The sequence below is a fragment of the Arachis stenosperma genome, chromosome 6, assembly GCF_014773155.1.
Source record: "Arachis stenosperma cultivar V10309 chromosome 6, arast.V10309.gnm1.PFL2, whole genome shotgun sequence".
Classification (NCBI taxonomy): Eukaryota; Viridiplantae; Streptophyta; class Magnoliopsida; order Fabales; family Fabaceae; genus Arachis; species Arachis stenosperma.
The window spans coordinates 97,301,616-97,373,704 of record NC_080382.1 but is presented as its reverse complement, the minus strand read 5'-3'; the positions used below and the strand labels follow the sequence as shown (position 1 = coordinate 97,373,704).

Genomic DNA, 72,089 nt, shown 5'->3' with positions numbered 1-72,089 from the left:
GAATGGGCGTTTAACGCCAGCTTTTCCCCCCTTTCTGGGGTTTGAACGCCAAGAGTATTCCTCTCTGGGCTCTTACTGTCCTCAGAGGGATTTTGGACAGTGGGTTGGTTATCCTCTGTCAATTGTTCCTTTATTGGCTTTTTGCTACTTTGAGTAGTGTTATTCAATGTCTTCCCACTTCTCAGTTGAACTGCTTGGCATTCTTCTGTTATCTGTTTAGACAACTGCTGTTTTGCCTGATTCAACTGTGATTCTATGTTCTTGTTAGCAATCTTAGTTTCTTGGAGCATCTCTTTAAATTCTGCTAACTGCTTTGTCAACAGAAATAATTGCTGATTAAGCTCAACAATTTGTTCTTGAGGATTAGGATCAGTAGTTACTGCCATAGCTTCTTCTTTTGTAGAGGACTCATTGCTAGAGTATAGATGTTGATTTCTAGCAACAGTATCTATAAGATCTTGAGCTTTTTCAATCATCTTCCTCATATGTATAGATCCACCGGCTGAGTGGTCTAGAGACATCTGAGCTTTTTCTGTAAGCCCATAGTAGAAGATGTCTAACTGTACCCACTCTGAAAACATTTCAGAGGGGCATTTTCTTAGCATACCTCTGTACCTCTCCCAGGCATTATAAAGGGATTCATTATCCTCTTGTTTAAAGCCTTGGATGTCCAGCCTTAGCTGTGTCATCCTTTTTGGAGGGTAAAATTGATTCAGAAATTTGTTTGATAACTGTTTCCATGTCTTTATGCTTGCTGTAGGTTGGTTATTCAACCACCTCTTAGCCTGATCTTTTACAGCAAATGGAAACAGTAATAGTCTGTAGACATCCTGATCCACCTCTTTATCACGTACTGTGTCAGCAATTTGTAAGAATTATGCCAGAAACTCAGTAGGTTCTTCCTGTGGAAGACCGGAATACTGGCAATTTTGCTGCACCATGATAATGAGTTGAGGATTTAGCTCAAAGCTGCTTGCTTTGATGGGAGGTATACAGATGCTACTCACATATGCAGCTGTAATGGGGTTAGCATATGACCCCAGAGTCCTTCTGGACTGCTCATTTCCACTTAGGTCCATGATGGAGAAAGAGAATATGATATGGATTCACAAGTAAAGTAAAAAAAAAATTTTTTTGATTAAAGGTGACCGAAAAAATTAAAATAAAATAAATGGGAAATAAAATAAAATTTCGAAAACTAAATGAAAATAAGATCAAAACAAATTGAAAACTAAATCAATTAGTTAATTAAAAATATTTTGGAATTAGCAATTGAAAAGATATGATTGAAAATTATTTTGAAAAAGATTTGATTTTTGAAATGAGGAAAGAGAAAAACAACAAAATGACACCAAACTTAAAATTTTTAGAAAATCAAACACAAATTTTCGAAAATTTAAAGGAAGACACAAAGAAGACACCAAACTTAGAATTTTTAAGGATCAAGAAAGGACTAAGAACATGCAAATTCGAAAAATTAAAAGAAAACAAAAGCATGCAATTGACACCAAACTTAAAATATGAAACTAAACTCAAATAAAAGACTCTAAACCAACAAAAATAAAATAGTCCTAATCTAAGCAACAAGATAAGCCGTCAGTTGTCCAAACTCGAACAATCCCCGACAACGGCGCCAAAAACTTGGTGCACGAAATTGCAATCACACTTTTGCAATTCCGCACAACTAACCAGCAAGTGCACTGGGTCGTCCAAGTAATACCATACGTGAGTAAGAGTCGATCCCACGGAGATTGTCGGCTTGAAGCAAGCTATGGTTATCTTGTAACTCTTAGTCAGGATATCAATAATTATCATGTTTAATTGTGAAAAGTAAAAGAACATGAAATAAGTACTTGTTTTGCAGTAATGGAGAGTAGGTTGAGGTTTTGGAGATGCTCTATCTTCTGAATCTCTGCTTTCCTACTGTCTTCTTCTTCATGCACGCAAGACTCCTTCCATGGCAAGCTGTATGTAGGGTTTCACTGTTGTCAATGGCTACCTCCCATCCTCTCAGTGAAAATGTTCAACGCGCTCTGTCACAGCACGGCTAATCATCTGTCGGTTCTCAATCGGGTTGGAATAGAATCCAGTGATTCTTTTGCGTCTGTCACTAACGCCCAGCCCTCAGGAGTTTGAAGCTCATCACAGTCATTCAATCCTTGAATCCTACTCAGAATACCACAGACAAGATTTAGACCTTCCGGATTCTCTTGAATGCCGCCATCAATTCTAGCTTATACCACGAAGATTCTGATTAAGGAATCCAAGAGATATCTACTCAATCTAAGGTAGAACGGAGGTGGTTGTCAGGCACACATTCATAGTTGAGAATGATGATGAGTGTCACGGATCATCACATTCATCAGGTTTAGGAACAAGTGATATCTTAGAATGGAAGCAAGCATGATTGAATGAAAAACAGTAGTAATTGCATTAATCCATCAAGACACAGCAGAGCTCCTCACCCCCAACCATGGGGTTTAGAGACTCATGCCGTAGAAGATACAATGAGAAACGTGTAAAGTGTCATGAGGTGAAGATACAATGTCAAAAGATCCTATTAATAGTGAACTAGTAACCTAGGGTATACAGAAATGAGTAAATGACGTAAAAATCCACTTCCGGGGTCCACTTGGTGTGTGCTTGGGTTGAGCATTGAAGCTTTCATGTGTAGAGACTTTTTCTGGAGTTAAACGCCAGCTTTTATGCCTGTTTGGGCGTTTAACTCCAATTTTTGTGCCAGTTCCGGCGTTAAACGTCGGGAATTCTAAAGCTGATTTGCAATGCCGGTTTGGGCCATCAAATCTCGGGCAAAGTATGGACTATTATACATTGCTGGAAAGCTCAGGATGTCTACTTTCCAAAGCAATTGAGAGCGCGCCAATTTGGCTTCTGTAGCTCCACAAAATCCACTTTGAGTGCAGGGAGGTCAGAATCCAACAGCATCTGCAGTCCTTTTCAGCCTCTAGATCAGATTTTTGCTCAGGTCCCTCAATTTCAGCCAGAAAGTACCTGAAATCACAGAAAAATACACAAACTCATAGTAAAGCCCAGAAAGGTGAATTTTAACTAAAAACTAATGAAAATATAAATAAAACTAACTAAAATATACTAAAAACATACTAAAAACAATGCCAAAAAGCGTATAAATTATCCGCTCATCAGGCATCTCATCCCTCTTGGATATATTTCCAAACCTTTGGCATTGGTGGCAAGAGTCACAGAGAATATTAGCATCCTTAAAAAGTGTGAGCCACCAAAATCTGCAGTCTAAACTTTTCTTGCAGTCCTTTGAGGACCAAAGTCCACCACTCTCAGAAGAGTGGCATGCCTCTAAAATTGACTGGATGTCGGATTGTGGAACACACCTTCTAATTATTTGGTAAGTGATAAACCCCAATTTTATGGTTTATCTTGTGCTTATTTTAGGGGATTTTATCACCTTTTCCCATATTTATTCAATGAAATAGCATGGTTTTGCAATTCTCCCTTGATTTGTGCTTAAATGTGAAAACATGCTTTTTAGGCCCTAAAATAGCTAAATTTAATTTACTTTAATTCCATTCGATACCTTGATATGTTTGTTGAGTGATTTCAGGTTCATAAGGCAAGTATTGAATGGAAGAAGTGAGGAGAAAAGCATGCAAAGTGGGAGAACTCATGAAGAACTGAAAGAACCGTAAAGCTGTCAAGCCTGACCTCTTCGCACTCAATCGACCACAACTTAAGCTACATAGGTCCAAATGAGGCAGTTCCAGTTGCGTTAGAAATCTAACATCCGGGGCTTCGATGTATAGGGGCGCGCACGCGCAATGTGCGCGGACACGCCGATTGAGCACGTGACCCACTAGTGCAACTCATGGCCAGTGATTTCTAGCGCATTTTGGGCCCAATCAAACTCATTTCTGATGCTATTGAACCCAAGGATTAATGGGGAAATGAACCAAGTAGTCATAGTTTAGTTTTCATCATGTTTTAGGGTAGAATTCTAGAGAGAGAGGCTCTCTCCTCTCTCTAGATTTTAGTGTAGTTTTAGTTAATTCTTCTTGGATCCAAGTTATAATTCTTGTTTTGATTTAGTTCTTCCTTTTAATTTCTTGTTATTACATATATATTCTTCTAGTTTTACTTGTCAATTCCTTTATTTTGCCATTTTTTATGTTTATGAACAATTGTTGGATTTTAATTTTCTCTAATGCAATTTTATGTTTCCATGTCCTTTTTGATGTTTATCTTCATAGTTATTGTTGATTTCTTGTTGATGATCATTATGGGTTGTGTTAATTCTTGCATTTTGTGATGTTTACTTTTATTGCATTCTAAGTGTTTGATGAAATGTTTCCTTTAGTTTTTGAGTAATTCTCTTTACTCTTGGCCTAGGTGGAGTAATTAGTGATGCTTGAGTTATCTAATTCCTTTGATTGATTGACAATTAGAAGTTGCTAATTGATTTGGATACCACTAACACTAGTCTTTCCCTTGGGATTTGGCTAGGACTTGTAGAATCAAGTTGATTCATCCACTTGACTTTCCTCCATGGTTAGAGGTTAACTAAGTGGTAGCAATGGACAATTTGTGATCACAATTAAGGAGGATAACTAGGATAGGTCTTCTAGTTCTCATATCGAGCCAAGAGCTTTGTTAGTTGTTAGTTTATTTTCATTACTATTTACATTCCATGTCTCTTATCCCAAAATCCCCAAAATATACCTCATAACCAATAATCATACACTTCATTGCAACTCCTTGTGAGACGACCCGGAGTCCAAATACTCCGGTTAATTCTTATTGGGGTTTGTTCTTTGTGACAACCAAAATTTTTGCATGAAAGGATTATTGATTGGTTTGGAAACTATACTTTACAACGAGACTCTATTAGATGAATTCTAAACGGTCAAGAATCCGATCATCAAAATGGCGCCGTTGCCGGGGAGTTGCAATGGTGTTACATTATTGGCTATTGTGAATATGTGAATATGTTTGTCTTTTTCTTGTTTTTTGGTTTTTGTTAGGTTTAGGACTTTGTTTCTCATTTTTGTTAGTTTTTGTTTCTCTTTGCTATTATGAATTCTCACCACTTTGGCTATGAGTTTGGCTCAACTTATGTTGTAGGAAATGGGAGCTACAATGATAATATGCATCAAGGATGAAACAACCAAAGATGGGAGGAGCCTCAAAGGATTGATCATCCTTCTTGGCAACAACAACCTCCGGTTTCTTATGGGTATAACTCTCATCCTAACGCATATCAATCTAATGGATATGGTGACCCTTATTGTGGTTGTCAACAACCACCACCACATGCCTATGAACCACCCCCTCAACATGATTTTGAACCACCTTACTCACAATCCCCTTTTCACCAAACACCTCCATATGACTCCAACCCATATTCACCATACCGAACACCTTGTGAACCATATGAACTATATGAAGAACCACCCCAATTCAACCCCCAATATCCTCGAGAACCACCACCTTCATACTATTACCAAGATGAACCACCTCCAATGTATGAGAACTTTCAACCACAAGATGAATCACCTCCCATTTTTGAAAAAATCATGGCTCAGTTTGCTAACATTACCGCTATCTTGGACTCATGGGACTCATGCAACAAGCAAAGCATCTCCATAGATGAATGTGAGAAGTCAACAGAAGAAAGGAGCATGAAGGAGATTTTAGAATCTCAACATGAGGACAAGGAGATGGGGTATGTCTTGCAACAAGTGGAGAGTGAAGAAATTGTTAATGAAGAAGAAGTGGTTGAAGACTTAGGAGATGCGGAACCTCCATGGGAAGCTAAAATCATAGAAAATTCCTCCAAGAAGATTGAATTTGATGTTGAAGAGGAAAGTGCACAACCTCCAAAACAATTATTGAATGAAGACTTGGAAGGAATGGAGCAAGAGTTGAGTTCCCTTGGTGATGAAGACCATGCATCCAACCTTCTTGGTAGTGAATCCTTTGTAATTTATGATATTTAGTGAGCCCTAAGTTGATGTATGTATGATATTGGTTGTGTTAGAGTTGTTGGGTGAGATTTTGGTGCCTTGGGAACTTGAATTTGGCTTGCAGAACTCTTGGTGGAGTTTAAAAGCTAGTGCTTGGTGGAAATTTACAAGAAAGGATCAAATTATTGTGACTACAAGAGGTACAATTTAAGTTTCATTTAAGCACCGTGTAGTGTGATGTGAATTCCTAGGCTAGATGCCCTAGGATTAGGTTTGAATTGTGTGTATTGATTTGAATTGATATATATAGACATTATGATGTGGAAATTAATGAATTGGAATGAGTTTTGTGTGAATGAGTGTGTTTGGTAGGTTGTGGAATTGAGAAATTGGTTAATGATGATATGTTGATAAATTTCTTATGTTAAATTGAATGGATGTTGGGCCTGAGGCCGAAAACTTTGGGCCGGAGGCTGGAAGAGGTAAGGAAGGTGAGTTAATGTGTGTATTGTGTGATAATGTATGAGATTGAATGGAGGGTTGGTATGTAATGTATGAAAATGGGATTAATTGATGAAATAATAAAAATAAGGTTTTTAGAATGTGGAATGGATGCAATTGAGGTGGAATGTGTAAAAGGAGTAGGATTGGAATTGGTTGTGTGTGAATAGGTAAACTGAGTTGATCTGGGTTCATTTTGTTGGTTGAAACATGATTGGGGCTAGTGAATCATTGGATAATTGGTAAATAATTGCTTTTGGTAAAAATGGGTTTTAAGTCAACTTTGACGGATCATATCTTGGGCTGCCATTTTTGAAATTAGACGAATTTTATATCAAATTAAAGATATTTCAAAGAGCTTTAAAACGGTATAGATTTTGTAGAAATCTTCATTTTGTAGAGAAAGATATGATCATTGAAATTTGGTGTCCAAAATCTAAATTCTGTTATTTCTGGTTTGTGTGTGCACGCACAGCCATGTGCGCACGCACAGCCATGTGCGCACGCACACCCTGTGTATTTTTGAACTCGTGCGTGTGCACGCACACACAGGGATATGTATACTTCTGGGAGCGCTAGCATGCTTTGTGCACACACACAACCAACGAAGTTTTGCAAGCTGTGCGCACGCACAGACTTGTGCCCATGCACACGCTGGAAGGTGCACTCTGTTGAGGGCGTTCGCACGCATTGTGCAAATGAGTAGAATGGAAGTTTTTACTTCCGGTGTATACGCACACCTCTATGCGTATGCACACTTCTTGAAAATCCTTCTGTGCGTGCGTACGCAAAACCCTATGCGTACACACACTGTCCTGTTTTTTAAAGAAAACTTTGTTTTTAATTGTTTTACATTCCCGATAAGCTTGCAACCTTATGTAACACTTACTTAAAACCTTTTTACCAGTTTTAGGGTATTTAATCAAGGGTGAGAATAGTAAAATAATAAAAGGAGTAATTGTGGTTGAGTTTAGAGGACGGTGACTTAATTGATGATCATGAGAAGTCACAAAATCAATTGAAAAAGCAAAAATAGAATGAAAAACAGAAAGAAAAACAGCACACCCTGGAGGAAGACCTTGCTGGCGTTTAAACGCCAGTAAGGGCAGCAAATGGGCATTTAACGCCCAGTCTGGCACCATTCTGGGCGTTTAACGCCAGAAAGGGGCACCAGACTTGCGTTAAACGGCAGGAAAGGGCAAGAAGTTGGTGTTAAATGCCAGAAATGGGCACCAGCCCGGCGTTTAACGCCAGAATTGGCACAGAGAGCATTTTTGCTCGCCACTTGGTGCAGGGATGACTTTTCCTTGACACCTCAGGATCTGTGGACCCCACAGGATCCCCACCTACCCCACCACCCTCTCTCTTCTTCTTCACCCATTCACCAATCACTTCAACACCTCTTCCCCAAAAAATCCCTCACCTCTCAAATCCCATCTTTCTCTTCACCACTCACATCCATCCTTCATAAAACCCCACCTACCTCACCATTCAAATTCAAACCACTTTCCCTACCAAACCCACCCTCCCATAGCCGAACCCTACCCCTCTCTCCACCCCTATATAAACCCATCTTCACTCCTTCATTTTCACACAACCTAAACACTACTTCTCCCCCTTTGGCCGAACCACAAAACCATCTCCATCTCCTCTATTTCTTCTTCTTCTACTCTCTTCTTTCTTCTTTTGCTCGAGGACGAGCAAACCTTTTAAGTTTGGTGTGGTAAAAGCATTGCTTTTTGTTTTTCCATAACCATTTATGGCATCCAAGGCCGGAGAAACCTCTAGAAAAAGGAATGGGAAGGCAAAAGCTTTCACCTCTGAGTCATGAGAGATGGAGAGATTCATCTCAAGGGTGCATCAAGACCACTTCTATGAAGTTGTGGCCTTGAAGAAGGTGATCCCCGAGGTCCCTTTCAAACTCAAAACGAGTGAATATCCGGAGATCCGACATGAGATTCGAAGAAGAGGTTAGGAACTTCTTACCAACCCCATTCAACAAGTCAGAATTTTAATGGTTCAAGAGTTCTATGCCAATGCAAGGATCACCAAGAACCATGATCAAAGTGTGAACCCGGACCCAAAGAATTGGCTTACAATGGTTCGGGGGAAATACTTAGATTTTAGTCCGGAAAATGTAAGGTTGGCATTCAACTTGCCCATGATGCAAGGAGATGAACACCCTTACACTAGAAGGGTCAACTTTGATCAAAGGTTGGACCAAGTCCTCATAGACATCTGTGAAGAGGGCGCCCAATAGAAGAGAGATTCAAGAGGAAAGCCGGTTCAACTGAGAAGGCATGACCTCAAGCCCGTGGCTAGGGGATGGTTGGAGTTTATCCAACGCTCAATCATTCCCACTAGCAACCGGTCCGAAGTTACTATAGACCGGGCCATCATGATCCATAGTATAATGATTGGAGAAGAAGTAGAAGTTCATGAGGTTATTGCCCAAAAACTTTATAAGGTGGCGGATAAGTCCTCTACCTTGGCAAGGTTAGCCTTTCCTCATCTCATTTGTCACCTTTGTTATTCAGTTGGAATTGACATAGAGGGAGACATCCCCATTGATGAGGACAAGCCCATCACTAAGAAAAGGATGGAGCAAACAAGAGATCCCACTCATCATGAAATCCCTGAGATACCTCAAGGGATGCACTTTCCTCCACAAAACTATTGGGAGCAAATCAACACCTCCCTAGGAGAATTGAGTTCCAACATGGGACAACTAAGGGTGGAGCACCAAGAACATTCCATCCTTCTCCATGAAATTAGAGAAGATCAAAGAATCATGAGAGAGGAGCAACAAAGGCAAGGAAGAGACATTGAGGAGCTCAAGCACTCCATAAGATCTTCAAGAGGAAGAACAAGCCGCCATCACTAAGGTGGACCCGTTCTTTATTTTCCTGTTTTTCGAAATTTTATGCTTATGTTTATCTATGTTTGTGTCTTGTGATTATTAGTGTCTTAGTGTCTATGCCTTAAAGTTATGAATGTCCTATGAATCCATCACATTTCTTAAATGAAAAATGTTCTTAATTGAAACAGAGAAGAATTGCATGAATTTTAAATTTTATAACAGATTAATTATTTTGATGTGGTGGCAATACTTTTGTTTTCTGAATGTATGCTTAAACAGTGCATATGTCTTTTGAACTTGTTGTTCATGAATGTTGGCTCTTGAAAGAATGATGAAAAAGGAGACATGTTACTGAGGATCTGAAAAATCATAAAAATGATTCTTGAAGCAAGAAAAAGCAGTGATTATTCAAAAAAAATAGAAAAAAACAAAAAAAAAGAGAAAAAGAAAAAAATAAAGTTGTGATCCAAGGCAAAAAAGAGTGTGCTTAAGAACCCTGGACACCTCTAATTGGGGACTCTAGCAAAGCTGAGTCACAATCTGAAAAGGTTCACCCAATTATGTGTCTGTGGCATGTATGTATCCGGTGGTAATACTGAAAGACAGAGTGCTTTGGGCCACGGCCAAGACTCATAAAGTAGCTGTGTTCAAGAATCATCATACTTAACTAGGAGAATCAATAATACTATCTGGATTCTGAGTTCCTATAGAAGCCAATCATTCTGAACTTCAAAGGATAGAGTGAGATGCCAAAACTGTTCAAAAGCAAAAAGCTAAAAGCCCCGCTCATTTAATTAATACTGATCTTCATAGATGTTTTGGAATTCATTGCATATTCTCTTCTTTTTATCTTATTTGGTTTTTAGTTGCTTGGGGACAAGCAACAATTTAAGTTTGGTGTTGTGATGAGCGGATAATTTATACGCTTTTTGGCATTGTTTTTAGTATGTTTTTAGTATGTTTTAGTTAGTTTTTAGTATATTTTTATTAGTTTTTAGTTAAAATTCACTTTTCTAGATTTTACTATGAGTTTGTGTGTTTTTCTGTGATTTCAGGTATTTACTGGCTGAAATTGAGAGACCTGAGCAAAAATCTGATTCAGAGGCTGAAAAGGACTGCAGATGCTGTTGGATTCTGACCTCCCTGCACTCGAAGTGGATTTTCTGGAGTTACAGAAGCCCAATTGGTGCGTTCTCAATGGCGTTGGAAAGTAGACATCCTGGGCTTTCCAGCAATGTATAATAGTTCATACTTTGCCCGAGATTTGATGGCCCAAACCGGCGTTCCAAATCAGCTCAAAACTGCCCGGCGTTAAACGCTGGAACAGGCACAAGAATGGGAGTTAAATGCCCAAACTGGCATAAAAGCTGGCATTTAACTCCAAGAAAAGTCTCTACACATGAAAGCTTCAATGCTCAGCCCAAGCACACACCAAGTGGGCCCGGAAGTGGATTTTTATGTCATTTACTCATTTCTGTAAACCCTAGGCTACTAGTTCTCTACAAATAGGACCTTTTGCTATAGTATTTTCATCTTTAGATCTTTGAATCTTTGGATCCTTGATCATTTGGGATCTTTTGATCACATTTTGGGGGCTGGCCATTTAGCCATGCCTAGACCTTGTTCTTATGTATTTTCAACGGTGGAGTTTCTACACACCATAGATTAAGGTGTGGAGCTCTGCTGTACCTCGAGTATTAATGCAATTACTATTGTTCTTCTATTCAATTCAGCTTGTTCTTATTCCAAGATATTCAGTCGCACTCAAGAACTTGATGAATGTGATGATTATGTGACTGGTGGACGAAATTGTGATCCATGTTCTTTTGTACTTGTATGAAATCATTATTATGGCATCGGTTGTTTTCACAACTCCGTTCAACTAACCAGCAAGTGTACTGGGTCGTCCAAGTAATAAACCTTACGTGAGTAAGGGTCGATCCCACAGAGATTGTTGGTATGAAGCAAGCTATGGTCACCTTGCAAATCTCAGTCAGGCGATTCAAGGATAATTGGATTATTGGTTTAAATTTGATTAATGGAATAAATAGAAAATAAAAAGGGATAGAATACTTATGCCGATTCATTGGTGGGAATTTCAGATAAGCATATGGAGATACTGTATGGCTCAAGGACGCCTACTTTCCTACTGCTTCAACTCAATCCTTCTTACTCCTTTCCATGGCAAGCTGTGTATAGGGGTTCACCGTTCGACGATGGCTACTTTCTATCCTCACGGGAAAATGGTCTTCTGCGGCTGTCACTCGCATGGCTAATCGTCTGGAGGCATCACCTGGCCGAAGGCTACATCCCATCCTCGCAGTGAAAACTACGCTCACGCGCTCTGTCACAGCACGGCTAATCACTGGTTGGTTCCCGCGCCTACTGGAATAGAATCCCTTGATTCTTTTGCGTCTGTCACTAACGCCCAGCACTTGCGAGTCTGAAGCACGTCACAGTCATTCATTACCGGAATCCTACTCGGAATACCACAGACAAGGTTAGACTTTCCGGATTCCCAGGATCCTACTCGAAATACCACAGACAAGGTGAGACTTTCCGGATCCTCATAAATGCCGCCATCTATCTAGCTTATACCACGAAGATTCTGTTGGGGAATCTAAGAGATACACATTCAAGCTCGGTTGCATGTAGAACGTAAGTGGTTGTCAATCACGCGCGTTTATAAGTGAGAATAATGATGAGCGTCACATAATCATCACATTCATCATGTTCTTGGGTGCGAATGAATATCTTGGAATAAGAATAAGATAGAATTGAATAAAAGAAAATAGAATTGCATTAATACTTGAGGTACAGCAGAGCTCCACATCCTTAATCTATGGTGTGCAGAAACTCCACCGTTGAAAATACATAAGTGAAAGGTTCAGGCATGGCCGAATGGCCAGCCCTCATGTGGTCACAAGACCGAATGATCAAAGACCCTTAATACAATAGTTAAATGTTCTATTTATAATAAACTAGCTCCTAGGGTTTACATGAGTAAGTAATTGATGCATAAATCCACTTCCAGGGCCCACTTGGTGTATGTTTGGGCTGAGCTTGATCAATCCACGAGCTGAGGCTTCTCTTGGAGTTGAACTCCGAGTTATGACGTGTTTTGGGCGTTCAACTCCGGATCATGACCTTTTTCTGGCGTTTAACTCCAGACAGCAGCATGTACTTGGCGTTCAACGCCAAGTTACGTCGTCAATTTCCGAATAAAGTATGGACTATTATATATTGCTGAAAAGCCCTGGATGTCTACTTTCCAACGCCGTTGAGAGCGTGCCATTTGGAGTTTTGTAGCTCCAGAAAATTCATTTTGAGTGCAGGGAGGTCAGATTCCAACAGCATCAGCAGTCCTTTTGTCAGCCTTTTTCAGAGTTTTGCTCAAGTCCCTCAATTTCAGCCAGAAATTACCTGAAATCACAGAAAAATACACAAACTCATAGTAAAGTCCAGAAATGTGAATTTAACATAAAAACTAATGAAAACATCCCTAAAAGTAGCTTGAACTTACTAAAAACTACCTAAAAACAATGCCAAAAAGCGTATAAATTATCCGCTCATCACAACACCAAACTTAAATTGTTGCTTGTCCCCAAGCAACTGAAAATCAAATAGGATAAAAAGAAGAGAATATACTATAAATTCCAAAATATCAATGAATATTAATTATAATTAGATGAGCGGGACTTGTAGCTTTTTGCTTCTGAACAGTTTTGGCATCTCACTTTTTTCCTTTGAAGTTTAGAATGATTGGCTTCTCTAGGAACTTAGAATTTCGGATGGTGTTATTGACTTTCCTAGTTAAGCATGTTGATTCTTGAACACAGCTACTTATGAGTCTTGGCTGTGGCCCTAAGCACTTTGTTTTCCAGTATTACCACCGGATACATAAATGCCACAGACACATAACTGGGTGAACCTTTTCAGATTGTGACTCAGCTTTGCTAGAGTCCCCAGTTAGTGGTGTCCAGAGCTCTTAAGCACACTCTTTTGCTTTGGATCACGACTTTAACCACTCAGTCTCAAGCTTTTTACTTGGACCTTCATGACACAAGCACATGGTTAGGGACAGCTTGATTTAGCCGCTTAGGCCTGGATTTAATTTCCTTGGGCCCTCCTATCCATTGATGCTCAAAGCCTTGGATCCTTTTTACCCTTGCCTTTTGGTTTTAAGGGTTATTGGCTTTTTCTACTGCTCCTTCTTTTTCTATTTTTTTTTTCGCAAGCTTTCTTTTTCACTGCTTTTTCTTGCTTCAAGAATCAATTTCATGATTTTTCAGATCCTCAATAACATTTCTCTTTGTTCATCATTCTTTCAAGAGCCAACAATTTTAACATTCATAAACAACAAGATCAAAAATATGCACTGTTCAAGCATTCATTCAGAAAACAAAAAGTATTGTCACCACATCAATATAATTAAATTAAATTCAAGGATAAATTTGAAATTCATGTACTTCTTGTTCTTTTGAATTAAAACATTTTTCTTTTAAGAGAGGTGAAGGATTAATGGAATTTATTCATAGCTTTAAGACATGGTTACATACTAATGATCATGAAGTAGAGACACAAAACATAGATAAACACAACATTAAAAACCGAAAAGCAGAAAGAAATAAGAACAAGGAATGAATCCACCTGAGTGAGGGTGGCGCCTTCTTGAAGGTCCAATGGTGCTCTTTGAGCTCCTCTATGTCTCTTCCTTGCTTCTGTTGAATGATTCCTAGTAATTTTGGTGTTTCTACCCTTAGTTGCTTCCAATGTTTGTGTGGAGGACAACTTATCCCCTGAGGTATCTCAGGGATCTCTTGATTTGCAGCCACATGTTCTACCACTGAGCTATGACGGCTTATATGAGTCTTTCCATCTCCCAAGATTCAGAGGTGGAAGCTTTTGTCTTCCCTTTGAGGTTTCTCTGGCCTTAGGTGCCATTAATGGTAATGGAAAAGCAAAAAAGCTATGCTTTTACCACACCAAACTTAAAATATTGCTCGCCCTCGAGCAAGAGAAAAAAGAAAAGATGAAGAAGAAGAAGAAGAGATGGAGGAGATGGAGGGATGTGTGTATTCGGCTATATGGGTGGGATTGGGTGGGAAAGAGAAGGTGAATTGTAAAGGTAGGTGGGGTGTATGGGGAAGAGTGGATAGATGTAGGTGGTGAATGAAAAACAGAAGGGATGACCATGAATGGAAAGAGAGAGGGCGAGGTAGGTGGGGATCCTGTGAGGTCTACAGATCCTGAGGTGTCAAGGAATTCCATCCCTGCACCAAATAGGCATGTAAAATGCCTTCGTGTATCATTCTGGCGTTTAAACGCCCATTGGTGCACATTCTGGGCGTTCAACGCCCATGTAGAGCATGTTTCTGGCGTTGAACGCCAGTTTCATGCTTGTTACTGGCGTTCAGCGCCAGTTTTTCCTCTCTGGGCACATTCCTGGCGTTCAGCGCCAGAATGTTGCTTGTTTCTGGCGTTCAGCGCCAGAATGGTGCTCTGTTCTGGCGTTGAACGCCGGCCAGATGCACCTTACTGGCGTTGAACGCCAGCCTGTGCGTCCTCCAGGGTGAAATTTTTTTCTTCTGCTGTTTTTGATTCTGTTTTTAATTTTTATGATTTTTTCGTGACTCCTCATGATCATGTACCTAATAAAACATAAAATAACAATAAAATAGTATAAAATAGAAATTAGATAAATAAAATTGGGTTGCCTCCCAACAAGCGCTTCTTTAATGTCAATAGCTTGACAGTGGCTCTCATGGAGCCACAAGGTGATCAGGTCAATGTTGTATAGTTGTCCACACCAAACTTAGAGTTTGGATATGGGATCTTAACACCAAACTTAGAGTTTGGTTGTGGCCTTACAACACCAAACTTAGAGTTTGACTGTGTGGGCTCTTCTTGACTCTGAACTGAGAGAAGCTCTTCATGCTTACTCTCTTCTGTCACAGAGGGATGGCCATGTGCCTTAAACACAAGGTAGTCCCCGTTCAATTGAAGGACTAATTCACCTCTGTTGACATCTATCAAAGCTCCTGCTGTGGCTAGGAAAGGTCTTCCAAGGATGATGCAATCATCCTCTTCCTTCCTAGTGTCTAAGATTATGAAATCAGCAGGGATGTAAAGGCCTTCAACCTTTACTAACACGTCCTCTACTATTCCATAAGCTTGTCTTATTGACTTGTCTGCCAGTTGTAATGAGAACAAGGCAGGTTGTACCTCAATGATCCCCAGCTTCTCCATTACAAAGAGTGGCATAAGATTTATCCCTGACCCCAGATCACACAGAGCTTTTTCAAAGATCATGGTGCCTATGGTACAGGGTATTAAGAACTTGCCAGGATCTTGTTTCTTTTGAGGTAGAATTTTCTGAATCCAAGTATCCAGTTCATTGATGAGCAAGGGAGGTTCACTTTCCCAAGTCTCATTACCAAACAACTTGGCATTCAGCTTCATGATAGCTCCTAAGTATTGAGCAACTTGCTCTCCAATCACATCTTCATCCTCTTCAGAGGATGAATAGTCTTCAGAGCTCATGAATGGCAGAAGGAGATTCAATGGAATCTCTATGGTCTCTATATGAGCCTCAGATTCCTTTGGATCCTTAATAGGAAACTCCTTCTTGCTTGAGGGACGTCCCAGGAGGTCTTCCTCACTAGGATTTTCGTCCTCCTCCTCCCTTGTGCATTCGGCCATATTGACTATGTCAATGGCCTTGCACTCTCCTTTTGGATTCTCTTCTGTATTGCTTGGCAGAATACTGGGAGGAGTTTCAATGACTTTCTTACTCAGCTGGCCCACTTGTGCCTCCAGATTTCTAATGGAGGATCTTGTTTCACTCATGAAACTGAAAGTGGCCTTTGACAGATCAGAGACTACATTGGCTAAATTAGAGGTGTTTTGTTCAGAATTCTCTATATGTTGCTGAGAAGATGATGGATATGGCTTGCTATTGCCCAGCCTATTACGTCCACCATTGTTAAAGCCTTGTTGAGGCTTTTGTTGATCCTTCCATGAGAAATTTGGATGATTTCTCCATGATGAGTTATAGGTGTTTCCATAAGGTTCACCCATGTAATTAACTTCTGCCATGGCAGGGTTCTCAGGATCATAGGCTTCTTCAGAAGCTGCCTCTCTAGTACTGTTGGATGCATGTTGCCATCCATTCAGATTTTGAGAGATCATGTTGACCTGTTGAGTCAACACTTTGTTCTGTGCCAGTATGGCATTCAGAGCATCAATTTCAAGAACTCCTTTCTTCTGAGGTATCCCATTATTCACGGAATTCCTCTCAGAAGTGTACATGAACTGGTTGTTTGCAACCATGTCAATGAGTTCTTGAGCCTCTTCAGGCGTTTTCTTCAGGTGAATAGATCCACCTGCAGAATGGTCCAGTGACATTTTCGAAAATTCAGAGAGACCATAATAGAATATATCTAATATGGTCCATTCTGAAAACATGTCAGATGGACATCTTTTGGTCAGCTGCTTGTATCTTTCCCAAGCTTCATAGAGGGATTCACCATCTTTTTGTTTGAAGGTTTAAACATCCACTCTCAGCTTGCTCAGCTTTTGAGGAGGAAAGAATTTGTCCAAGAAGGCAGTGACCAGCTTATCCCAGGAGTCCAGGCTATCCTTAGGTTGTGAATCCAACCAAATTCTAGCTCTGTCTCTTACAGCAAAAGGGAAAAGCATGAGTCTGTAGACTTCAGGATCAACTCCATTCGTCTTTACAGTCTCACAGATCTGCAAGAATTCAGTTAAAAACTGATAAGGATCTTCAGATGGAAGTCCATAAAACTTGCAGTTTTGTTGCATTAAAGCAACTAGCTGAGGTTTCAGCTCAAAGTTATTGGCTCCAATGGCAGGAATGGAGATGCTTCTTCCATCAAACTTGGACGTTGGCTTTGTGAAGTCACCAAGCATTCTCCTTGCATTATTATTATTTTCGGCTGCCATCTCCTTCTCTTGTTCGAAAATTTCTGAAAGGTTGTTTCTGGATTGTTGTAATTTAGCTTCTCTTAATTTTCTCTTCAGAGTCCTTTCAGGTTCTGGATCAATTTCAACAAGAGTGCCCTTATCCTTGTTCCTGCTCATATGAAAGAGAAGAAAACAAGACAAGAAAGAGGAATCCTCTATGTCACAGTATAGAGATTCCTTTATGTTATGGTGGACGAAATTGTGATCACATGTTCTTTTGTTTATAAAGGATGTATACTCTTAGGGCACTGTTTATTTTCTTAATTTGAATTCACAACTCCGTTCAACTAACCAGCAAGTGTACTGGGTCGTCCAAGTAATAACCTTACGTGAGTAAGGGTCGAATCCACAGAGATTGTTGGTATGAAGCAAGCTATGGTCACCTTGTAGATCTCAGTCAGGCGAATTTAAACATGATATTTTATTGGATTAAATAATAAATAAAAAGGAATAATAAAAAGGATAGAAATACTTATGTAGATTCATTGGTAGGAATTTCAGATAAGCGGAATGGAGGTGCTGTAGAGCTCACGGACGCCTGCTCTCCTATTCCTTCTACTCAATCCTTCTTACTCCTTTCCATGGCAAGCTTTGTATAGGGGTTCACCATCAGCTGTGGCTACTTTCAATCCTCTCGGGGAAATATCCTATGCGGCTGTCACTCGCACAGCTAACCAGTCTGGAGGCATCACCCATGGTTGATAGCTACATCCCATCCTCGCAGTGAAAGCTAATGCTCACGCACTCTGTCACAGTACGGCCAATCACCGGTTGGTTCCCTCCCCTACTGGAATAGAATCCCTCTTTTGCGTCTGTCACTAACGCCCAGCAGGTTACAGGTTTGAAGCACGTCACAGTCATTCATTACCGGAATCCTACTCGGAACACCACAGACAAGGTGAGACTTTCCGGATTCCCAGGATCCTACTCGAAACACCACAGACAAGGTTGGACTTTCCGGATCCTCATAAATGCCGCCATCCATCTAGCTTATACCACGAAGATTCTGTTGGGGAATCTAAGAGATACACATTCAAGCTCTGTTGCATGTAGAACGAAAGTGGTTGTCAATCACGCGCGTTCATGAGTGAGAATAATAATGAGGGTTATCTAACTCATTACATTCATCATATTCTTGGGTACGAATGAATATCTTGGAATAAGAATAAGATAGAGACCGAATAAAAGAAAATAGAATTGCATTGATACTTGAGGTACAGCAGAGCTCCACACCCTTAATCTATGGTGTGCAGAAACTCCACCGTTGAAAATACATAAGTGAAAGAGGTTCAGGCATGGCCGAATGGCCAGCCCCCTAAAACGTGATCAATAGCCTCTTAGGATGAAGAATAAAACAAAACTGAGACCAAAGATGTCTAATACAATAGATAAATGTCCTATATATACTAGACTAGCTACTAGGGTTTACATGAATAAGTAATTGATGCATAAATCCACTTCCGGGGCCCACTTGGTGTATGTTTGGGCTGAGCTTGATCAATCCACGAGCTGAGGCTCTTCTTGGCGTTGAACTTTGAGTTATGACGTGTTTTGGGCGTTCAACTCCGGATCATGACGTTTTTCTGGCGTTTAACTCCAGACAGCAGCATGAACTTGGCGTTTAACGCCAAGTTACGTCGTCATTCTTCGAATAAAGCATGGACTATTATATATTGCTGGAAAGCCCTGGATGTCTACTTTCCAACGCCGTTGAGAGCGCGCCAATTGGAGTTTTGTAGCTCCATAAAATCCATTTCGAGTGCAGGGAGGTCAGAATCCAACAGCATCAGCAGTCCTTTTGTCAGCCTTTTTCAGAGTTTTGCTCAAATCCCTCAATTTCAGTCAGAATTTACCTGAAATCACAGAAAAACACACAAACTCATAGTAAAGTCCAGAAATGTGAATTTAACATAAAAACTAATGAAAACATCCCTAAAAGTAGCTCAAACTTACTAAAAACTACCTAAAAACAATGCCAAAAAGCGTATAAATTATCCGCTCATCACAACACCAAACTTAAATTGTTGCTTGTCCCCAAGCAACTGAAAATCAAATAGGATAAAAAGAAGAGAATATACTATAAATTCAGAAATATCAATGAATATTAATTTAATTACATGAGCGGGACTTGTAGCTTTTTGCTTCTGAACAGGTTTGGCATCTCACTTTTTCCGTTGAAGTTCAGAGTGATTGGCATCTCTAGGAACTTAGAATTTTTGATAGTGTTATTGACTTTCCTAGTTAAGCATGTTGATTCTTGTACACAGCTACTTTTGAGTCTTGGCTGTGGCCCTAAGCACTTTGTTTTCCAGTATTACCACCGGATACATAAATGCCACAGACACATAACTGGGTGAACCTTTTCAGATTGTGACTTAGCTTTGCTAGAGTCCCCAGTTAGTGGTGTCCAGAGCTCTTAAGCACACTCTTTTGCTTTGGATCACGACTTTAACCACTCAGTCTCAAGCTTTTCACTTGGACCTTCATGACACAAGCACATGGTTAGGGACAGCTTGATTTAGCCGCTTAGGCCTGGATTTAATTTCCTTGGGCCCTCCTATCCATTGATGCTCAAAGCCTTGGATCCTTTTTACCCTTGCCTTTTGGTTTTAAGGGCTATTGGCTTTTTCTACTGCTCCTTCTTTTTCTATATACTCTTTTTAGCTCCCTTTTTTTTCTTCTTTTTTTTTTCACTGCTTTTTCTTGCTTCAAGAATCAATTTCATGATTTTTCAGATCATCAATAACATTTCTCTTTGTTCATCATTCTTTCAAGAGCCAACAATTTTAACATTCATAAACAACAAGATCAAAAGACATATGCACTGTTCATTCATTCATTCAGAAAACAAAAAGCATCGTCACCACATCAATATAATTAAACTAAATTCAATAATAATTTCGAAAATTATGTACTTCTTGTTCTTTTGAATTAAAACATTTTTCTTTTAAGAGAGGTGAAGGACTAATGGATTTTATTTCATAGCTTTAAGGCATGGTTACACACTAATGATCATGAAAGAAAGACACAAAACATAGATAAACATAATACTAAAAACCGAAAACAGAAAGAAATAAAGAACAAGGAATGAATCCACCTTTAGTGATGTCTTCTTCTTGAAGGACCAATGATGTTCTTCAATTCTTCTATGTCCCTTCCTTGCCTTTGTTGCTCCTCCCTCATTGCTCTTTGATCTTCTCTTATTTCTTGGAGAATGATGGAGTGCTCATGATGTTCCACCCTTAGTTGCTTCCAATAATTGTGTGAGGGATAACTTATCCCCTGAGGTATCTCAGGGATCTCTTGATTTGCAGCCACATGTTCTAACCAACTGAGCTATTCCAGCTTTCATGAGTTATTCCATCTCCCAAGACTCAGAGGTGGAAGCTTTTTGTCTTCCCTTTGAGGTTTCTCTGGCTTTAGGTGCCATTAATGGTAATGGAAAAGCAAAAAAGCTATGCTTTTACCACACCAAACTTAAAATATTTTTCGCCCTCGAGCAAGAAAGAAAAGAAAAGTAGAAGAAGAAGAAAATGGAGGAGAGTGAGGGGAGATGGATTTGGCTATATGGGTGGGATTGGGTGGGAAAGAATTTTGAATTTTGAAGGTGAGTGGGGTTTATGGGAAAGGGTGAGTGGTGAATGAAAAACAGAAGGGATGACCATGAATATAGAGAGATAGGGCGAGGTATGTGGGGATCCTGTGAGGTTCACAGATCCTTGAGGTGATCCTGTGGGGGTCCACAGATCCTGAGGTGTCAAGGAATTCCATCCTTGCACCAAATAGGCATGTAAAATGCCTTCATGCATCATTCTGGCGTTCAAACGCCCATTGGTGCATGTTCTGGGCGTTAAACGCCCATGTAATGCATGTTTCTGGCGTTGAACGCCAGTTCCATGCTTGTTTCTGGCGTTCAGCGCCAGATTGTCCTCTGTGTGCGCATCCTGGCATTTAACGCCAGGTTGTTGCTTGTTTTGGGCGTTCAGCGCCAGGATGGTGCTCTGTTCTGGCGTTGAACGCCAGCCAGATGCATCTTCTGGGCGTTGAACGCCGGCCCGTGCGTCCTCCAGGGTGAAAATTTTTTTCTTCTGTTTTTGACTCTGTTTTTAATTTTTTTGATTTTTTCGTGACTCCTCATGATCATGTACCTAATTCAACACAAAAATAACACCAAAACAAAATAAAATAAAATTAGATAAATAAAATTGGGTTGCCTCCCAACAAGCGCTTCTTTAATGTCAGTAGCTTGACAGTGGCTCTCATGGAGCCACAAGGTGATCAGGTCAACTTAAGTGTGGTATTCCCAACACCAAACTTAGAGTTTGGATATGGGGTTTGGACACCAAGCTTAGAGTTTGGTTGTGGCTTCACAACACCAAACTTAGAGTTTGACTGTGTGGGCTCTTCTTGACTCTGAACTGAGAGAAGCTCTTCATGCTTACTCTCTTTTGTCACAGAGGGATGGCCATGTGCCTGAAACACAAGGTAGTCCCCATTCAATTGGAGGACTAACTCTCCTCTGTTGACATCTATCACAGCTCCTGCTGTGGCTAGGAAAGGTCTTCCTAGGATGATGCATTCATCATCTTCCTTCCTAGTGTCTAGGATTATGAAATCAGTGGGGATGTAAAGGCTTTCAACCTTTACTAGCACGTCCTCCACTATTCCATAAGCTTGTCTTATGGACTTGTCTTCCAATTGTAATGAGAACAAGGCAGGTTGTACCTCAATGATTCCCAGCTTCTCCATTACAAAGAGTGGCATGAGATTTATTCCTGACCCAAGATCACATAGAGCTTTTTCAAAGCTCATGGTGCCAATGGTACAAGGTATTAGAAATTTGCCAGGATCTTGTTTCTTTTGAGGTAGAGTTCTCTGAATCCAAGTATCTAGTTCACTAATGAGCAAGGGAGGTTCACTTTCCCAAGTCTCATTACCAAACAGCTTGGCATTCAGCTTCATGATAGCTCCTAAGTATTGAGCAACTTGCTCTCCAGTCACATCTTCATTCTCTTCAGAGGATGAATATTCTTCAGAGCTCATGAATGGCAGAAGGAGATTTAAAGGAATCTCTATGGTCTCTAGATGAGCCTTAGATTCCTCAGGATCCTTAATAGGAAACTCCTTCTTGCTTGAGGAACGTCCCAGGAGGTCTTTCTCACTAGGATTTTCGTCCTCCTCCTCCCTAGTGCATTCGGCCACTTTGATTAAATCAATGGCCTTGCACTCTCCTTTTGGATTCTCTTCTGTATTGCTTGGGAGAATACTGGGAGGAGTGTCAATGACTTTCTTACTCAGCTGGCCCACTTGTGCCTCCAGATTTCTAATAGAGGATCTTGTTTCATTCATGAAACTAAAAATGGCCTTTGACAGATCAGAGACTATATTTGCTAAATTAGAATTGTTTTGTTCAGAATTCTCTGTCTGTTGCTGAGAAGATGATGGATATGGCTTGCTATTGCCTAGCCTATTACGTCCACCATTGTTAAAACCTTGTTGAGGTTTTTGTTGATCCTTCCATGAGAAATTTGGATGATTTCTCCATGATGAGTTATAGGTGTTTCCATAAGGTTCACCTAAGTAATTAACCTCTGCCATGGCAGGGTTCTCAGGATCATAGGCTTCTTCAGAAGCTACCTCTCTATTACTGTTGGATGCATGTTGCAGTCCATTCAGATTTTGAGAGATCATGTTGACCTGTTGAGTCAACATTTTGTTCTGAGCCAATATGGCATTCAGAGCATCAATTTCAAGAACTCCTTTCTTCTGAGGTACCCCATTATTCACGGAATTCCTCTCAGAAGTGTACATGAACTGGTTGTTTGCAACCATGTCAATGAGTTCTTGAGCCTCTTCAGGCGTTTTCTTCAGGTGAATAGATCCACCTGCAGAATGGTCCAATGACATTTTCGAAAATTCAGAGAGACCATAATAGAATATATCTAATATGGTCCATTCTGAAAACATGTCAGATGGACATCTCTTGGTCAGCTGCTTGTATCTTTCCCAAGCTTCATAGAGGGATTCACCATCTTTTTGTTTGAAGGTTTGAACATCCACTCTCAGCTTGCTCAGCTTTTGAGGAGGAAAGAACTTATCTAAGAATGCAGTGACAAGCTTATCCCATGAGTCCAGGCTATCCTTGGGTTGTGAATCCAACCATACTCTAGCTCTGTCTCTTACAGCAAAAGGGAAAAGCAAGAGTCTGTAAACTTCAGGATTAACTCTATTTGTCTTTACAGTGTCACAGATCTGCAAGAACTCAGTTAAAAACTGGTAAGGATCTTCAGATGGAAGTCCATAAAACTTGCAGTTTTGTTGCATTAAAGCAACTAGTTGAGGCTTAAGCTCAAAATCATTGGCTCCAATGGCAGGAATGGAGATGCTTCTTCCATCAAACTTGGACGTTGGCTTTGTGAAGTCTCCAAGCATTCTCCTTGCATTATTATTATTATTTTCGGCTGCCATCTCTTTCTCTTGTTCGAAAATTTCAAGAAGGTCTCTTCTGGATTGTTGTAATTTAGCTTCTTTTAATTTTCTCTTCAGAGTCCTTTCAGGTTCTGGATCAATTTCAACAAGAGTGCCTTTATCCCTGTTCCTGCTCATATGAAAGAGAAGAAAACAAGAAAAGAAAAGGAAGCCTCTATGTCACAGTATAGAGATTCCTTTATGTTAGTAGAAAAAGAAAGGGGTAGAAGAATGAAGAGGGAGATTCGGATTGTAGATGAAGAGAGGTGAAGAGAAGTGTTAGTAATTAATTAATTAAATAGAAGAAGAGAAGAGGAAGGAGAATTCGAAAATAATTTTAAAAAAGAGGTTAGTAATTTTCGAAAATTAAAGATAAAATGTAATTAAAATTAAGACATGAAACAATTAATTAATTAAAAAGAATTTTTGAAAAAGGATGAGATATTTTCGAAATTAGAAGAGGGAGAATTAGTTAGGTGGTTTTGAAAAAGATAAGAAACAAACAAAAAGTTAGTTAGTTGATTGAAAAAGATTTGAAATCAAAATTTAAAAAGATAAGAAGATAAGGAGTTAGATAAGATATTTTGAAATCAAATTTTGAAAAATATAAAATTTTTGAAAAAGATAAAATAAAGGATAAAAAGATTTAATTCAAAGATTTTAAAATTATTTACTTCACTAACAAGAAACTACAAGATAAGATTCTAGAACTTAAAGATTGAACCTTTCTTAACAAGAAAGTAACAAACTTCAAATTTCTGAACCAATCACATTAATTATTAGTGAATTTTCGAAAATTACATATAAAGATAAGAAAAAGATTTTGAAAATAAATTGAAAAAGATTTTTGAAATTTTCGAAAATAATAAATAAAAAAAAAATTGAAAAAGATATGATTTTGAAAAAGATTTTGAAAAGATAAGATTTTTAAAATTGAAATTTTGACTTGATTTGTAAGAAACAACTAATTTTGAAAATTTTTGACCAAGTCAACCCAAAATTTTGAAATTTTGGAGGGAAATAAGGAAAAGATATTTTTTATTTTTAAATTTTTAAAGATGAGAGTGAAAAACAACAAAAATACTCAATGCATGAAATTTTTAGATCAAAACAATGAATGCATGCAAGAATGCTATGAATGTCAAGATGAACACCAAGAACACTTTGAAGATCATGATGAACATCAAGAACATAATTTTTAAAAATTTTTGATGCAAAGAAAACATGCAAGACACCAAACTTAGAAATCTTTAATGCATGGAAAACATGAATGCAAAAATGCACAAGAAAAACAACAAAAGACACAAAATAAGAAATCATCAAGATCAAACAAGAAGACTTGTCAAGAACAACTTGAAGATCATGAAGAACACTATGAATGCATGAATTTTCGAAAAAAAAAATGCAAGAAAAATTTTAAAGGCATGCAATTGACACCAAACTTAAAAATTGACTCAAGACTCAAACAAGAAACACAAAATATTTTTGATTTTTATGATTTTATGATTTTTTTGTATTTTTATTAATTTTTTTCGAAAATATAGTTTTGAAAAACGAAAAATAAAAAGAAAAATTTTGAAAAAGATTTTTGAAAAGAAAATTACCTAATCTGAGCAACAAGATGAACCGTCAGTTGTCCATACTCGAACAATCCCCGGCAACGGCGCCAAAAACTTGGTGGACGAAATTGTGATCACATGTTCTTTTGTTTATAAAGGATGTATACTCTTAGGGCACTGTTTATTTTCTTAATTTGAATTCACAACTCCGTTCAACTAACCAGCAAGTGTACTGGGTCGTCCAAGTAATAACCTTACGTGAGTAAGGGTCGAATCCACAGAGATTGTTGGTATGAAGCAAGCTATGGTCACCTTGTAGATCTCAGTCAGGCGAATTTAAACATGATATTTTATTGGATTAAATAATAAATAAAAAGGAATAATAAAAAGGATAGAAATACTTATGTAGATTCATTGGTAGGAATTTCAGATAAGCGGAATGGAGGTGCTGTAGAGCTCACGGACGCCTGCTCTCCTATTCCTTCTACTCAATCCTTCTTACTCCTTTCCATGGCAAGCTTTGTATAGGGGTTCACCATCAGCTGTGGCTACTTTCAATCCTCTCGGGGAAATATCCTATGCGGCTGTCACTCGCACAGCTAACCAGTCTGGAGGCATCACCCATGGTTGATAGCTACATCCCATCCTCGCAGTGAAAGCTAATGCTCACGCACTCTGTCACAGTACGGCCAATCACCGGTTGGTTCCCTCCCCTACTGGAATAGAATCCCTCTTTTGCGTCTGTCACTAACGCCCAGCAGGTTACAGGTTTGAAGCACGTCACAGTCATTCATTACTGGAATCCTACTCGGAACACCACAGACAAGGTGAGACTTTCCGGATTCCCAGGATCCTACTCGAAACACCACAGACAAGGTTGGACTTTCCGAATCCTCATAAATGCCGCCATCCATCTAGCTTATACCACGAAGATTCTGTTGGGGAATCTAAGAGATACACATTCAAGCTCTGTTGCATGTAGAACGAAAGTGGTTGTCAATCACGCGCGTTCATGAGTGAGAATAATAATGAGGGTTATCTAACTCATTACATTCATCATATTCTTGGGTACGAATGAATATCTTAGAATAAGAATAAGATAGAGACCGAATAAAAGAAAATAGAATTGCATTGATACTTGAGGTACAGCAGAGCTCCACACCCTTAATCTATGGTGTGCAGAAACTCCACCGTTGAAAATACATAAGTGAAAGAGGTTCAGGCATGGCCGAATGGCCAGCCCCCTAAAACGTGATCAATAGCCTCTTAGGATGAAGAATAAAACAAAATTGAGACCAAAGATGTCTAATACAATAGATAAATGTCCTATATATACTAGACTAGCTACTAGGGTTTACATGAATAAGTAATTGATGCATAAATCCACTTCCGGGGCCCACTTGGTGTATGTTTGGGCTGAGCTTGATCAATCCACGAGCTGAGGCTTTTCTTGGCGTTGAACTTTGAGTTATGACGTGTTTTGGGCGTTCAACTCCGGATCATGACGTTTTTCTGGCGTTTAACTCCAGACAGCAGCATGAACTTGGCGTTTAACGCCAAGTTACGTCGTCATTCTTCGAATAAAGCATGGACTATTATATATTGCTGGAAAGCCCTGGATGTCTACTTTCCAACGCCGTTGAGAGCGCGCCAATTGGAGTTCTGTAGCTCCAGAAAATCCATTTCGAGTGCAGGGAGGTCAGAATCCAATAGCATCAGCAGTCCTTTTGTCAGCCTTTTTCAGAGTTTTGCTCAAATCCCTCAATTTCAGTCAGAATTTACCTGAAATCACAGAAAAACACACAAACTCATAGTAATGTCCAGAAATGTGAATTTAACATAAAAACTAATGAAAACATCCCTAAAAGTAGCTCAAACTTACTAAAAACTACCTAAAAATAATGCCAAAAAGCGTATAAATTATCCGCTCATCATGTTAGTAGAAAAAGAAGGGTGTAGAAGGATGAAGAAGAATTCGGATTTATGGATGAAGAGAGGTGAAGAGAAGTGTTAGTAAACAAATAATTAAATAGAAGAAGAAAAGAGGAGGGAGAATTCGAAAATAATTTTAAAAAGGAGTTAGTGATTTTTGAAAATTGGATAAGAGATAAGATTAAATTTAAATTAAGAATACTTAAATTAATTAAAAAGAATTTTGAAAAAGGATGAGATATTTTCGAAATTAGAAGAGGGAGAAGTAGTTAGGTGGTTTTGAAAAAGATAAGAAATAAACAAGAAGTTAGTTAGTTGATTGAAAAAGATTTGAAATCAAAATTTAAAAAGATAAGAAGATAAGAAGTTAGATAAGATATTTTGAAATCAAATTTTGAAAAATATAAAATTTTGAAAAAGAATAAGATAAAAGTTTTAAGAAGAAGATATTTTGAAAAAGATTTAATTTTCAAAATGACTTAACCAACAAGACTCTACAAGATAAGATTCTAGAATTTAAAGATTGAACCTTTCTTAACAAGAAACTAATAAACTCCAAATTTTTGAACCAATCACATTAATTGTTAGCTAATTTTCGAAAATTAGATATAAAGATAAGAAAAATATTTTGAAAATATTTTGAAAAAGATTTTTGAATTTTTCGAAAAATAGAAAAAAATGGAAAAGATGTGATTTTTGAAAAAGATTTTGAAAAGATAAGATTTTTAAAATTGAAATTTTGACTTGACTTGTAAGGAACAACTAATTTTGAAAATTTTTGACCAAGTCAATCCCAAAATTTCGAAATTTTGGAGGGAAATAAGGAAAAGATATTTTTTTATTTTGAATTTTAATTATGAGAGAGAAAAACAACAAAAATACTCAATGCATGAAATTTTTAGATCAAAACCATGAATGCATGCAAGAATGCTATGAATGTCAAGATAAACACCAAGAACACTTTGAAGATCATGATGAACATCAAGAACATATTTTTGAAAAATTTTTGATGCAAAGAAAACATGCAAGACACCAAACTTAGAAATTTTTAATGCTTGGAAAATATGAATGCAAAGATGCACATGAAAAACAAGAAAAGACACAAAACAAGAAAACATCAAGATCAAACAAGAAGACTTACCAAGAACAACTTGAAGATCATGAAGAACACTATGAATGCATGGGATTTTCGAAAAATGCAAGAAAAAATTTTTAAAGCATGCAATGGACACCAAACTTAAAATTTAACTCAAGACTTAAACAAGAAACACAAAATATTTTTTTATTTTTATGATTTTATAATTTTTTAGTATTTTTATTATTTTTTTCGAAAATATTCTTTAAAAAAAACGAAAATAAAGAAAAAAAAATTTTGAAATTTTTTTTGAAAACTTTTTGAAAGGAAAATTACCTAATCTGAGCAACAAGACGAACCGTTAGTTGTCCATACTCGAACAATCCCCGGCAACGGCGCCAAAAACTTGGTGGACGAAATTGTGATCCATGTTCTTTTGTACTTGTATGAAATCATTATTATGGAATCGGTTGTTTTCACAACTCCGTTCAACTAACCAGCAAGTGTACTGGGTCGTCCAAGTAATAAACCTTACGTGAGTAAGGGTCGATCCCACAGAGATTGTTGGTATGAAGCAAGCTATGGTCACCTTGCAAATCTCAGTCAGGCGATTCAAGGATAATTGGATTATTGGTTTAAATTTGATTAATGGAATAAATAGAAAATAAAAAGGGATAGAATACTTATGCCGATTCATTGGTGGGAATTTCAGATAAGCATATGGAGATACTGTATGGCTCAAGGACGCCTACTTTCCTACTGCTTCAACTCAATCCTTCTTACTCCTTTCCATGGCAAGCTGTGTATAGGGGTTCACCATTCGACGATGGCTACTTTCTATCCTCACGGGAAAATGGTCCTCTGCGGCTGTCACTCGCATGGCTAATCGTCTGGACGCATCACCTGGCCGAAGGCTACATCCCATCCTCGCAGTGAAAACTACGCTCACGCGCTCTGTCACAGCACGGCTAATCACTGGTTGGTTCCCGCGCCTACTGGAATAGAATCCCTTGATTCTTTTGCGTATGTCACTAACGCCCAGCACTTGCGAGTCTGAAGCACGTCATAGTCATTCATTACCGGAATCCTACTCGGAATACCACAGACAATGTTAGACTTTCCGGATTCCCAGGATCCTACTCGAAATACCACAGACAAGGTGAGACTTTCCGGATCCTCATAAATGCCGCCATCTATCTAGCTTATACCACGAAGATTCTGTTGGGGAATCTAAGAGATACACATTCAAGCTCGGTTGCATGTAGAACGTAAGTGGTTGTCAATCACGCGCGTTCATAAGTGAGAATAATGATGAGCGTCACATAATCATCACATTCATCATGTTCTTGGGTGCGAATGAATATCTTGGAATAAGAATAAGATAGAATTGAATAAAAGAAAATAGAATTGCATTAATACTTGAGGTACAGCAGAGCTCCACATCCTTAATCTATGGTGTGCAGAAACTCCACCGTTGAAAATACATAAGTGAAAGGTTCAGGCATGGCCGAATGGCCAGCCCCCATGTGGTCACAAGACCGAATGATCAAAGACCCTTAATACAATAGTTAAATGTTCTATTTATAATAAACTAGCTCCTAGGGTTTACATGAGTAAGTAATTGATGCATAAATCCACTTCCGGGGCCCACTTGGTGTATGTTTGGGCTGAGCTTGATCAATCCACGAGCTGAGGCTTCTCTTGGAGTTGAACTCTGAGTTATGACGTGTTTTGGGCGTTCAACTCCGGATCATGACGTTTTTCTGGCGTTTAACTCCAGACAGCAGCATGTACTTGGCGTTCAACGCCATATTACGTCATCAATTTCCGAATAAAGTATGGACTATTATATATTGCTGGAAAGCTCTGGATGTCTACTTTCCAACGCCGTTGAGAGCGTGCCATTTGGAGTTCTGTAGCTCCAGAAAATTCATTTTGAGTGCAAGGAGGTCAGATTCCAACAGCATCAGCAGTCCTTTTGTCAGCCTTTTTCAGAGTTTTGCTCAAGTCCCTCAATTTCAGCCAGAAATTACCTGAAATCACAGAAAAACACACAAACTCATAGTAAAGTCCAGAAATGTGAATTTAACATAAAAACTAATGAAAACATCCCTAAAAGTAGCTTGAACTTACTAAAAACTACCTAAAAACAATGCCAAAAAGCGTATAAATTATCCGCTCATCAGTGACGCTCATCATCATTCTCACTTATGAACGCGTGCCTGACAACCACTCCCGTTCTACAAGCAAACAAGGCTTGAATGTTTATCTCTTGGATTCCTTAATCGGAATCTTCGTGGTATAAGCTAGAATTGATGGCGGCATTCAAGAGAATCCGGAAGGTCTAAACCTTTTCTGTGGTATTCTGAGTAGGATTCAATGATTGAATGACTGTGACGAGCTTCAAACTCCTGAAGGCTGGGCGTTAGTGACAGACGCAAAAGAATCAATGGATTCTATTCTAACCTGATTGAGAACCGACAGATGATTAGCCGTGCCGTGACAGGGTGCGTTGAACATTTTCACTGAGAGGACGGGATTGTAGCCACTGACAACGGTGATGCCCAACATACAGCTTGCCATAGGAAGGAGTAAGAAGGATTGGATGAAGACAGTAGGAAAGCAGAGAGACAGAAGAGACTGAGCATCTCCATATGCTTATCTGAAATTCTCACCAATGAATTACATAAGTATCTCTATCCTTATTTTATGTTTTATTCATAAATCATCTATAACCATTTGAATCTGCCTGACTGAAATTTATAAGGTGACTATAGCTTGCTTCATACCAACAATCTCCGTGGGATCGACCCTTACTCGCGTAAGGTTTATTACTTGGACGACCCAGTGCACTTGCTGGTTAGTTGTGCGAAGTTGTGATAAAGAATTGAGATTGCAATTGAGCGTACCATGTTGATGGCGCCATTGATAATCAAAATTTCGTGCACCAAGTTTTTGGCGCCGTTGCCGGGGATTGTTTCGAGTATGGACAACTGACGGTTCATCTTGTTGCTTAAATTAGTTATTTTTTCTTCAGAGTTCTTAAGAATGAATTCTTGTGTTTCAAGGTGATGCTCTTATCATCACCAAGGCTGATTGATTCTTATCAATTTAGCTCTTGAATGCAATGTCCTGCTGAAGCTTGGCTAGCCATGTCTAATTTCTTTAGACTAAAGCTTTAGACTAACATTGCATGATTCCTGGAATTCTCATTAAGAATTTTGATACCTTTATTTTCTTTTCCACTTAATTTTCAAAAAATCCAAAAAAAAATTACAAAATAAAAAAAAACCCAAAAATATTTTATGTTTCTTGTTGAGTCTAGTGTCTCATGTTAAGTTTGGTGTCAATTGCATGTTTCTGTTCTTCTTGCATTCATTCATGTGTCTTAAGTTATCTTCAAGATGTTCTTGATGATTTCCTTGCTCTGATCTTTGACTTCTCTTGACTTGAGTGTTTTGTGTTTCTCATGTGCATTCTCATTTTGTTAATGTCAATAGTATACAAACTTCTAAGTTTGGTGTCTTGCATGCATTATTTATTTGATTTTAGTTGCATTTTGATTATTCCTCATTATTAAAAATCCAAAAAAATATTTTTAATTTGTGTCTTTTCAAGTCAATAATACAGAGAATTAAAGATTCAGAACATTCAGCAGAGGAATCACACAGAAAAAGTTGGGCGTTCAAAAACGCCCAGTGAAGAAGGCAAACTGGCGTTTAAACGCCAGCCAGGGTGCCTGGCTGGGCGTTTAACGCCCAAAAGGGTAGTGCTTGGGGCGTTAAACGCCAGAATGTGCACCATTCTGGGCGTTTAACGCCAGGATGGCACAAGAGGGAAGATTCTGTTTTCAATTCAAATTTTTTTCAAGTTTTCAAAATCTTTTCAAAATCAAATCTTTTTCAAATCAAATCTTTTCAATCAAATCTTTTTCAAAATCAATTTCCTTCCATTTTCAAAGATACTTGCTAACAATTAATGATTTGATTCAACATTTCAAGTATGTTTCCTTTTCTGTTGAGAAAGGTTTAATGTTTGAATCATATCTTTTCTTGTTAGCCAAGTCATTAATTTTTAAAATCAAATCTTTTTAAATTGTTTTTTTTCAAATCATGTCTTCTCAATCACATCTTTTTAAAACCATAACTTTTCAATCATATCTTTTTAATCACATCTTTTTCAAAATAGTTTTCAGACATATCTTTTTGATTTCTAATTTCAAAATCTTTTTCAAAAATCACTTGATTTCTTTTCCACTCTTAGTTTTCGAAAATCAATAAGTTTTTTTTTCAAAATGTTTTTAAAATCTTTTACTTAATTTTCGAAAATTTCTTCCCCTCTTCTCACATCCTTCTATTTATGGACTAACACTATTCCTCAATGCACAATTCGAACTCCATCTTTCATTGATAAGTTCGAATTTTCTACCTCTTCCTTCTATTTTTCTTTTCCTCTGACACCTCAAGGAATCTCTATACTGTGACATAGAGGATTCCATATTTTCTTGTTCTCTTCTCTTTCATATGAGCAGGAGCAAAGACAAAAGCATTCTTGTTAAGGCTGACCCTGAACCTGAAAGGACCTTGAAGCAAAAGCTAAGAGAAGCTAAGGCACAACTCTCTGTAGAGGACCTAACAGAAATCTTCAAAGAAGAAGAACCCATGGCAGCCAAAAACAACAACAATGCCAACAATGCAAGGAGGGTGCTGGGTGACTTTACTGCACCTATTCCCAACTTCTATGGGAGAAGCATCTCTATCCCTGCCATTGGAGTAAACAACTTTGAGCTTAAGCCTTAATTAGTTTCTCTAATGCAACAGAATTGCAAGTTCCATGGACTTCCATTGGAAGATCCTCATCAGTTTTTAGCTGAATTCTTGCAAATCTGTGACACTATCAAGACTAATGGGGTTGACCCTGAGGTCTACAGACTTATGCTATTCCCTTTTGCTGTAAGAGACAGAGCTAGAATATGGTTGGACTCACAACCTAAAGAAAGCCTGAACTCTTGGGAAAAGCTAGTCAATGCCATCTTGGCAAAGTTCTTTCCACCTCAAAAATTGAGTAAGCTTAGAGTGGAAGTCCAAACCTTCAGACAGAAGGAAGGTGAATCCCTTTATGAAGCTTGGGAAAGATACAAACAATTGATCAGAAAGTGTCCCTATGACATGCTTTCTGAATGGAGCATCATAGGTATTTTTTATGATGGTCTCTCTGAACTATCCAAGATGTCATTGGATAGCTCTGCTGGAGGATCTCTTCATCTGAAGAAGACGTCTGTAGAAGCTCAAGAGCTCATTGAAATGGTTGCAAATAACCAATTCATGTACACTTCTGAAAGGAATCCTGTGAACAATGGGACGAATCAGAAGAAAAGAGTTTTTGAGATTGATACTCTGAATGCCATACTGGCTCAGAACAAAATATTGATCCAACAAGTCAATTTGATTTCTCAAAGCCTGTCTAGAATGCAAGCTGCACCAGGCAGTACTAAGGATGCTTCATCTAAAGAAGAAGCTTATAATCCTGAGAACCCTTCAATGGAAGAGGTGAATTACATGGGAGAACCCTATAGAAACACCTATAATTCTTCATGGAGAAATCATCCAAATCTCTCATGGAAGGATCAACAGAGACCTCAACAAGGTTTCAACAACAATAATGGTGGAAGAAACAGGTTTAGCAATGGCAAGCCTTTTCCATCATCTTCTCAGCAACAGACAGAGAATTCTAAGCAGAGTCACTCTGACTTAGCAACCATGGTCTCTGATCTAATCAAAACCACTAAAAGTTTCATGGCTGAAACAAGGTCCTCCATTAGGAACTTGGAGGCACAAGTGGGACAGCTCAGTAAGAAAGTTATTGAACTTCCTCCTAGTACTCTTCCAAGCAATACAGAAGAGAATCCAAAAGGAGAGTGCAAGGTCATCAACATGGCCGAACTAGGAGAGGAGGAAGAGGCAGTGAACGCCACTGAGGAAGACTTCAATGGACGTCCACTGGCCTCCAATGAGTTCCCTAATGAGGAACCATGGGAATCTGAGGCTCACACTGAGACCATAGAGATTCCATTGGATTTACTTCTGCCATTCATGAGCTCTGATGAGTATTCTTCCTCTAAAGAGGATGAGTTTGTCACTGAAGAGCAAGTTGCTAAATACCTTGGAGCAATCATGAAGCTAAATGACAAGTTATTTGGTAATGAGACTTGGGAGAACGAACCTCCTTTGCTCACCAAAGAACTGGATGACTTGTCTAGGCAGAAATTACCTCAAAAGAGACAGGATCCTGGGAAGTTCTCAATACCTTGTACCATAGGCACCATGACCTTTAAGAAGGCTCTGTGTGACCTAGGGTCAAGTGTAAACCTCATGCCTCTCTCTGTAATGGAAAAGCTAGGGATCTTTGAGGTACAAGCTGCAAGAATCTCACTAGAGATGGCAGATAATTCAAGAAAACAAGCTTATGGGCTTGTAGAGGATGTTCTGGTAAAGATTAAAGACTATTACATCTTTGCTGATTTCATAATCCTAGAGACTGGGAAGTGCATGGATGAGTCCATCATCCTTGGCAGACCCTTTCTAGCCACAACAAAGGCTGTGATTGATGTGGACAGAGGAGAATTGATCATTCAAGTGAATGAAGAATCCTTTGTGTTTAAGGCTCAAGGATACTCCTCTGTCACCATGGAGAGGAAGCATGAAGAGCTTCTCTCATAACAGAGTCAAACAGAGCCCCCACAGTCAAACTCTAAGTTTGGTGTTGGGAGGCCACAACCAAATTCTAAGTTTGGTGTTGAACCCCCACATTCAAACTCTAAGTTTGGTGTTGGGAGGTTCCAACATTACTCTGAGTATCTGTGAGGCTGCATGAGAGCCCACTGTCAAGCTACTGACATTAAAGAAGCGCTTGTTGGGAGGCAACCCAATGTTATATTTAATCTATTTTCCTTTGTTATTTAATGTTTTCTGTAGGTTGATGATCATGAGAAGTCACAAAATCAATTGAAAAAGCAAAAACAGAATGACAAACAGAAAGAAAAATAGCACACCCTAGAGGAAGACCTTGCTGGCGTTTAAACGCTAGTAAGGGCAGCAAATGGGCATTTAACACCCAGTCTGGCACCATTCTGGGCGTTTAACGCCAGAAAGGGGCACCAGACTGGCGTTAAACGCCAGGAAAGGGCAAGAAGTTGGCGTTAAACACCAGAAATGGGCACCAGCCCGGCGTTTAACGCCAGAATTGGCACAGAGAGCATTTTTGCTCACCACTTGGTGCAGGGATGACTTTTCCTTGACACCTCAGGATCTGTGGACCCCACAGGATCCCCACCTATCCCACCACCCTCTCTCTTCTTTTTCACCCATTCACCAATCACCTCAACACCTCTTCCCCAAAAAACCTCTCACCTCTCAAATCCCATCTTTCTCTTCACCACTCACATCCATCCTTCATAAAACCCCACCTACCGCACCATTCAAATTCAAACCACTTTCCCTACCAAACCCACCCTCCCATAGCCGAACCCTACCCCTCTCTCCACCCCTATATAAACCCATCTTCACTCCTTCATTTTCACACAACCTAAACACTACTTCTCCCCCTTTGGCCGAACCACAAAGCCATCTCCATCTCCTCTATTTCTTCTTCTTCTACTCTCTTCTTTCTTCTATTGCTCGAGGACGAGCAAACCTTTTAAGTTTGGTGTGGTAAAAGCATTGCTTTTTGTTTTTTCATAACCATTTATGGCATCCAAGGCCGGAGAAACCTCTAGAAAGAGGAAAGGGAAGGCAAAAGCTTTCACCTCCGAGTCATGGGAGATGGAGAGATTCATCTCAAGGGTGCATCAAGACCACTTCTATGAAGTTGTGGCCTTGAAGAAGGTGATCCCCGAGGTCCCTTTCAAACTCAAAAAGAGTGAATATCCGGAGATCCGACATGAGATTCGAAGAAGAGGTTGGGAAGTTCTTACCAACCCCATTCAACAAGTCGGAATTTTAATGGTTCAAGAGTTCTATGCCAATGCATGGATTACCAAGAACCATGATCAAAGTGTGAACCCGGAGCCAAAGAATTGGCTTACAATGGTTCGGGGGAAATACTTAGATTTTAGTTCGGAAAATGTAAGGTTGGCATTCAACTTGCCCATGATGCAAGGAGATGAATACCCTTACACTAGAAGGGTCAACTTTGATCAAAGGTTGGACCAAGTCCTCATAGACATCTGTGAAGAGAGCGCCCAATGGAAGAGAGATTCAAGAGGGAAGCCAATTCAACTGAGAAGGCATGACCTCAAGCCCGTGGCTAGGGGATGGTTGGAGTTTATCCAACGCTCAATCATTCCCACTAGCAACCGGTCCGAAGTTACTATAGACCGGGCCATCATGATCCATAGTATCATGATTGGAGAAGAAGTAGAAGTTCATGAGGTTATAGCCCAAGAACTTTATAAGGTGGCGGATAAGTCCTCTACCTTGGCAAGGTTAGCCTTTCCTCATCTCATTTGTCACCTTTGTTATTCAGTTGGAATTGACATAGAGGGAGACATCCCCATTGATGAGGACAAGCCCATCACTAAGAAAAGGATGGAGCAAACAAGAGATCCCACTCATCATGAAATCCCTGAGATACCTCAAGGGATGCACTTTCCTCCACAAAACTATTGGGAGCAAATCAACACCTCCCTAGGAGAATTGAGTTCCAACATGGGACAACTAAGGGTGGAGCACCAAGAACATTCCATCCTTCTCCATGAAATTAGAGAAGATCAAAGAATCATGAGAGAGGAGCAACAAAGGCAAGGAAGAGACATTGAGGAGCTCAAGCACTCCATAAGATCTTCAAGAGGAAGAACAAGCCGCCATCACTAAGGTGGACCCGTTCTTTAATTTCCTTGTTCTTTATTTTTCTGTTTTTCAAAATTTTATGCTTATGTTTATCTATGTTTGTGTCTTGTGATTATTAGTGTCTTAGTGTCTATGCCTTAAAGTTATGAATGTCCTATGAATCCATCACCTTTCTTAAATGAAAAATGTTCTTAATTGAAAAAGAGAAGAATTGCATAAATTTTAAATTTTATAACAGATTAATTATTTTGATGTGGTGGCAATACTTTTGTTTTCTGAATGTATGCTTAAACAGTGCATATGTCTTTTGAACTTGTTGTTCATGAATGTTGGCTCTTGAAAGAATGATGAAAAAGGAGACATGTTACTGAGGATCTGAAAAATCATAAAAATGATTCTTGAAGCAACCAAAAGCAGTGATTATTCAAAAAAAAAGAGAAAAAAAACGAAAAAAAAAGAGAAAAAGAAAAAAATAAAGTTGTGATCCAAGGCAAAAAAGAGTGTGCTTAAGAACCCTGGACACCTCTAATTGGGGACTCTAGCAAAGCTGAGTCACAATCTGAAAAGGTTCACCCAATTATATGTCTGTGGCATGTATGTATCCGGTGGTAAAACTGGAAGACAGAGTGCTTTGGGCCACGGCCAAGACTCATAAAGTAGCTGTGTTCAAGAATCATCATACTTAACTAGGAGAATCAATAACACTATCTGGATTCTGAGTTCCTATAGAAGCCAATCATTCTGAACTTCAAAGGATAGAGTGAGATGCCAAAACTGTTTAGAAGCAAAAAGCTAAAAGCCCCGCTCATCTAATTAATACTGATCTTCATAGATGTTTTTGGAATTCATTGCATATTCTCTTCTTTTCATCTTATTTGGTTTTCAGTTGCTTGGGGACAAGCAACAATTTAAGTTTGGTGTTGTGATGAGCGGATAATTTATACGCTTTTTGGCATTGTTTTTAGTATGTTTTTAGTATGTTTTAGTTAGTTTTTAGTATATTTTTATTAGCTTTTAGTTAAAATTCATTTTTTTGGACTTTACTATGAGTTTGTGTGTTTTTCTGTGATTTCAGGTATTTTCTGGCTGAAATTGAGGGACCTGAGCAAAAATCTGATTTAGAGGCTGAAAAGGACTGTAGATGTTGTTGGATTCTGACCTCCCTGCACTCGAAGTGGATTTTCTGGAGCTACAGATACCCAATTGGTGCGCTCTCAACGGCGTTGGAAAGTAGACATCCTGGGCTTTCCAGCAATGTATAATAGTCCATACTTTGCCCGAGATTTGATGGCCCAAACCGGCGTTCCAAATCAGCTCAAAACTGCCCGGCGTTAAACGCCGGAACTGGCACAATAATGGGAGTTAAACGCCCAAACTGGCATAAAAGCTGGCGTTTAACTCCAAGAAAAGTCTCTACACATGAAAGCTTCAATGCTCAGCCCAAGCACACACCAAGTGGGTCCGAAAGTGGATTTTTATGTCATTTACTCATTTCTGTAAATCCTAGGCTACTAGTTCTCTACAAATAGGACCTTTTACTATTGTATTTTCATCTTTAGATCTTTGAATCTTTGGATCCTTGATCATTTGGGATCTTTTGATAACGTTTTGGGGGATGGCCATTCGGCCATGCCTAGACCTTGTTCTTATGTATTTTTAACGGTGGAGTTTCTACACACCATAGATTAAGGTGTGGAGCTTTGCTGTACCTCGAGTATTAATGCAATTACTATTGTTCTTCTATTCAATTCAGCTTGTTGTTATTCCAAGATATTCATTCGCACTCAAGAACTTGATGAATGTGATGATTATGTGACGCTCATCATCATTCTCACTAATGAACGCGTGCCTGACAACCACTCCCGTTCTACAAGCAAACAAGGCTTGAATGTTTATCTCTTGGATTCCTTAATCGAAATCTTCGTGGTATAAGCTAGAATTGATGGCGCCATTCAAGAGAATCCGAAAGGTCTAAACCTTGTCTGTGGTATTCTGAGTAGGATTCAATGATTGAATGACTGTGACGAGCTTCAAACTCCTGAATGCTGGGCATTAGTGACAGACGCAAAAGAATCAATGGATTCTATTCCAACCTGATTGAGAACCGACAGATGATTAGCCGTGCCGTGACAGGGTGCGTTGAACATTTTCACTGAGAGGACGGGATTGTAGCCACTGACAACGGCGATGCCCAACATACAGCTTGCCATAGAAAGGAGTAAGAAGGATTGGATGAAGACAGTAGGAAAGCAGAGAGACGGAAGGGACTGAGCATCTCCATATGCTTATCTGAAATTCTCACCAATGAATTACATAAGTATCTCTATCCTTATTTTATGTTTTATTCATAAATCATCTATAACCATTTGAATCTGCCTGACTGAGATTTATAAGGTGACCACAGCTTGCTTCATACCAACAATCTCCGTGGGATCGACCCTTACTCGCGTAAGGTTTATTACTTGGACGACCCAGTGCACTTGCTGGTTAGTTGTGCGAAGTTATGATAAAGAGTTGAGATTGCAATTGAGCGTACCATGTTGATGGCGCCATTGATGATCAAAATTTCGTGTACCAATCTTATTCTTCTTGACGAAATTATCTTTATATCATCTCGGTTAACGCTTTATCTTCTTTTGTCGATACGTGAGCGCTACGATTTCGTGATTTTATTTTTACTCCTTTTCAGGCTTCTCAATTAATAACCCTTTCAATTATACTTATAAACTATGTATTAAAAATCCACCTTGAGAGTCATACCACCTTATTATCATTGACTTATGACTCGAGCATAAGGATTTGAATATTAGAGTGTTACATTATGGTATCAGAGCAGTTCGTCCTCGTGAGCCTAAGGGATGGAACTGCTTATGCTTCAATGCATACTCTGAATTGTGCATGTACTATTTAGGATATCTGATTGATATGTTTAGCATGAAGTCTATGAGTATACTTTTGGGAAATCGAAGTACTTAACTTGAGATATTGAGATTGATCACCTTGATATCACTTGTTTTATGTGGATAGGACCCGAAATGGCAACTCGTGGACGGGGTCGCGGACGGAGAGAAAATGAGGAACCCGCTCCTACTGGCAATCAAGATGACTTTCTAGCGGCAATGACCCAACTTATCAATACTATGCAAGCTAATGCGACGGCTATCAACCAAACGATGGGAAGGATGAACGAAAATGGGAATGGTAATGGAGCTGGAGGAAGCTCAGTTACAGGTCCGATGACATTGACAACCTTTCTAAAAGTTAATCTTCCCACATTTAGAGGATTGACTGATCCAACGGAAGCTGATAACTGGTTCCAAGCTGTAGAGAGGGCAATGCAAGCACAACATGTACCAGAGAATCAGCTAGTCGAATTTGCTGCTTACCAACTGCGTGGGGAAGCACAGCACTGGTGGCAAGGAGCTCACCATTTACTGCAACAAGAAAATGAAGATGAGGCTACCACCTGGGAGAGATTCAGAGAGGAGTTTTACAAGAAGTACTTCCCGAACTCCACGAGACAGGCTAAGGAATTGGAATTACTACAACTGAAGCAAGGATCTATGACTGTGGCGGCTTACACAAGCAAATTTGAGGAGTTGTGCCATTTTTCAAGGGTCTGTCAAGGTGCCCCTGAAGGGTATGAGGAATAGAAATGCATGAAGTACCAAGATGGCCTGAGGGATGACATTATGAGAGCTGTGTTGCCTCTTGAGGTCAAGAACTTTACAGAATTAGTCAACAAGAGCCATGTGGTAGAGGATAGCTCAAGGAGGAATGCAACTGCTAACACCAACCGTGGTGGGAACCATGGCCGAGAGGGTGTGAGGTACCTTACTCCGACGGGTCAGGATTTTAAGAGAAGAGGTTACAATCCACAGCCCCAGTGAGTCCAAGACAATTTTCGGAGGGGTCAGGATTTCAAACTGCTTTTATACTTTACCTTAGCCGGCCTAAACTTCGCGGATCGCGACTAGTGGCTAATTATTTATGTTATATATCTATATTTTGTTTTATCTTATTCTTCTTCACGAAATTATCTTTATATCGTCTCAGTTCACGCTTTACCTTCTTTTGTCGATACGTGAGCGTTACAATTTTGCGATTTTATTTTTACTCCTTTTCAGGCTTCTCAATTAATACTCCTTTCAATTGTACTAAACTATGTATTAAAAATTCACCTTGAGAGTCGTACCACCTTATTATCATTGACTTATGACTCGAGCATAAGGATTTGAATATTAGGGTGTTACAATAGACATGCATCATGTTATTTGCACATTTGCATTTGGCTGTGTTTGCTTGTATTACTTCTCTGTGATTGTGCTGTTTGACTTATTTGTGTGTTGGTTTGGACCTCTTACTTGTGCTATTAGTTCATGGATGTATTGAGGTAAAATGTTGTGGTTGAAAAATGATTATGTAGCTGAGAGATGGATAATATGACTAATTTTGTGATTAAAATTTGCTTTGAATTTAGAAATTTAAAGAAAAGTAATTAGTTATCTAAAATAAAACTAAAAGTATTTTGAGAGATTTGATAGAAATAGTTTTTTTGAGTAAAGATAATTATTTGCATTATATTCATTACTTTTACGGCATTCCCATTTTCTACTGAGAATGTGTTGTTTGTTCTCACCCCAAAATCTTTCACCTTTTAAGTGATACAGGTTCGAAGACTCAGTATGAAGCTACAAACGATTAGTAGATTAATTTATGATTCCTGTTGCTTTTATAGAGTTTCCTCGCCCTTGTTGCTTTAGTTTTTTTTATTTTATCCAGAGTGATAAGTATTGTATTCGAGGTTTATGTTGAATTATTTGTATAATATTTATTATTATTATTAATTATGTGATTATTATTACTTAATGTTCTTGATATATGATTTTAATTAACAGAAACAAATTTTTTTGGTATTTTCTTAAAAATTGAAATGCGATATCGAACTAAAGGCTTAGTATTAAATAGTAAATAAGGAAAGCAGATTAGTAACGCCTTATATTTGGTACGATCATGACGTACTGAAAGTTAGGGTGTTACATTACCCGTAATAACATTACAGGAATATAATTTTTTTAAAACTACGGTTCACTTTTTATTGATAGTATAAATTATGCATGGCACAAAAGATTTATAAAATCAAACTACTTTTACAAAAAAAAGTTGTAGGTTAACAAAAGTCTTTGTAGATAAAAAATCAAATAATAAGGATTTTAATTATTATTTTTATATGACAAAGTCTAATATTTTATTAATAATTAATTTTAACCTTCGTTATCTAAAATTTGAAATAATTTAACGTGTATACTTTTAAGTTTAATTAGGTATTAAGTCTGTTGCACAAATAGAAATATTTAATTTTTATACTTGCAATTTAAAAATAATATTTTTCTCTATGTATATAAAAATATAATTAGATATTAGCATAAAAAAATATTATATCGATAGTTATAAAATTAACTCAAAATTAATTTTTTTAAACAATTGAATCTTAATTCTAACTTTTAATTATAATATTTGTATTCTCTCCAAATTATATATAATAAATATTTGAAAGAACAGAAATAAAAATACAGATTAAAAAGATAAGCGGTAAAAATTTAAAACTAAAAAAATATGTATATAATAAAATAATAATATTTTTTATTTGAATTATATTATTTTGTTAACTTTGTCTTTTGTAAAACAAAAAGGTACAAAAGATAGAGAATGAGAGAAAAGAGAGAAAGATAAAGATGAAGAATAAGAGTGAGAGTTTGTTAATTTTGAAAAAAATTATTTTAATGTAATAAAAAAATATTAGATGACATATTTTGATTTGTCAAATTACTAATATAAAATAAATTATATTGAGAGTAAAAATAGTAGAGAGAAATAGAAAAATGAAGAGAGGTAGATGAGAGAATTTAGGAAGGGAATATTAATTTTAGAAGAAAATATTTGCTCTCAATTTTAATAAGAAAATGTCATGTAATACATTTGGTTATTAAATTAGATAGTAATATATGATACATAATATAGGTATATTTTAATTTTAATTTTAATTTTAATATTTTAATTTTAATTTTAATACAATTAAAGAATGTCATATTGCACATTTTGATTGTCAAATTCGTAATTAATCATTGATAATAATATATAAAAGAGATAGAGTGGTTGAAGGAATGAGAAAGATAGAGAAAGGAAGAGGGAATAGGAGAGAACTTTTTAATTTTAGAGAGAAAGATTTGATTTCAATTGTAATGAGAGATGGAGTGATATATGGCATATTTTAGTTGTAAAATTAGTAGGGAGGAAAGAAGAATTTTTTAATTTTAGAAAGAAAGATTTGATTTCAATTACAATGAGTGAGTGATATATGACATATTTTAGTTATAAAATTAGTAAGAAAGAGAAAAAAATTCTTTAATTTAAAAAAAATTGATTTTAATTATAATGAAAAAATATTATGTAATACATTTCAGTTATAACTTTAGTAATATACAATAGATATAAATATAATTAAAAATAAATACACAAAAATATATCACCACTTAAATACACTGGAAATAGAGAGAGAATACACAAAAATATATCTCCACTTAAAATGTGCGGTGAGTTTTCTATCTCTTAATGAAATGCCAAATTTATGTTGGAAAATGCTAGAGTTTCTCGGTGAGAGAGAGAGAATAAAACAAAACTCAAAGTAAAACAAGAAAAAGCTAATAACTACTTTCGCTCTCCAAATCTGGAGAAAAGAAGCCCAATGCTACCGATATTTAAAAGAACTAGGCGTTTAGCACTTTCTTTGCTTATTAGTTATCACCATTCCTTACTTGTCTTATCGTCTATATATAAATGATGATAAATGATTTAGAAAACGATATATTTGGTGTGACAGAATTCAATAAATTAAAGCAAAAAATGACGGATTGATAATTGTTGAATAGTAAACTATTTCTGTTCTCGTCATGTATGTGAGGCTGCATTTGTTTATTGTCTTTCACATATATATAGACACAATATAAATATATAAAAAGATATATACATAAAGATATATAAATTTTTTTATTATATTTAGTAATATTAAATAAGATATACTAATATAAATTAAATATCAATTTTATTCTTATATTATTACCAATAGAATAAAGACAATAATAAATTACTAAAGATAAAAGAGTAAATATTTGTGTTTTATCAATATATTTTCGTATCTTATATTTTTTAAAAGATACCAAATACATATATTTTATATATATTTATGTGTTATTGTATCTTTTAAAAATTTAGATCTCAGTAAACAAACGATAAATATATACCACTATATTTATGTATTAGTGTTTGTGCCCCATCAAACAAACGCAGCATGAATGAATATGCGTGACATAGGTGGCTTCCAAAAAAAAATTGTTATATATATATTCAAACCGGTTTTAGTCTAGTAAACAAGCTAAGTCTTTTTGATAATGAAGTATAATTAGATTGATTTAATAATTTATTAGTTTAATAAAAATATTCACACTAAATCACATTTTTTAAACCCTTCTTCTTTTACATATTGCTGCTATTATCTTTTTTTTAAAGATAGTAAGTTATATTTTATTAATTATTAAAAAATAAAATATAAAGATGTCTAAAAGCAGGATAACATAATAAAAAGTGGAGATTTTCCAAAAATACTACATTGAAGATATTCATTCAACGGTGTGTAGTCGAAAAACGAAGAAAAATCATAAAGAAGAAAGAATGATAAATCAAATTAAATGCAACTAAGAGATTGCCTCATAGAGATGACGACCTAAACTGGGAGTTCTTTGAATTTTACGAAACAACTTGACAAAACTTGCTAGAATGGCAGACGAGAAAAGCTATTCCTACATATTGCTACTATTATTGCTGTTACATTTGTTTGTTAATTTGGTTTCTTAGAAAAAAAAAAGAATGTAAAAGAGGAAAACCAGAAAGAGAGAATTTTTGTATTTTTGTTTATAAATTTTGTAAGACCTGTTTAATTAGTGGCTAATTAATCCATAAATGAGAATTTATTCTAGAAAGTCAAAAATGTGATTTTTATGGCTTAATATGATAGAGGAGATTGAGACGAGAATTTTGGTACCAATTTTATAGAAATTAGACCAAGATTAGACCGAACGGGTCAAACCGGGCCAACTGGACCAAAAGTGGGCCCTTAGCCCAACTAAACTAAACCAAAACCCTAGTTTTCAGCACTCTCTCTCCTCATTTTAGACACTCACACGCTGAAAATGGAGGTCATAGAGGGAAGAACACTCTCTCAAGTTTTATCTCTCCCTTGATCTTCAAACCACCATAACTTTTGATCTAGAGCTCCGATTGTCGCACTATTTACGACTACGCGTTCATCGCGGAGAGCTCTACAAAACCCATACAATAAATCTTGAGGTAAGCCACGTTTTTCTCTTCGAATTTTCAGCCTTATTTTCGAGTTTTATGAGCAAAAATATTGAGATTTTGGGCTTTTTGATGTTATAGGACCCAACTCTCTTGAAGGAGAAGGTTAATCTTGTCTCTTTAGATCTTGAGCGTGGTAAGATTCTCAATTCTAGTGTAATTTTTTATTCTATAATATTTGAGTATTGAGATGTTGTGTATGGGTATGATGATTGTGGCTTAGGTTGTGTATATGTGAATATTGGGGCTTGATTGAGACCTTGGAAAGTTTGAAAAGTGATTTTTGGTGGTAAAAATCTATTCTTGAAGGTGTTGAGACCTAGAAGGCTTGTGGACAAGTAGTTTGGAAGTGCTCCGGTTGAGCTTGGGAAATCGGCTAACGTATGGTCTCGGTTTCTCGTATCTAATATGTAATGTGGTAGGAAATACTTAGGATAGAGGCCCTAAGATAGGTATTGAATTGTTGATGTTGTTGAATGGTTGAGATATATGATGTGGTCATATATGTGATGATGATTATTGATGCCTTGATGGTATGATGTATGAGAAATATACATGTTGTGATATATGTTTGATGTAACACCCTACCATACAGAGTCTTATGCTTAAGTCATAATTCAGAGATGGCAAAGTATTACGACCTCTAAAATAAAAATTTAGTACGTATAGTAGTATGAATGATTAATTATAACTAGGAGCCTTTGTAGAAAAAAGGGTAAACAAAAATCGCAACTCGAAAGCGCAACACTCCGATCAATAACGTAACGAGCAAGGATAACCAACGCGAGATTATATATACAAAGGAGTGTCAAAAACAGGAATATCAAGACTCAAGATCCGGATGCGAAGATAACCGGTCCGAGCATAGCAATATATACATATGATAAAATAAGGAAAACCCCAAAGGAAACCCAAAGGGACACAAATACATAAAACCTATTCTCCAAAATCTCCCATAAGAGGAGTCATCACAGTTTGTATTATTTAGTGGAGATAAAAGTATCTAAGCAAAATATATAAACCAAAACAAGTCCCGAGAACAAAGGATCTTCGCAAATCTAGAAGTCTCCAGCATGCCTCAGTGGGAAATCTCACGTCCTGCATCTGAAAACCACAAAATCCGCATGGGTGAGAACCAGAGGTCCCCAGCATGGTAACAGCTTCCACATATATAATACATAATAATAGAGGAAAGCCAAAGGCAATCCTAAAACTTCCTCCAGATAATAGCAAAGCTTATAAACAAGCTAAACCATATAAGGGTATCTGACTAAAGATTCTTCAGTCTAACTAATACTTCCCTTTCCAATTCCTTCAAACCTCCCAACCACCAGCAGGATATATTATAACAAACACAGTTATATCAAACAAGAAATATACAAATAGGAATAATTAATGCAGTTAGACAATTAGCAAATAGTATGCAGTCAAGTAGGCAATCTCAAACAATTCACATAGTATGCATATGATGAATGCCTGTCCCTAGTGGCTGATGATATCATCTTGTCGGTTATAGAGCCAACCCGACAAGTCCTGGTCGCTAACCATTGGACTGTCCCTCTGTCGCGCATCCCCAACTCGAGTTATACTCGTTATAAACTTGATCATACACATGATCCATATCCATCACCCTCACTGGTGAATATTTCGGGGGCGAGCTCATCCGGGTCTTTCACAGTGCCCGGCCACACTTACGACATAGGGTCAGTAGAGTCTCGAGCCTCCACCTGGAGCACGTGGTGGCTAGCCACTGCTTCCTCCCAGGGATCTCGTGCCTCTGATAGTGGAAGTGCAAATCTCAATTATCAATAATTCAGCATAAACATGCATAAATTCTCATTCATGGATCAACATCCATATCAGCCATCCGGCTCACGGTTCAGTCCAGAACCAGCCAATATTCATATCATACACAGCCTTTCTGGCTCACGATTAAATCCATAACCAGCCATCCGGCTCACGATTAAATCCATAACCAGCCGTTTCATAAACAATTATAGCCCTTCAGCCTATGGCACAACAAGCACTTCCACCACCATCATCCGTATCTCACATAATCATCTTTGATCCTCATTGATCATTCATTTTCCCCTTGCTTCACTCGCAAGTTACCTCATTCACTAGCCCTTTTTTAATAGCTAGGCATGTCATAATGATTTAAGACATAAATGGTGAGATCGGAGGCTTAGAAGTATGAGATTTGGCTTTTAAAACTCAAAAATCAACTTTGGGATGAAAACAGGGCCACGCGTACGCGCACTCCACGCGCACGCGTGGATGGCCTCAAAAACTCATCGACGCGCAAGCGTCATGCACGCTAACGCGTGGATTACAAATTTGCCAATCGACGCGCACGCGTCAACCACGCGTATGCGCAGGTGTTCTCGTGCCCTAGGCACAACACTGGCACAATTCTGGCATAACTCTCTGGAAAATGGCTGGGCATTGGGTGCAGCACCATCGGCGCGCCCGCGCACACCACGCGCACGCGTACGCGCCAAGTGCGCCCACGCGCACGCGTACGCGCCAAGTGCGCCCACGCGCAAGGGGTCATTCTGCTAAAAATTTTCTATGTTAAAAGCTGCAGAATTCACAGATTTAAACCCCGATCTTCCAACGGACATAACTTCCTCATTTTAAATCGTTTTTCACCCGTTCTTCGAACGACATGGACATCCCGGATCCAATTTCAGTTCTAAACAGATTTGGTACAAAACGGAGATTCGTAGTCCAAGTTATGTCCCGCCAAAGTGTGCCCAAAAACCATATTTTCATACAAAACCACAAAATGCCATTTTCAAAACAAGCCATTTCCAACTCTTTTCAAAATCTATCAAAACATGCCAATTTCATCCCTTTTCTTTGAAACCAATCAAAATATATCAAATTTAACATCAAGCCTCCTCAACTCACACATTGACACTTTACCATAATTTACCAAAATCACTATCTCATCATTTTACCCCACTTCACCCAAGTGGCTCAAACTCAAACACATTGACATATCATATACTATTCCTCATGCCAATTCTCAACAACACCAATTCCAATAAATCATTATTGTGCACAATCAACATCATACTCACCATCAACATGGTTCAACCCACAATTCAACCATAACTAATCATCAAGCATATATCACAACATGCATATTTCTCATACATCATACCACCAAGGCATCAATAATCATCATCACATATAGGACCACATCATATATCTCAATCATTCAACAACATCAACAATTCAATGCCTATCTTAGGGCCTCTAGCCTAAGTATTTCCTACCACATTACATATTAGATACGGGAAACCGAAACCATACCTTAGCCGACTTTCCCAAGCTCCACCGGAGCACTTCCAAACCACTTATCCACAAGCTCTCAAGGCCTCAACACCTCCAAGAACAGATTTTTAACCACCAAATCCCTTTTTTCAAACTTTTCAAAATCACCAATCAAGCTCCAAAATCCACACATATACAACCTAAGCCACAATCATCATACCCATACACAACATCTCAATACCCAAACATCATAGAACAACAAAATACACTAGGGTTGAGAATCTTACCACACCCAAGGTCCAAGGAGACAAGATTAACCTTCTCCTTCAAGAGAGTTGGGTCCTATAACATCAAAGAACCCAAAATCTCAACATTTTACCCATGAAACTCGAAAATAAGGGCTGGAATTTCGAACAGAAACTTGTGGCTTACCTCAAAATTAGTTGTATGGGTTTTGTAGAGCTCTCCGCGGTGAACGCGTGGCTGCAAACGGGGCGGCAATCGGAGCTCTAGATCAAAAGTTATGGTGATTTGAAGATCAAGTAAGAGATAGAGTTTTGAGAGAGTGTTCTTCCCCCATTTCCTCTCTTTTCAGCGTGTTTGGTGTTGTGTGAGGAGAGAGAGTGCTGAAAACTAGGGTTTTGGTTTAGTTATGTTGGGCCAAGGACCCACTTTGGGTCCAGTTGGCCCGGTTTGGCCCGTTCGGTCCAATCTTGGTCCGAATTCTATAAAATTGGTACCAAAATTCTCGTCTCAGTCTCCTCTATCACATTTAGCCATAAAAATCACATTTTAGGCTTTCTAGAATAAATTCTCATTTATGGGTTAATTAGCCGTTAATTAACCGGGTTTTACATTCTACCCACCTAATTGGGAATTTTGCCCACAAAATTCAAATGCAATTACCTGAGAATAAATGCGGATAGTCCGTTCGCATCTCCGACTCAAGTTCCCAAGTGTGTTCCTCAACACCGCCTCGACTCCAAGCCACTTTCACTAAAGAAACCTCTTTTCCACGCAACCGTTTGATACTAGTATCATCAATTCTGACCGGAGCCACTGGAAGCGTCAAATCTTCCCTTAACTGAACCGACTCAGGTTCTAACACATGGCTAGCATCAGGAGTGTACTTCCGAAGCTGCGACACGTGAAACACGTCGTGCAGGTTCGAAAGATGAGGTGGTAGAGCCATCCGATACGCCACCGGTCCAATTCTCTCTAGGATCTGAAATGGACCAATGTATCGAGGATTTAACTTCTCTGCTTTAATCGCCCTACCTACTCCCGTAGTCGGAGTAACCTTAAGAAAAACATGGTCTCCTTCCTCAAATTCTAAGGGCTTTCGCCTCTGGTCGGCGTAACTCTTTTGACGACTCTGCGTCGTAAGCATCCTATCACGGATTTTCTTGACTTGTTCAGTAGTCTCAGCTATCATTTCTGGCCCCAACAAGCTTTTCTCTCCAGCTTCAAACCAACATAGCGGAGATTGACATTTCCTCCCATACAAGGCCTCAAACGGAGCCATTCCAATGCTCGCATGATAACTATTATTGTATGCAAACTCCACCAATGGCATATACCGATCCCAACTCGCCGGTTGGTCCAAAACACAAGCTCTCAACATATCCTCTAGTGTTTGGATCGTCCTCTCAGATTGACCATCTGTTTGAGGATGGTAAGCCGTGCTCAAGCTTAATCGGGTTCCAAAAGCCTTCTGAAATGCACCCAAAACCTTGAAGTGAAACGAGGATCTCTATCAGAGATTATAGTAGCAGGTACACCATGAAGTCTCATAATCTCCTTTATGTATAACCGTGCTAGCTCCTCAAGGGTGTAAGTCATACGAATGGGCAAAAAGTAAGCTGACTTCGTCAGTCGGTCCACAATCACCCAAATAGCATCAAAACCAGCCCTAGTCCTTGGCAATCCTGACACAAAGTCCATTGCAATACTTTCCCACTTCCATTGTGGAATCTCTAAAGGTTGCAACAAACCGGCAGGCTTTTGATGTTCAATCTTTACCTTTTGACAAGTTAAGCACTTTGAAACATATTCCGCCACATCATTCTTCATACCCGGCCACCAAAACATCGCCTTTAAATCATGGTACATCTTAGTACTTCCCGGGTGAATGGAGAATCCGCTTTTGTGTGCCTCCTTCAAGATATCATGCCTCAAGGTGCCAACATCCGGCACAATTATCCTACCCTTGAATCTCCATAACCCATCTTTTTCTTCCGACACTCTCCACTGTTTTCCTTGCTCAATGGCCGGTAACACTTTCCATAACGCTTCATCATTTTGATGAGCCTTTAGGAGTTCGGACTTAAAGTCACTTGAGATTTCTAATCGGCTCAAACATAAAGTTCCGGATACTTCTCGAGCACCAATTTTAAGACTCTCGAATCCCTTGAGCAACTTCTCCTCTTGAAGCATCATCCAAGCCGCATATAATGACTTTCGACTCAACGCATCCGCCACTACGTTTGCCTTTCCCGGATGGTAATGCAACTTGAAGTCGTAGTCCTTCAACAATTCCATCCACCTTCTCTGCCTCATATTAAGCTCTTTCTGATCAAAGAGATACTTCAAGCTCTTATGATCAGAGAAAACTTGGAACTTAACCCCATAGAGATAATGCCTCCACACCTTCAAGGCAAACACAACCGCAGCGAGTTCCAAATCGTGCGTAGGGTAACTAACTTCATGAGGTCTCAACTGTCGTGAGGCATACGCCACCACATTATGGTGCTGCATCAGCACGCACCCTAGACCCTTTAATGAGGCATCACAATACACCTCAAATGGCTCATTCGGCTCGGGTAACACTAACACAGGTGCAGTAGTCAACTTTTTCTTCAATGTCTGAAAGCTCTCCTCGCACTCAGGAGTCCAAACAAACGGAGTGTCTTTGCGGGTTAACTTTGTCATTGGCAAAGCTATCTGTGAAAAGCCCTTGATAAACCTTCGGTAATAGCCAGCTAAACCCAGAAAACTCCTTATCTCTGTTACGGTGGTTGGTTGTTTCCAATCCATCACAGCTTCCACCTTAGTTGGATCTACGGCTATTCCCTTCTTACTCACCACGTGACCCAAAAACTTCACCTCACTCTTCCAAAACTCACACTTAGACAGTTTTGCATAGAGTTTCTTATCCTTTAGAATCTGCAACACGGTCCTCAAGTGTTCCGCATGCTCTTCTTCAGTCTTGGAATAAATTAGTATGTCATCAATGAAGACAACAACAAATTTATCCAGAAACGGACGGAAAACTCTGTTCATGTAATCCATGAATACCGCAGGAGCGTTCGTCAACCCAAAGGACATCACAGTGTACTCGTAATGACCATAACGAGTTCTGAAAGCGGTCTTAGGGATATCCTCACCCCTCACCCTTATCTGGTGATAACCGAATCGCAAATCAATCTTGGAAAAAACTCCAGCTCCTTGTAACTGATCCATGAGATCATCAATTCTTGGCAGTGGGTACTTATTCTTTATTGTAACCTTGTTCAACTGCCTGTAATCCACACAGAGCCGCATACTCCCATCTTTCTTCTTTACTAGTAGCACTGGAGCACCCCACGGAGAGACAGTTGGCCGTATAAAATTCTTTCCCAACAAATCCTCTAACTGAGACTTTAGCTCGTTCATCTCTAACGGTGACATCCTGTAAGGAGCACTTGAGATTGGTCCCGCCCCGGGCACCAATTTAATAGCAAACTCAACCTCTCGGTTAGGTGGAAACTCATCAATATCATCGGGAAACACTTCCGGAAACTCACACACAACCGGAATCTGCTCCAACCTTTGATCATCACCTGAAACGCCCGCGGTTAACAACATGATACCCTGACACTCGGTTCCGGAACAGTTCACCATCATCGAATTCAAGTAATAATTACTCACCACGACCGGCCCTTCTGTATCTTCCGGCATAAAGTACACCGACTTTGTAGAACAATCAAGCAGGACATGGTTCTTAGATAACCAATCCAATCCCAAGATAAGATCAAGACCGATCATCGGCAAGCAGACTAAATTATGAACAAAATCACGCTGCTTGAACTTAAAGGAAACTTCCGGGCATCCTAGCCTAGTTACCGTAGCTTCATAGGTAGCGTTGTACACTCTTAGATCATAACCTAAGGTTACAATCTTCAATCCTAACTCATGGGCTTTCTCAAATGCAATGAATGAATGCGATGCTCCAGAATCAAATAAAGCATTTAGAGTTTGACCAGCTATTTCACAGTTACCTCGAATGAGTGTCTCAGATCCCTCAGCACCTATAGCTGAAGTGGTGAACACCCGACCAGTCTGTTGTGCCTTCCCAGCACCTTGTTTCTGCCTCTCCGGATAACTTACGGCTTTATGCCCCGCCTTTCCACAATTGTAGCACAAACCCCATCCGGCCTTGCATGGTGCTCCCGGATGGTGACTTCCACACCTAGCACAAGCTTGATCATTCTGAGGCTGCTTCCCAAACTTCTTTCCTTGGGAGTTGTTGTTGTTGTTGGGCCTCCTAAATGAGCTTCCCCTCTTGAAAGATGGACCTCTAGGTGCAAAGCTCTTCCCTCGGTTCTGTGGGAATGATCCTTTGTGACTTCCTTTCTCAGCGGTTGCCCTTTTCACACACTCTTCAGCAACCCTACACTTGTTCACCAATTCGGAGAAGGTCCTAATCTCCATTGGTCCTACTGAACTGAAGATATCACTCCGGAGTCCTCCTTCATACTTAACACACTTCCATTCCTCATATTTCACCGGAGTCCCTTGGCACATACGAGAGAACCTGAACAGTTCCTCAAACTTGTCAGTATACTCTGATATGGACATAGTACCCTGCTTCAGCTGTAACAATTCAAGTTCCTTAGCCGTCCTAGCAGAAGTCGAAAAGTACTTCTTATAGAACTCTTCTTGAAAGACATTCCAGGTGATATAGTCATTACCCTGTTGCAGAAGACGTAGGATGCCTTGCCACCAATGCGACGCTTCACCGGTGAGCATATAAGTGGCAAACTCGACACGCTGACCTTCAGGTACCACTTGTTCTTGTAATGCTCGCTCTATAGCCTGAAACCACGTATTAGCCTCAGTCGGGCTAGTAGTTCCCTTGAACTTAGGCGGATTAACCTTCAAAAAGTTTGCCAGAGTCATCGGGCCTTGAACTCCACCTCCATCATTACCATGGTTGTTCATCTGTTGACCAAGAGCCTCAGCAGTGACTTGCATAGCAGCAGCCATATTCTCTAACGCAGCCATAAAGTTTACCGGGTCAGTAGGGTTATTCTCCGGTGCACGAGCATTCGTACGACCTCTCACACTACCTCTACCGCGTCCACGAGGCGCCATCTGGTTCCTATACACACCAAACAATCGATATTAAGTTGATCAGTCTCAATATCGGAAGTCTAGTGCTTCAAAGTCCCAAATGCATGCTCATGAACGTTTATGCCAATTATATCAAGCAGATATACTAACAGCACATAACACACACACAGAGAATGCACAAAAGCATAGTCAGTCCATCCCTCAGGCTCTACAGGAACGAACTGCTCTGATACCATAATATAACACCCTACCATACAGAGTCTTATGCTTAAGTCATAATTCAGAGATGGCAAGGTATTACGACCTCGAAAATAAAAATTTAGTACGTATAGTAGTATGAATGATTAATTATAACTAGGAGCCTTTGTAGAAAAAGAGGTAAACAAAAATCGCAACTCGAAAGCGCAACACTCCGATCGATAACGTAACGAGCAAGGATAACCAACGCGAGATTATATATACAAAGGAGTGTCAAAAACAGGAATATCAAGACTCAAGATCCGGATGCGAAGATAACCGGTCCGAGCATAGCAATATATACATATGATAAAATAAGGAAAACCCCAAAGGAAACCCAAAGGGACACAAATACATAAAACCTATTCTCCAAAATCTCCCATAAGAGGAGTCATCACAGTTTGTATTATTTAGTGGAGATAAAAGTATCTAAGCAAAATATATAAACCAAAACATAGTCCCGAGAACAAAGGATCTTCGCAAATCTAGAAGTCTCCAGCATGCCTCAGTGGGAAACCTCACGTCCTGCATCTGAAAACCACAAAATCTGCATGGGTGAGAACCAGAGGTCCCCAGCATGGTAACAACTTCCACATATATAATACATAATAATAGAGGAAAGCCAAAGGCAATCCTAAAACTTCCTCCAGATAATAGCAAAGCTTATAAACAAGCTAAACCATATAAGGGTATCTGACTAAAGATTCTTCAGTCTAACTAATACTTCCCTTTCCAATTCCTTCAAACCTCCCAACCACGAGCAGGATATATTATAACAAACACAGTTATATCAAACAAGAAATATACAAATAGGAACAATTAAGGCAGTTAGACAATTAGCAAATAGTATGCAGTCAAGTAGGCAATCTCAAATAATTCACATAGTATGCATATGATGAATGCCTGTCCCTAGTGGCTGATGATATCATCTTGTCGGTTATAGAGCCAACCCGACAAGTCCTGGTCGCTAACCATTGGACTGTCCCTCTGTCGCGCATCCCCAACTCGAGTTATACTCGTTATAAACTTGATCATACACATAATCCATATCCATCACCCTCACTGGTGAATATTTCGGGGGCGAGCTCATCCGGGTCTTTCACAGTGCCCGGCCACACTTACGACATAGGGTCAGTAGAGTCTCGAGCCTCCACCTGGAGCACGTGGTGGCTAGCCACTACTTCCTCCCAGGGATCTCGTGCCTCTGATAGTGGAAGTGCAAATCTCAATTATCAATAATTCAGCATAAACATGCATGAATTCTCATTCATGGATCAACATCCATATCAGCCATCCGGCTCACGGTTCAATCCAGAACCAGCCAATATTCATATCATACACAGCCTTTCTGGCTCACGGTTAAATCCATAACCAGCCATCCGGCTCACGATTAAATCCATAACCAGCCGTTTCATAAACAATTATAGCCCTTCGGCCTATGGCACAACAAGCACTTCCACCACCATCATCCGTATCTCACATAATCATCTTTGATCCTCATTGATCATTCATTTTCCCCTTGCTTCACTCGCAAGTTACCTCATTCACTAGCCCCTTTTTAATAGCTAGGCATGTCATAATGATTTAAGACATAAATGGTGAGATCGGAGGCTTAGAAGTATGAGATTTGGCTTTTAAAACTCAAAAATCAACTTTGGGATGAAAACAGGGCCACGCGTACGCGCACTCCACGCGCACGCGTGGATGGCCTCAAAAACTCATCGACGTGCAAGCGTCATGCACGCTAACGCGTGGATTACAAATTTGCCAATCGACGCGCACGCGTCAACCACGCGTACGCGCGGGTGTTCTCGTGCCCCAGGCACAACACTGGCACAATTCTGGCATAACTCTCTGGAAAATGGCTGGGCATTGGATGCAGCACCATCGGCGCGCCCGCGCACACCACGCGCACGCGTGGATGGCGTTTTCTGGAAGATCGGCGCGTACGCGCCAAGTGCGCCCATGCGCAAGGGGTCATTCTGCTAAAAATTTTCTATGTTAAAAGCTGCAGAATTCACAGATTTAAACCCCGATCTTCCAACGGACATAACTTCCTCATTTTAAATCGTTTTTCACCCGTTCTTCGAACGACATGGACATCCCGGATCTAATTTCATTTCTAAACAGATTTGGTACAAAACAGAGATCCGTAGTCCAAGTTATGTCCCGCCAAAGTGTGCCCAAAAACCATATTTTCATACAAAACCACAAAATGCCATTTTCAAAACAAGCCATTTCCAACTCTTTTCAAAATCTATCAAAACATGCCAATTTCATCCCTTTTCTTTGAAACCAATCAAAATATATCAAATTCAACATCAAGCCTCCTCAACTCACACATTGACACTTTACCATAATTTACCAAAATCACTATCTCATCATTTTACCCCACTTCACCCAAGTGGCTCAAACTCAAACACATTGACATATCATATACTATTCCTCATGCCAATTCTCAACAACACCAATTCCAATAAATTATTATTGTACACAATCAACATCATACTCACCATCAACATGGTTCAACCTACAATTCAACCATAACCAATCATCAAGCATATATCACAACATGCATATTTCTCATACATCATACCACCAAGGCATCAATAATCATCATCACATATAGGACCACATCATATATCTCAATCATTCAACAACATCAACAATTCAATGCCTATCTTAGGGCCTCTAGCCTAAGTATTTCCTACCACATTACATATTAGATACGGGAAACCGAAACCATACCTTAGCCGACTTTCCCAAGCTCAACCGGAGCACTTCCAAACCACTTATCCACAAGCTCTCAAGGCCTCAACACCTCCAAGAACAGATTTTTCACCACCAAATCCCTTTTTCAAACTTTTCAAAATCACCAATCAAGCTCCAAAATCCACACATATACAACCTAAGCCACAATCATCATGCCCATACACAACATCTCAATACCCAAACATCATAGAACAACAAAATACACTAGGGTTGAGAATCTTACCACACTCAAGGTCCAAGGAGACAAGATTAACCTTCTCCTTCAAGAGAGTTGGGTCCTATAACATCAAAGAACCCAAAATCTCAACATTTTACCCATGAAACTCGAAAATAAGGGCTGGAATTTCGAACAGAAACTTGTGGCTTACCTCAAGATTAGTTGTATGGGTTTTGTAGAGCTCTTCGCGATGAACGCGTGGCCGCAAACGGGGCGGCAATCGGAGCTCTAGATCAAAAGTTATGGTGATTTGAAGATCAAGTGAGAGATAGAGTTTTGAGAGAGTGTTCTTCCCCCATTTCCTCTCTTTTCAGCGTGTTTGGTGTTGTGTGAGGAGAGAGAGTGCTGAAAACTAGGGTTTTGGTTTAGTTATGTTGGGCCAAGGGCCCACTTTGGGTCCGGTTGGCCCGGTTTGGCCCGTTCGGTCCAATCTTGGTCCGAATTCTATAAAATTGGTACCAAAATTCTCGTCTCAGTCTCCTCTATCACATTTAGCCATAAAAATCACATTTTAGGCTTTCTAGAATAAATTCTCATTTATGGGTTAATTAGCCGTTAATTAACCGAGTTTTACATTTGATGAGTAATTGAGGTTGAATTGTGGGTGACACCATGTTGATGGTGAGTATGATATTGAGTATGTGTAATGATGGTTAATTAGAAGTGGTATCATTGGAAATTGGGATGAGAAAATATGTATGACATGTTTATGTGTTGTCTCTTAGCCATTTGATTGAGAAGTGTTAAATTAGTGGGATGATGTTTTGCGAATTGTGGTGAAGTGTTGATATGTGAGTTGAGGAGGCTTGATGTTGATTTTGGTACATTTTGATTGATTTCAAAAAGGGTTGAAATTGGCATGTTTTGGTTGATTTTGAAAAGAGTTGAAAATGGCTTGTTTTGAAAATGGCACATTGTGGTTTTATATGAAAACATGGTTTTTGGGCATACTTTGACGGGATATAACTTGGACTACGGATTCCGTTTTATACCAAACTTGTTTAGAAATGAAATTAGATCCGGGATGTCCATGCTGTTGGAAGAATGGGCGGAAAACGATTTAAAATGAGAAAGTTATGTCCGTCGAAAGATTGGGGGTTGAATCTGTAAATTCTGCAGCTTTTAACTTAGAAAATTTTTAGCATAATAACCCTCCGCGCGTAGGCGCACTTGGCAAGTACGCGTCGTTTTTCAAAAAGGCACCATCCACGCGTGCGCGTGCGCGTCGATGTGATGCACCCAATGCCCAACCATTTTTCCGAGAGTTGTGCCAAAGTTGTGCCAGTTTTGTGCCTGGGGCACAAATGCACCCACGCGTACGCGTGGCTGACGCGTACGCGTCGTTTGGCTATTTTTCAATCCACGCGTCCGCGTGTATGACACTTGCGCGTCGATGAGCTTTGTGGCCATCCACGCGTGCGCGTGGAGTACGCGTACGTGTGGCCCTGTTTTCATCCCAAAGTTGATTTTTGAGTTTTGAAAGCCAATTTCACACTTCTAAGCCTCCGATCTCACCACTTGTGTCTTAAATCATTATGATATGCCTAGCAATGAGGAAAGGAGCTAGTGAATGTGGTAACTTGCGAGTAAAGCAAGGGAAAAATGAATGATCAATGAGGATCAAAGATGATTATGTGAGATGCGGAGGATGGCGGTGGAAGTGCTTGTTATGCCATGGGCCGAAGGACCGTAATTGTTAATGAATTGGCTAGTTATGGATTTAACCGTGAGTCGGATGGCTGGATTATTGCCGTGTTACGGCGGAGTCATGATTATGGCTAAGTATAAATGCATATATGCTGTTGAATGAATTGTGAATGTTTGCACTTCCACTATCGGAGATGAGAGTTTTCCTGGGAGAAAGTGGTGGCTAGCCACCACGTGCTCCAGGTTGAGACTCGAAGCTCTTTTGACCCTATGTCGTCAGGGTGGCCGGGCACTGTGAAAACCCCGGATGAGCTCACCCCCATAAATATTCACCAGTGAGGGTGATGGATATGGATCATGATTATGATCAAGTTTATATTGAGTATAACTCAAGTTGGGGAGACACGACAGAGGGACAGTCCAATGGTTAGCTACCAGAACTTGTCGGGTTGGCTCTATAACCGACAGATGATATCATCAGCCATTAGGGACAGGCATTCATCATATGCATAATATGTGAATTGTTTGAGATTGCCTATTTGACTGCATATTATTTGCTATCTGTCTTAATGCCTTATTTGTTCCTATTTGTATATCTCTTGTCTGATATAACTGTGTTTGCTATATTATACTCCTGCTGGTGGTTGGGAGGTCTGAAGGAATTGGAAAGGGAAGTATTAGTTAGACTGAAGGATCTTTAGTCAGATGCCCTTTATGGTTTACCTTGTTTATAAGCTTTGATTTTTATCTGGAGGAAGTTCTAGGATTGCCTTCGGCTTTCCTCTATTATTATATGTTATATATGTGGAAGCTGTTACCATGCTGGGAACCTCTGGTTCTCACCCATGCGGATTTTGTGGTTTTCAGATGCAGGACGTGAGACTTCTCGCTGAAGCATGCTGGAGACTTCTGGATTAGCGAAGATCCTTTGTTCTCGGGACTCTGTTTTGATTTTATGATTTCTCTTAGATACTTTTATCTCCATTGAATAATACAAACTGTGATGACTCCTCTTATAGGAGATTTTGGAGAATAGGTTCTCTGTTTTTGTGTCCCTTTGGGTTTCCTTGGGGTTTCCTTATTTTATTTACTTGTATATATATGTTGCTATGCTCGGACCGGTTATCTTCGCAACCGGATTTTGAGTTTTGATATTCCCGTTTTTGACACTCTTTGTATATATATAATCCGATGTTAGTTTATTCTTGTTCGCTACGTTATCAATCGGAGTGTTGCGCTTTTCGAGTTACGATTTTTGTTGTACTCCTTTTTCTTCAAAGGCTCCTAGTTATAATCATTTTTCACAATACTATTCGTACTAAATTTTTATTTTAAAGGTCGTAATACCTTGCCATCTCTGAATTATGACTTAAGCATAAAACTCTGTATGGTAAGATGTTACAAATTTTGTATTTTTTATAAAATTTTATATATTTATTATAAAAGAGGAAAAACAAAAAATAAAAAAAATCCATAAATTTTTAATGTTTTCATCCATAAATTTTTTGTTTTTTTTTTAATTCTACTTTTTTTCTAAACATCCGTTATAAGAAATTTATTTCTAAAATAATAAAAAAAGAAATGTTAGTAATAAAAAATAAAAATATAGCTCTTCTTAATTATAAAACTTAAAAACTTTCGCTACATAAAATTATGTTTTAATAAATACAGAAATTCAATTTTTGTTTGTTTTTGTGTTTTTTAATTTCTATTATTTTTTCCCCAAAATTTCTGTATTAATACAATTATAAGAAACATAACAAACTTGCCAAACAACTGTTTTGATAAAAATAAATAAATAAATAAATAAATATATATATATATATATATATATATATATATATATATATATATATATATATATATATTTCATTGCTGTCTCATATAATCAGGCAACTGCATTTATAACAATATTATCACCTCAATCAAAATTTTCCGTCAATAGGTATAATATTTACTGATAGACTAAGTACAAAACAGAGCGATAATCATGAATCCACCTTGTATAACTATTAACCCATCTAAAAGTAATCAAAAAGATATAAATAATTTGTTTTTAGTTTCAAAAGAAATTACAATACTTTACACAAGGAAATAAGATTTTCTCTTCTTGTAAATATTTTATAGAATAAACAAAGTCTAAGAAGGCATTAACATCGTTATTAAATTTAATTTTATCTCTCCATAAATTTATCTAATCTTTTTTTAAGTCTTGAAAAAACCGCTAATTATTCATATATTATTACTATTATTTAATTAAGCATGTAAATAATAATGTTCATACATTTTCAGTATATAAATTCATCAAATGATACATTATTATTATTAAATTAAAAAAGAATTTTATTAATTGTTCAAAAGTATATTAGATATCAAAATAATATCACTATGAAAAAAAATACATAAAGGTACATAATATACGTATAAACACAAACAAGCATAAGTAAGATAAAATTTACAGGGTCATCTCAATAAATTGTAACCTTCAAGTCCTATAAAATGTCCATCTCTCTCTGTAAAAGAGTAAAGAATAAAATTTATATTATTTTTTATAAATTATTTAGGTTTAATTATTCTATTGGTTTTTATAATTTTATAAAATTTTTAATTAAATGTTTATACTTTTTTTTCTTTTAATTAGGTCCTTACACTAATTTCTTTTTTAATTGGATCTCTATATTTTTTTTTTTAATTGAGTCTTTACACTAATTTTTTTTTAATTGGGTCTCTATACAATTAAACTAATTACTAGCAAGAAAGACCTAATTGAAAAAAAATTGGTATAAGAACCTAACTAAAAAGAAAAAAAGTATAGGAACCTAATTAAAAATTTTGCGAAATTATAGAGACCAACAGAATAATTAAACCAACTATTTAACTTAATCAAAGTGACCAACAGAATAAACAAACAAAAAATGAAAAAAGTACTCAAATAAGCATGAAGAACCAGCTTTAAAAAGCGTACCCCAGTGGATAAACCATGGAGAACCTGGAATTCAATAGAAAATCAATAAAGCCAGTCTAAATAAATTGAAATTTCATACCAACGAATCATAACAGCATACTTAATTACCTATAAACTAAAATAAATGTCGATAAGAAAATTCTAATTTTAATCTAAATTAACCTAATCAACAAAAACTAGTTTGACTAAATAAAATTACTAAATAAAAATTAAAATTTAACTAAACTGTAATAAATTCAAACAGAGAATATCAAAATGAAATTTTGAAAAAAATCTAAAAATTGAAGAATAGAGAAATAAGAAGGTAGGAGAGAGGTTGCAGATGCATTATAATATTGCCAAAGCAATAGAGCTAGCGGCAGAGTGTGGTCGTCAGAATGCGTCAAAGTTCACTAGTGGAACAGGGGTTACTATGATGGCTCTGTAGTCTCTGGTTTGGGAAGAGGAGGCGAGAAAAGAGACGAAAAGGAAGAATGAGTAGAGAAGGGAGAGAGGGGTTGCTCGCCGGTGGTGGTTCGACGATGGTAGAGGAGAAAAGAGGTGGTTCGCAGTAGTAGTTTGGCACAGAACAAGGAGAGCATCGCATGCTGTGGAGAAGTGTGCGTGGAGAAGAGCACCGCGTTGTGGAGGAGCGCACCATGTAGTGGAGAAGAGTTGTCGAGCTGTGCTGTCGCCGCTAGGTTGGAGCTGCGCAATGGAAAATAGGTGGGTTAGCGATTCTAGTTTTGGTTCTCATGACCTAATGATGACTGAAAATCTTATGTTTGTTTTTTCTTTTTCTAAGTTGTTTGGAAGGGAAAAAATAGGTAGGAATATAATTAAAAAAAATTTTAAAATTTTTAATTATGAACAATTTTAAGTATTTTTTTATAAATATTATTTGTTAAATTTTTTTTACAACTCTTATAAAATGTATTTTTATTTAAAAATATTTTCTTAAATTATTTATATTGTAATATTTTGTAAATGTAATTTTACATATCAAAGACAACTACTTTTATGGGTTACAAAAAATTTTGTTATTTTTATCTTGTTTAACGGCAACTGAACGAAAATGTTGTCTTTAATTATCTATCTAAGGCAACTTTTGTTAAATGTTGTTTTGAATAAATGTTACCTTAGATAAAAAATATTGTAATGATTTATTATGAAAAAAATTATATATTTATTATAAAAAATAATTTGTTTGTATTTTAATTCATAAATTTCTGTTTTTTTAAAATATTTATGTGATTTTTCTGAAATTTGTTACAAAATGTTTTGTCCCAAAATAAAAAAAATGAAAAATATAGATATTTCAATAATAAAAAATAGAAAAATTTATGAAGTTAAACACAAAAATTTTATGACGTTATACACAGAATAATTATATAGGGAAAATAAAGAATAAAAAAACAGAAATTCTTAACTTGAAAGTCAAATTTGTGCTTCATAAACATAGAAATTTGATTTAAAAAAATCAATCAAACTCAACATGGTATGTATCCTAGCAAAACTAAACACACAATTATGTTTTAATAAATATAAAAATCTAAAATTGATGTGTTTTTTTTTTCGAAATTTATGTGTTTATTATTTAAAGATGAGAATAAAAAATACAAAATTTATGCGTTTTCATCCACAATTTTTTTATTTCTCTTAAAAATTATGTGTTTTTTTCTAAACATTTGCCATAAAAAAATCGTCCCTAAAATAAAAAAATATGAAAACGTAAAAATTTTAGTAACAAATAACACAAAAATTTGTGAAGTTAAACCTAGAATAATTATACCGACAAAAGATAAAAAAACATAAATTCTTAATTATATAATATATAAATTTTAGAATTTATTTTTTTATTGCTATATTTATCTTTTTCTTTCTTTTTATTTTTTTGGTTGCTGCTGCTTCTACTTTTTTTTTATCGCATTTTTTTTATTTTTTTGTTTTTGTTCTTATTTAAAAAAAATAAAAGAATAAAAGAAAAGTTAGAAAAAAAAAAGAAAAAAGAAGAAGAGAAAAAGACATATAAAAAAAAGAGAAAAAAGATGATAGAGAAGACGAGAATGAAAAAGAAGAAAAAGATATAAAGAACGCATGTATAAAAAAAAGAAGAAAATAATTAAATGTGTTTTGCTAAATTTAGTTGCAAATATTAATTTGTTCGCACATTATTTTCATTTTCAAAATATATTTAATGGACATTTTAAAATACATTACAATCTTTTATTTTTATTTCTAGTAATTAAAATGTACGTAGAGAAAAAAATTATGAATATTTATGATTTTTTATTGAAGAAAATATTTTAATTCTTATAAATGGCCAAACAACACTTATAAATAAATTATATAGAAAAACATTAATTCTATCTCTAAAAAAGAAAATATATATCCTATATGTTGAAGTATAAATTTAGAGGGGACATGACATCTGATTATAAAGAGTTTTTTTTTTCCCGATACTTTGAGCCTCATAAAATTTTCAAAAGAGGAAAGAATTACTATGGCTTACAACATCACAAGCAATAAGACACAAAATCAATAAGGGGCACTCAAAAACAACAGTCATCGTAAGAGAAATAAGACAAAAAAAAAAGTCTACAAACTAAGAATACAAAAAAAAAAAGTTAAACAAATTAAAGTAGAGCACAACCTACAATCCATACCAACAGCGAAACACTCCAACAAAAGCAACTCCAAAAATTACTAATAATCTCCTAGCTTCACAACAAATATAAGTTTTCTTCATTGCTAAAACTACATAAATATGGTGTAAGAATACATCTTCTTCTACAAATTAAATAGTTCTAACAATTTTTTTGATTTGAAAATATTTTCGTGGATAAAAAATTTCGCTCAAAGTATTTTTTTTTTAGATCTAAAAAGATATGTACCATTGTACCAAAATCAATCATAAAAAGTGAAAAAAAAAAGAATGAAAGAAAAAAGAAGAGAAAAAAGAAAGTGTAGGAGGTGAAAAAGGGTCACTATTGCCTTGAAGACTCGTATGATGCCAACAACAGCAACCCTCAAAGGTTGCTTCTTTTCTTTTGATAAGAGGGAGATAGGATGCACAGAGGTTATTTATGGTTGTTATTAGTGTAAGAACCGTAATTAAAATTGACCATTTAGATAATATAAAATAATAATTTAATTTTTCGAATCGATTCAAAAAAATTAGATATCTTAATTTGAAAATTTAACAGTGAGATTTGAATTCAATGAATTTTTTTAGTGAAAAAATGTATCATTTGTAAAAAATTTTTGTAAAAATACGTACTGGTATTTAAGCCGGCAACATCGGTTTTAGTCTGTCTAGTACTGTGTATTGAGAAAAATAAAATTTTGAAAATTGAATTTATTGTTTTGGAAAGACAAAAATAATTTAGAATTGAAAAATGAGCACTAATCTAAAAAGTTTTGGCCTAAAGTGGGGCAAACGAACATAAAACGTTAACGAGTTGGATCGGACCCAAGTAGGGCCTAATGGTGTCAATATGTTTGGCCCTACTTTATAGGGACAGAAAAATAAAAAGCCCTTGGTGGACGAAATTGTGATTCAACATCCTTAAGTTTGTATGGAATCTATCTTTTGAGCTTTAGTATGAATATACCCTTAGGACACTGTTTATTCTGAGATGAAGGCTTCTAAGGGGCAGCACCTGTGTGAGGTTTTCTTTATTGGAATTCACAACTCCGTTCAACTAACCAGCAAGTGTACTGGGTCGTCCAAGTAATAACCTTACGTGAGTAAGGGTCGAATCCACAGAGATTGTTGGTATGAAGCAAGCTATGGTCACCTTGTAAATCTCAGTTAGGGAGATTAAAGAGTAATTGTGATTATCATTAAATAAAAAGGAATAATAAAAGGGATAGAAATACTTATGTAGATTCATTGGTAGGAATTTCAGATAAGCGGAATGAAGATGCTGTAGAGCTCTCGGACGCCTGCTCTCCTATTGCTTCAATTCAATCCTGAGTTTACTCCTTTCCATGGCAAGCTTTGTATAAGGGTTCACTATCAGCTGTGGCTACTTTCATTCCTCTCGGGGAAATAACCTGTGCGGCTGTCACTCGCACAGCTAACCAGTCTGGAGGCATCACCCATGGTTGATAGCTACATCCCATCCTCGCAGTGAAAGCTAATGCACGCACTCTGTCACAGTACGGCCAATCACCGGTTGGTTCCCGCTCCTACTGGAATAGAATCCCTCTTTTGCGTTTGTCACTAACGCCCAGCAGGTTAAAGTTTGAAGCACGTCACAGTCATTCATGAACGGAATCCTACTCGGAATACCACAGACAAGGTGAGACCTTCCGGATTCCCAGGATCCTACTCGGAACACCACAGACAAGGTTGGACTTTCCGGACCCAGATGAATGCCGCCATCCATCTAGCTTATACCACGAAGATTCTGTTGGGGAATCTAAGAGATACACATTCAAGCTTGTGTTGCATGTAGAACGTAAGTGGTTGTCAATCACGCGCGCTCATAAGTGAGAATGATGATGAGAGTTATTAGCTCATCACATTCATCATGTTCTTGGGTACGAATGAATATCTTGGAATAAGAATAAAAGAGGAATTGAATAAAAGAAAATAGAACTTCATTAATCTTTGAGGTATAGCAGAGCTCCACACCCTTAATCTATGGTGTGCAGAAACTCCACCGTTAAAAATACATAAGTAAAAGAAGGTTCAGGCATGGCCGAATGGCCAGCCCCCTCCATGATCAAGTGACCGAATGAATAAAGAGTTTAGAGTGGTCAAAAGATGTCTAATACAATAGATAAGTGTCCTATATATACTAGACTAGCTACTAGGGTTTACATGAGTAAGTAATTGATGCATAAATCCACTTCCGGGGCCCACTTGGTGTGTGCTTGGGCTAAGCTTGATCTATCCACGAGCTGAGGCTTCTCTTGGAGTTGAATTTCGAGTTATGATGTGCTTTGGGCGTTCAACTCCGGATTATGACGTTTTTCTGGCGTTTAACTCCAGAAAGGAGTGTGTACTTGGCGTTCAACGCCAAGTTGCGTCGTCATTCTTCGAATAAAGTATGGACTATTATATATTGCTGGAAAGCCCTGGATGTCTACTTTCCAACGCCGTTGAGAGCGCGCCATTTGGAGTTCTGTAGCTCCAGAAAATCCATTTCGAGTGCAGGGAGGTCAGAATCCAACAGCATCAGCAGTCCTTTTGTCAGCCTTTTTCAGAGTTTTGCTCAAATCCCTCAATTTCAGTCAGAATTTACCTGAAATCACAGAAAAACACACAAACTCATAGTAAAGTCCAGAAATGTGAATTTAACATAAAAACTAATGAAAACATCCCTAAAAGTAGCTCAAACTTACTAAAAACTATATAAAAACAATGCCAAAAAGCGTATAAATTATCCGCTCATCACAACACCAAACTTAAATTGTTGCTTGTCCCCAAGCAACTGAAAATCAAATAGGATAAAGAGAAGAGAATATACTATAAAGTCCAAAATATCAATGAATATTAATTTAATTACATGAGCGGGACTTGTAGCTTTTTGCTTCTGAATAGTTTTGGCATCTCACTTTTTCCTTTGAAGTTCAGAGTGATTGGCATCTTTAGGAACTTAGAATTTCAGATAGTGTTATTGACTTTCCTAGTTAAGCATGTTGATTCTTGAACACAGCTACTTTTGAGTCTTGGCCGTGGCCCTAAGCACTTTGTCTTCCAGTATTACCACCGGATACACAAATGCCACAGACACATAACTGGGTGAACCTTTTCAGATTGTGACTTAGCTTTGCTAAAGTCCCCAATTAGTGGTGTCCAGAGCTCTTAAGCACACTCTTTGCTTTAGATCACGACTTTAACCACTCAGTCTCAAGCTTTTCACTTGGACCTTCATGACACAAGCACATGGTTAGGGACAGCTTGGTTTAGCCGCTTAGGCCTGGATTTAATTTCCTTGGGCCCTCCTATCCATTGATGCTCAAAGCCTTGGATCCTTGCTTTGGAATTTTCGCCTCTCTTTTTTTTTTTTTTTTCACTGCTTTTTCTTGCTTCAAGAATCAATTTCATGATATTTTTCAGATCATCAATAACATTTCTCTTTGTTCCTCATTCTTTCAAGAACCAACAATTTTAAACACTCATAAACAACAAGATCAAAAGACATATGTACTGTTCAATCATTCATTCAGAAAACAAAAATTATTGCCACCACATCAATATAATTAAACTAAATTCACTAATAATTTCGAAAATTATGTACTTCTTGTTCTTTTGAATTAAAACATTTTTCTTTTAAGAGAGGTGAAGGACTAATGGAATTTATTTATAGCTTTAAGGCATGGTTACATACTAATGATCATGAAATAAAGACACAAAACATAGATAAACATAATGATTAAAAACCGAAAACAGAAAGAAATAAAGAACAAGGAATGAATCCACCTCTAGTGGCGTCTTCTTCTTGAAGGACCAATGATGTTCTTCAACTCTTCTATGTCCCTTCCTTGCCTTTGTTGCTCCTCCCTCATTGCTCTTTGATCTTCTCTTATTTCTTGAAGAGTGAGGGCGTGTTCATGGTGTTCCACCCTTAGTTGTTCCACATTATGGCTCAAATCTTCCAAGGAGGTGCTAAGTTGCTCCCAATAGTTGTTGGGAGGAAAGTGCATTTGAGGCATTTGTTGATGGTGAACCTCCTCTTGTTCTCCTTGAGGGCCGTGAGGAACTTCCCTTGTTTGCTCCATCCTTTTCTTGGTGATGGGCTTGTCTTCTTCTATGGAGGCATCTCCATCTATGATAACTCCGGCTGAATAACATAGATGGCATATGAGGTGAGGGAATGCTAGCCGTGCCATGTATGAAGGCTTGTCAGCTATTTTGTAGAGTTCATTGGCTATGACTTCATGAACCTCTACTTCTTCACCAATCATGATGCTATGAACCATGATGGCCCGATCCACAGTAACTTCAGATCGGTTGCTTGTAGGGATGATGGATCTTTGAATGAACTCCAACCATCCTCTAGCTACAGGCTTGAGGTCCAGTCTTCTTAGTTGGACTGGCTTGCCTTTGGAGTCAACTCTCCATTGGGCGCCTTCCACACAAATGTCCATAAGGACTTGGTCCAACCTTTGGTTAAAGTTGACCCTTCTTGTGTAGGGGTGTTCATCACCTTGCATCATAGGCAAATGAAACGCCAATCTCACATTTTCCGGACTAAAATCCAAGTATTTCCCCCTAACCATGGTGATATAGTTTTTCGGACTTGGGTTCATACCTTGGTCATGGTTTCTAGTGATCCATGCATTGGCATAGAACTCTTGAACCATTAAAATTCCAACTTGTTGTATGGGGTTGGCTATGACTTCCCAACCTCTTCTTTGAGTTTCAAGTCGGATTTCCGGATACTCATTCTTCTTGAGTTTGAAAGGGACCTCATGGATCACTTTCTTCTTTGCCACAACATCATAGAAGTGGTCTTGATGGCTCTTGGAGATGAATCTCTCCTTCTCCCATGACTCGGAAGTGGAAGCTTTTGCCTTCCCTTTTTCTTTTCTTGAGGAAACTCCGGCCTTGGGTGCCATTGATGGTGAATGAAAAATAAAAAGCTTAGGCTTTTTACCACACCAAACTTAAAATTTGCTTGTCCCCAAGCAAAAAGAAAAGAAGAGTAGAAGAAGAAGAAGAAAATATGGAGAGAGGGAGAAGAGAGGGTTCGGTTATGTGGGAGAATGTGGGTTTGTGTTGTGTGAAAATGTAAAAGAAAAGAAGGGTATTTATAGGGAGGGGGGAGGGTATAGGTTCGGCCATATTGGGTGGGAAAGGGTGGGAAATTGAATTTGAAAGTAGTGGGGGTAGGTGGGGTGTATGGGGAAGAGGGGTTGATGTTAATGGTGAAGGTTTTTGGGAAGTGTGACATTGAGAATGAGATTTGGATTAGAAGAATGTGATTAGGATTAAAAGAAATGTGGTAGGTGGGGATCCTGTGGGGTCCACAGATCCTAAGGTGAGGATCCTGTGGGGTCCACAGATCCTGAGGTGAAAACAAATACCATTCCTTCACCATATAGGCATGTAACATGCCTTGATGCATCATTCTGGCGTTCAAACGCCTATTGATGCTAGTTCTGGGCGTTAAACGCCCATGTTATGCACGTTTCTGGCGTTGAACGCCAGTTTCATGCTTGTTTCTGGCGTTCAGCGCCAGATTGTCCTCTATGTGCGCATCCTGGCGTTAAACGCCAGGTTGTTGCTTGTTTTGGGCGTTCAACGCCAGAAAGATGCTCTATTCTGGCGTTGAACGCCAGAAAGATGCTCCTTCTGGGCGTTGAACGCCAGCCTGTGCGCCTCCAGGGTGAAAATTTTTTTCTTCTGTTTTTGACTCTGTTTTTAATTTTTTTGATTTTTTCGTGACTCCTCATGATCATGTACCTAATAAACCACAAAAATAACAAAGAAACAAAATAAAATAAAATTAGATAAATAAGATTGGATTGCCTCCCAACAAGCGCTTCTTTAATGTCAATAGCTTGACAGTGGTTCTCATGGAACCACAAGGTGATCAGGTCAATTTAAGTGTGGTATTCCCAACACCAAACTTAGAGTTTGGATATGGGGTTTGAACACCAAACTTAGAGTTTGGTTGTGGCCTCACAACACCAAACTTAGAGTTTGACTGTGGAGGCTCTTCTTGACTCTGAACTGAGAGGAGCTCTTCATGCTTACTCTCTTTTGTCATAGAGGGATGGCCATGTGCTTGAAACACAAGGTAGTCCCCATTCAACTGAAGGACTAACTCACCTCTGTTGACATCTATCACAGCTCCTGCTGTGGCTAGGAAAGGTCTTCCTAGGATGATGCATTCATCATCTTCCTTCCTAGTATCTAGGATTATGAAATCAGTAGGGATGTAAAGGCCTTCAACCTTTACTAGCACGTCCTCTACTAATCCATATGCTTGCCTCACTGACTTATCTGCCAGTTGTAATGAGAACAAAGCAGGTTGTACCTCAATGATCCCCAGCTTCTCCATTACAGAGAGTGGCATAAGATTTATTCCTGACCCCAGATCACATAGAGCTTTTTCAAAGCTCATGGTGCCAATGGTACAAGGTATTAAAAACTTGCCAGGATCTTGTTTCTTTTGAGGTAGAGTTTTCTGAATCCAAGTGTCTAGTTCACTAATGAGTAAGGGAGGTTTACTTTCCCAAGTCTCATTACCAAACAGTTTGGCATTCAGCTTCATGATAGCTCCTAAATATAGAGCAGCTTGCTCTCCAATCACATCTTCATCCTCTTCAGAGGATGAATATTCTTCAGAGCTCATGAATGGCAGAAGGAGATTTAATGGGATCTCTATGGTCTCTAGATGAGCCTCAGATTCCTCTGGATCCTTAATAGGAGACTCCTTCATGCTTGAAGGACGTCCCAGGAGGTCTTTCTCCTTAGGATTTTTGTCCTCCTCCTCCCTAGTGCATTCGGTCACTTTGATTAAATCAATGGCCTTGCATTCTCCTTTTGGATTCTCTTCTGTATTGCTTGGGAGAATACTGGGAGGAGTTTCAATAACTTTCTTACTCAGCTGGCCCACTTGTGCTTCCAGATTTCTGATGGAAGATCTGGTTTCATTCATGAAACTAAAAGTGGCCTTTGACAGATCAGAGACTATATTGGCTAAATTAGAATTATTTTGTTCAGAGTTCTCTGTCTGTTGCTGAGAAGATGATGGATATGGCTTACTATTATTCAGCCTTGCACGTCCACCATTGTTAAAACCTTGATGGGGTTTTTGTTGATCCTTCCAGGAGAAATTTGGATGATTTCTCCATGATGAGTTATAGGTGTTTCCATAGGGTTCACCTAAGTAATTAACTTCTGCCATGGCAGGGTTTTCAGGATCATAAGCTTCTTCAGAAGCTACCTCTCTAGTACTATTGGATGCATGTTGCAATCCATTCAGATTCTGGGAGATCATGTTGACCTGTTGAGTCAACACTTTGTTCTGAGCCAATATGGCATTCAGAGCATCAATTTCAAGAACTCCTTTCTTCTGAGGTACCCCATTGTTCACGG

General features: G+C 38.1%; 1 protein-coding gene and 2 non-coding genes across 3 annotated transcripts; 2 read left to right on the top strand and 1 right to left on the bottom strand.

Moving 5' to 3' along the window:
- Positions 1 to 16,780: 16,780 nt before the first annotated feature.
- Positions 16,781 to 16,884, top strand: LOC130937671 (small nucleolar RNA R71). The gene has a single exon (XR_009068878.1). It is a non-coding gene; the product is annotated as a small nucleolar RNA R71 (small nucleolar RNA).
- A 16,517-nt stretch (positions 16,885 to 33,401) lies between these two features.
- Positions 33,402 to 33,509, bottom strand: LOC130937641 (small nucleolar RNA R71). Its single transcript, XR_009068851.1, has one exon. It is a non-coding gene; the product is annotated as a small nucleolar RNA R71 (small nucleolar RNA).
- A 6,707-nt stretch (positions 33,510 to 40,216) lies between these two features.
- Positions 40,217 to 40,834, top strand: LOC130934315 (uncharacterized). Its single transcript, XM_057863898.1, has one exon. The coding sequence runs from the start codon at positions 40,217 to 40,219 to the stop codon at positions 40,832 to 40,834; it is 618 nt and encodes a 205-aa protein (XP_057719881.1).
- Positions 40,835 to 72,089: the final 31,255 nt, after the last annotated feature.

Coding starts and splice junctions, on each gene's coding strand:
- LOC130934315 (XM_057863898.1), top strand. CDS start 40,217: ATGGCAACTCGTGGACGGGGTCGCGGACGGAGAGAAAATGAGGAACCC.